Genomic DNA, 72,089 nt, shown 5'->3' on the forward strand with positions numbered 1-72,089 from the left:
TCTGCACTGTACAGCCATTAAATATCCCAGGGCCCTGGTCATGGGGAATGTGTTTCCTCCACCTTTTTGTAAACCCCCACTTCTCCCAGGTGATTGCTCCGAGCCCTGAAGTGGCTGTATATCAGTGGCACAGGGGATCTTTCAGGAAGAAAGGTGTTAGAAGATGTACAATGCAAGGCCAAATTCTTAGGCCATGGCCCATACTTTGCTCAGGTTCTGCTTAGGCAAAATTGCCCTTGGAGTAAGAGTTGCATAAAGACTCAGGAGCCAGGTGTGTGTTAGTGCACAGAGACTGTAATTTCCTCCTCTGCCATTTCAGGGCTCTGGTTGTTTACATAAGAAAATAAGAATTGCCATACTTGGTCAGACGACAGGTCCATATAGTCCAGTGTCCTGTCTTCTGACAGTCACCAGGGTGAGGTGCCCCAGAGGGAATGAACAGAACAGGTAATCATCAAATGATCCATTCCCTGTCTCTTGTTCCCAGCTTCTGGAAAACAGAGGCTGGGGCACCATCCCTCCACATCCTGGCTAATAGCCATTGATGGACCTATCTTCCATGTATTTATCTAATTCTTTTTGGAACCCTGTTATAGTCTTGGCCTTCACAATATCCTCTGGGAAGGAGTTCCACATGTTGACTGTGTATTGTTTGAAGAAATACTTCCTTTTATTTGTTTTAAACCTGCTGTCTATTAATTCCATTTGGTGACCCCTAGTTCTTGTGTTATGAGAAGGAGCAAACATAACATCCTTATCTACTTTCTCTACACCAGTCATGATTTTATAGACCTCAATCATACATCCCCTTACTTCTCTCTTTTCCAAGCTGAAAATCCCAGTTTTATTAATCTTTTGCTCATACAGAAGCCACTCCATACCCCTAATCATTTTTATTGCCCTTTTCTGAACCTTTTCCAAATTCCAATATATCTTGAAATGGGGTGACCACATCTGCACACAGTATTTGAGGGGTGGGCGTACCATGGATTTATATAGAGGGAAAATAATATTTCTGTCTTATTATCTATCCCTTTCTTAATTATTCCTAGCATTCTGTTCACTTTTTTGACTGCTGCTGCACATTGAGTGGATTTTTTCAGAGAACTATCCACAATGACTCCAAGATCTTTCCTGAGTGGTAACAGCTAACTTGGACCCCATCATTTTAAATGTGTAGTTGGGAATATGCTTTCCAATGTGCATTATGTTGCATTTATCAACATTAAATTTCATCTGCCATTTGGTTACCCAGTCACTCAATTTTGAGAGACTGGCTCTTAGCCCCTCTCACAAACCCCACTTCCCTCCCAGCACAACCCAGGTGTCCTCGTTCCCTGTCCGTCCACAGACCCTATCATAAATATAAAGCGAAGGGTAAACACCTTTAAAATCCCTCCTGGCCAGAGGAAAATCCCTTTCACCTGTAAAGGGTTAAAAAGCTAAGATAACCTCGCTGGCACCTGACCAAAATGACCAACGAGGAGACAAGATACTTTCAAAAGCTCAGGGGAGGAAGAAACAAAGCCTCTTTCTCTGTCTGTGTGATGCTTTGGCTGAGGACAGAACAGGAATGGAGTCTTAGAACTTAGTAAGTAATCGAGCTAGAGATGCGTTAGATTCTGTTTTGTTTAAATGGCTGAGAAAAATAAGCTGTGCTTAATGGAATGGATAGTCCTGCTTTTGCCTTTTTGTAACTTAAGGTTTTGCCTAGAGGGATTCTCTATGTTCTGAATCTAAGTACCCTGTAAGGTATTTACCATCCTAATTTTACAGAGGTGATTCTTTTTCCTTTTTTTCTTCTATTAAAATTTTTCTGTTAAGAAACTGAATGCTTTTTCATTGTTCTTAAGACCCAAGGGTTTGGGTCTGTGTTCATCTATCCAAATTGGTGAGGATTTTTATCAAACCTTCCCCAGAAAGGGGGGAGGTAATGTTTGGGAGGATTTTTGGGGGGGGAAATGTTTCCAAATGGACTCTTTCCTAATAATAATACTGGTTAGGCGTTTGGTGGTAGCAGTGAAAGTCCAAGAGCAAAAGATAAAATAGTTTGTACCTTGGGGAAGTTTTAACCTAAGCTGGTAAAAGTAACCTTAGGAGGTTTTCATGCAGGTCCCCACATCTGTACCTTAGTGTTCAGATTGGGAAAGGAACCTCGACAGACCCCATTTCCCTCCCAGCAAAACCCAAGCATCCTGGCATGCTCTCACAGTGGGTAAAATCCTTCCACTGCTCCAACTCAACAACCCTCTGTTTATGCATCTATGATAAATGAAGGGGGGGTAGCTACTTTTTATGAACACTGAGTCAGCCAATTAGCTATAAAGTCCCTCTTGATGGCTGTTCTCTGTTTTCTTTACCTGTAAAGGGTTAACAAAGTTCCCCTGGTAAAGAAAAAGGAGTGAGCACCTGACCAAAAGAGAGAATAGGAGGGCTAGAAATTTTTAAAAGGGGATGGGTGGTTAGAAGGCTTATTCCTTCACCCACTCACTTCCCTGGTCCTTCTCGCATGAACAGAGAGCAGCAATACCCAAAGTCCAAAGGTGCAAACAATTCAATGTTTATTGGGGTGAACTTCCAGCAAGCATGATTCCAGTTTCCTTCCTTAGTGTCCCCCTTCCCAGCTTTAATACCACAGAGCCTTACCTGTGTCCCTCCTCCCATTCCCCCCTTAGCAAAACATGATTCCAATTTCCCCAACCCCCTTCACTGTTCCCATTCCCCCCTTACTTTCTGATTGACTGCAGAGTATATAGTAAAACTTGAGTTCTGCTTAGCTATACCTTAACCAATCATTTTACTGAAATTTAACTAACCAATCCTAACATATTGTAACATGATCAGCTAACCAGTTTTATCCCACCACCTTAATTAGTTTACACCCAGCAAATTTAATTATACAGCAGACAGAAACAATCACAGAACCAGACAGACCATGCAAATAAAGAACAGCAATGTGGGAACTATAATGACAAAACAATACAGAAGTGAGGATTTCACAACTACATCTATAAAGACATAAGGGTTTCCCAACTTTGTCTACTGATAAGTAAGCTCTTAACGAACAGAAATCTATCAAACTAAACTTCCTTTTACATCCTCTAGGCTCTTCCTTTTCTCTGGAGATGATAGATCAGATCCCCTTTCTAACAGCCCCAGATTGCCTGATTTCAGTGTGACTAGTCTGCAATGTCATGTTTCAGAGTAGCAGCCGTGTTAGTCTGTATTCGCAAAAAGAAAAGGAGTACTTGTGGCACCTTAGAGACTAACAAATTTATTAGAGCATAAGCTTTCGTGAGCTACAGCTCACTTCATCGGATGCATCCGATGAAGTGAGCTGTAGCTCACGAAAGCTTATGCTCTAATAAATTTGTTAGTCTCTAAGGTGCCACAAGTACTCCTTTTCTTTTTGCGAATACAGACTAACACGGCTGCTACTCTGAAATCTCCTTACAGTGTGTATGATAAAACCCATCGTTTCATGTTCTCTGTGTGTGTATATAAATCTGTCCTCTGTTTTTTCCACCAAATGCATCCGATGAAGTGAGCTGTAGCTCACGAAAGCTTATGCTCTAATAAATTTGTTAGTCTCTAAGGTGCCACAAGTCCTCCTTTTCTTAGTCTGCAATGTGAGGATGTGACCGTACACTTTCTACTTTATGGCTGCCCCTGCTGCTTAGCCAGAGATCTTAGCCTGAGCGCAGGGCCTCCGACTGTCACAGTGAGACGAGGCCCTTACACAGGCAGACAGTCATTTTGATTCTTTCTTTTATACCTCTATGAGTAGCTAAGTGATAAGAATAGACCTCAATACTTAAAGTCTAGGCCTTTGCAGACAGGCCTTAATATCTATATCCTAACAGGGGGGAACTTCCCTTTGTTTGTGTGTTGTTTTTCTCCAGGAAAAAGGGGAACAGACACCAGCAGGAATGCTGTATAAGGCTTGAACCAGGTATAAAAATTTTTCTTCCATACCTAGAAGAAATTATTGGACAGGGCATGTTTAAATAGATGAGATTAGGTTTATTTATTTATTTTATTTTACCTTGTGGACCACCTCTGTGCTAACCCCAGACGCTTTTCTTTGCTTGAAACCTTTAAGCTGAACCCCCCAAGAAAGCTATTTTGGATGCTTAATTTTTGTAATAGTTTCTTTTAAAATCTAGCAAAACCCAAAGTTCCAGACATATTTTTTTCCTTTTTGGGATTGGATATTTGGTGTCCTGAGAGGTTTGTGCATGTCATCATTTGATTAAACAGCCCCATTCACTGACAATGGCCCATTGACATCTGCTTTGTGAGATCTGTCAGTTAGCCAGCTTTTAGTCCATTTAATGTGTGCTCCACTGGTATTGTGGAAAGAAAAGGAGTACTTGTGGCACCTTAGAGACTAACAAATTTATTTGAGCATAAGCCGATGAAGTGAGCTGTAGCTCACAAAAGCTTATGCTCAAATAAATTTGTTAGTCTCTAAGGTGCCACAAGTCCTCATTTTCTTTTTGTGAATATAGACTAACACGACTGCTATTCTGAAACCTTAGTGGAGTGGAGTGTTCATTACTTCCCCCTACAAAATCAAATCCCTCAGTGAAATCAAAATCTATGGCATCTGCATGGCTCCCTTGATCAGCCAAATGTGAATGCTCATTCAGGGATGAAATCAGATTTATTTGTCAAGACTGATTTTCCAAGTGTTTTCCAAGCACTATGTTGTTGAGTGGCATTAATTACATTCCAACCTTTTTTTGAACTTATCGAATTATCAGATTTTCCATTATTTCCTTCCTTATCAAAGCTTTTTTTGCAACATGACTTAATTTTTTATTATTTACATTTAACAGAGGACTTTCTTTCTTTCTTTGTTTCTTTCTTTCTTTTTGCTACCTTTGCTGACTGACTGTGGACTTCTGGTTCAGAATGAGATGTGTGATTGATTGGTCAGTTCATAGATCTGGTGTTTGACAGTTGATGATAATGGACTGGAAAGTATTTCATCTCCTATCGTGAGGTTCTTTCCAAATGCAGAACAAAACTATTTCTTGAACACATCTACAATTTCTCCAACATAAACAAGTTTCCTTTCTCCTGTAGGAATATTCCTAAACATTTTCTGGGATTTCTTTCATTCATAATATAGTTAATAACCTCCTTTTTCTGATTATTAGCTCCACCATTCATCGATATATCCATGATATTTTTAACATCCCTGATTAATTTACAGAACTTCCAATTAGTATTATTTCTTCTCTATTTTCCTTTTTCCCATTTGTTATATATTAATCCCCCCAGCCCAATTTCTGCCTTCTATGTAATAAACTCTTCTTAAAGAACTCCCAATTTTCATTCACATTTTCCTGTCTAAATTTGTCTTCCCAATCAATTCTGCTGATAATTGCCTCGGCTTCCTGGAATTAACCCTTTTGAAGCACAAAGTGTTGATAGATAGTACCAGAAGAGAACTTTCTCTTTTTGTCCATTTCAGTGTAATAATTTCAATTCTTTATTATCCTCTCCTCTACCATATCTCCCTTCTTTGGCTCTTCTTTAAAGTAAACAGTTCTCGACTTTTCAGTCTGTGCACAAAGGATCACTTTTACATCAGCTATATCCTTTATGGACACTGGGTGACAAAAACTGAGGGCGTGTCCAGAGGAGGTTATTCTCCATCCCATTCCTTATGTATCCCAAGATTGTCTTTGTTTTGGCCACTGTTGCAAATGAGGAGGTGTTTCCATGGAACGGCTCTAAATGACACTGTGGTCTTTTCCCTGAGGTCTATTCTAGTTGGGAAGTGTCCCAAGGGACATGCCTTAACAAAGGTTTGCTTTTTGTCTACACTCCGATTTTGAGCCACTGGGTGAATGTGGAACTCCCTACAGCATGCACTTTCTAGCCTGGCTTTCATTACATTAAGGAACAATAATGGATACCCAATAGCCATACTCATTTCCTTCCTGCTGGTGTCTATTAATGTTTCTCACATCACGACACATTATTGACTAATGGAGCAACATAAAATATGGAATTGGCATAAGTAGGGTCATTTTTTCATAATTCATATCTCTAAATAATGAAAATGTCATTTTTCAGTGTGGGAAGAGTGACCAATCTACTTCCCCCATGAGAACAGCCTTCAGTAGTGCATGTAGTGTCTCATATTAACAATGTCTCTCCATCCAGGCATTTGTACTGCGACCATCACCCTAGACCCTGGGCACATACAGGAATTCATTGAAACCTAGTACATGCAGGAGACACCGTTGTGCCTCAGTGTTCGACACTTCCTCTCTACTTCATGTCAGATTCCAACACAACCAACTTCAACCCCTCCACCTTCATCCTGATGGGCATCCCTGGACTGGAGGCAGCCCATGTCTGGATCTCCATTCCCTTCTGTGCGATGTATGTAATAACCATCCTGGGTAACTTCACCATCCTGTTCATTGTGAAGACGGAGCCGAGCCTCCATAAGCCCATGTACTATTTCCTCTGCATGCTAGCCATCAGTGACCTGGTCCTGTCCATGTCCATCCTGCCCAAAATGCTGAGCATCTTCTGGTTCAATTCCAGGGAGATCAGTTTCAGTGCCTGCCTCACTCAGCTGTACTTCCTTCACTGCTTCTCAGTGATGGAGTCTGGGATCTTCGTGGCCATGGCTCTGGATCGCTACGTGGCCATCTGCCATCCCCTGAGACATTCCACCATCCTGACAAACCCCGTGGTGGCCAAGATTGGCCTGACCATAGTGCTGCGCAGTAACATATTCATACTGCCCTATCCCTTCCTGTTGAGGCAGTGGCCGTATTGCAGAACCAACATCATCCCCCAGCCGTACTGCGCCCACATGGCCGTGGCGAAGCTGGCCTGTGCCAACACCTGCGTCAGTAGTTACTATGGCCTCTTTGTGCAATTCTGTGTGATGGGTCTGGATGTGATTTTCATTTTCATATCCTATACCCTGCTCCTCAGGGCCATCTTCAGCCTGCCTACAAAGGATGCCCGTCTCAAGACTTTTGCGACCTGCATCTCCCACCTCTGTGCCACCTTAGTCTTTTACATCCCAGGTCTCTTCTTCTCTCTCACTTACCGGTTTTACCAGAATGTGCCCCTGCATTTCAATGTCCTCATTGCCAACATGTACCTCTTGATGCCCCCCATGCTAAACCCCATCATCTATGGGGTGAGGAGCAAACAGATCCGGGACAGGCTGCTCCGGCTCTTTACTCATAACAGGACCTGTCAGGGTTCCCTCCCCACTCTGAACTCTAGGGTACAGATGTGGTGACATGCATGAAAGACCCCCTAAGCTTATTCTTACCAGCTTAGGTTAAAACCTTCCTCAAGGTACAAACTTTGCCTTGTCCTTGAACCCTATGCTGCCACCACCAAGCAATTTAAAGAAAGAACAGGGAAAGAGCCCACTTGGAGACATCTTCCCCCTCCAAGCCCTACCCCCCCTTTCCTGAGGAAGGCTTGATAAAAACCCTCACCAATTTGCATAGATGAACACAGACCCAAACCCTTGGATCTTAAGAACAATGAAAAAGCAATTGGGATCTTAAAAGAAAATTTTTTATTAAAGAAAAAGTAAAAGAATCACCTCTGTAAAACCAGGATGGTAAATACCTTACAGAATAGTCAGATTCAAAACATAGAGAATCCCCCTAGGTAAAACCTTAAGTTACAAAAAGACACAAAAACAGGAATATACACTCCATTCAGCACAGCTTATTTACCAGCCATTTAAACAAAAGGAAATCTAACGCATACAAAAAGAAAAGGAGTACTTGTGGTACCTTAGAGACTAACAAATGTATTTGAGCATAAGCTTTCGTGAGCTACAGCTCACTTCATCGGATGCAACTGATGATGATGTATTCCTTTTCTTTTTGCAAATATAGACTAACATGGCTGCTACTCTGAAACCTAACTTGTTACAGGAGTTCTGAGGAGCATTCCTAATCTGTTCCCTGCAAAAGCATCACACAGATGCATCCGATGAAGTGAGCTGTAGCTCACGAAAGCTTATGCTCTAATACATTTGTTAGTCTCTAAGGTGCCACAAGTACTCCTTTTCTTTTTGAGATTGTTCAGTTAGGGAAACTGCAAAGAATGGGGCTGACAGTCCCCGAAACGGACAGTTATTCTACTACTTGGATTTACCAAGCCAGTAACAAAACAGCTTTCACAAGATTTTACTGGTTACACAGAAGCCAAAACACAGGTCCCTCAAAGCCACCGAGCCTTTGGCTTTCACCCAAACAGCCAAGTCAAGTATGATGATGATCATATAAAATCCTATGGCACCTTAGAGACGAACAAATTTATTTGAGCATAAGCTTTTGTGAGCTCACGAAATCTTATGCTCAAATAAATTTGTTCTTCTCTAAGGTGCCACAAGTACTCCTTTTCTTTTTGCGAATACAGACTAACACGGCTGCTACTCTGAAACATATAAAATCCTGTTCATCATATAAAGTATCAAAAAAGTTCTGGCTGTCCCAAAAGATCAGACACATCACCTCCCTGGTAAATGAGTATTTCATATCTTACCCAAATACAAGCCTCAAACCAATTCTTATTAATTAAACTAAGATTGATTTAAAAATAAAAGTGACATGAAAAGATCATTATGCATACAGACATGAATAGAGTTCTTAAATCAGTTTCATAAAGATGGTGGGCTTCAGAGCTGGAGAGAGTTCTTCCAGAATTAGTCTATAGATTGTGTCTAAATATTCACTATCAGTTTGGGCCAGGGAGTAATGGAGGCTCCAGTCTTGTGACTCACGCTTTCCCTGAGGAAGCTTAAGGACATATGAGGTAAAAAGAATCAGGTCCCAAGAGCCCTTTATACAGTTCCGGGCAGCACAGGAGTCCTTGGCTGAAGAATAGGTTTTTCAAGTAACTTTCTCTTTCATAAACATCACCAGCAATTAACTATCTGGATTGACATAAGGTAATTATCCATTCTGCAGTTTATAGACAGTTTACCACAAACTTTAAAGAGATATATAGACTATGATATTATTACACCCAAGTTTCATCTAATAATATTTCCTTTTCATCTCTCAATTAAGAGAATACAGCCCACCATGAGAACTCTTTGGTTACATTGTTAATCTCTAAAAAGTTAGACGTTAACATAGACTAGTACAGTCATTCTCTTCTACAGTCTACAGTTCAAAGCTCTAACCTATCTCACATAGAATGGCACTAATTACCATGTACATTCTTTTCTAACATGTCTTTAAAGGGTGAATCTGTGTTAATTAGTCTGCAAGTTGCTTAACCCTTTCTAGTCATGTGTCACACAACCCCCTTTTCAAGGCCTGGCTGTGTTTGCTTTAATTGTCATGTGCCCGGAAAGGGAGAAACTGAAAACAGAGTATTCCCAAGGGAAGCTCTGTGAAGGGTCTGCTGAAGCAATTGGAGAGTCTGGGGGACCTGAGTCGAAACAAGTTCCAGAGCCTTGGTGATTGGGGCACAGGCCTGCACTCCCAGAAGGAGGCATTACAATGGAAGATGTAGCGCCAGAGTAGATCTAGAAACCCAGAACCAGAGGCAGGGCCTAAATGCTGCTCCAACTCAAAAGCACATGGGTCCAGTGTGTGGGACCCAAACACAGCTGTCTGATCTATGTCCAACCACGAGGGTTGAGTGGGGGGGTGACAGCAAATCTAGAGCTGCTACACAGATGCTATGGGACTGTGAGTGGAAGGGGAGTGGAGTTGGATGGGGAGATGTCCACAAGATGTTCTCTTCACCCAAATGTGGCTCCCCTGCCCTCAGTATGTTCCCAAGGGCTCTGGTTCCTGGACTGATCCAGCCTCATTCTTCAAAGGAAATGTTTCCTGGACCATCCAGTGTTGGTTTGGGGTCAGGGAGAGGATTTCTCTCTCCTTGGAAAGTGCTCCCCACAATATAGAGCCAGGAGTCCATTTTCTAGTGAGTTTTTCCCGTCTCTCTCTCTCCCTTCATTCCATGCATTTAGGTTCATTTCTGCCTTTCCTTTATAAATGAACTGCCCCACATATACACCTCCCACTGGGCAAGAAGCAGTGTGCATTAGTGTGGTTATGAATCCAGGTACAAGTAAGTCATTGGCCATTGCCATCAAGCAGCCTGAAGCTACAAATTGCAACCAGCTCGGTATGGACCTGTCTGGAGGGATTGCTGCTTGGCGGCTGCTTCAAAGATGTGAGCACTTGTATAGCAGAAGCTGCTGCCCTGTTGCCTTCCACAGTCTTTGTGAGCATGTATGTCATGGCAGCAGGAAACAAGGAACAATGAAAGGGAGAGGGTGTGGTGAGGTGGCTGCCCCACACAGTCAGAAGAAGGCTGAAAACAGCCTTAGGGAGTGTCAGGGTTCCTTCCCCACTCTGAACTCTAGGGTACAGATGTGGAGACCAGCATGAAGGACCCCCTAAGCTTATTTCTACCATCTTAGGTTAAAACTTCCCCAAGGCACAAAGTGTTTGCCTTTGGATTAGGTAAAACGCTGCCACCACCAAGTGATTTCGACAAAGAACAGGAAAAGGACCACCTGGAGTTCCTATTTCCCCAAAATATCCCCCCAAGCCCTGACACCCCCTTTCCTGAGGAGGCTTGAGAATAAACAAGATGAGCACAAACCAGCCTTGGATTTTTAAGACCCAAAAACCCCAATCAGATTCTTAAAAAACAGAACTTTATTAGAAGAACAAACAAAGATAAGAGAACAACTCTGTAAGATCAGAATGGAAGATAATCTTACAGGCAGTCAGATTCAAAACATGGAGAATCCCTCTAGGCAAAACCTAAAGTTACAAAAAGACACAAAAACAGGAATACACATTCCCTCCAACACAGTGAATTTCACAAGCCAAAACAAATAAAACCTAATGCATCTTCTCACTAGATTACTTACTAACTTTACAGGAGTTGGAGGGCTTGCATCCTTGATGTGTTCCCAGCAAAGGTATCCCACAGGTAGACAAAAGTCAGTTCCCCCCTCCAGATTTGAAAGTATCTTGATCCCTCATTGGTCATTTTTCGTCAGGAGCCAGCCAGGTTACCTGAGCTTCTTAACCCTTTACAGGTAAAAAGGACTTTGCCTCTGGCCAGGAGGGATTTTATAGCACTGTATAGAATCATAGAATCATAGAATCATAGAATATCAGGGTTGGAAGGGACCCCAGAAGGTCATCTAGTCCAACCCCCTGCTCAAAGCAGGACCAAGTCCCAGTTAAATCATCCCAGCTAGGGCTTTGTCAAGCCTGACCTTAAAAACCTCTAAGGAAGGAGATTCTACCACCTCCCTAGGTAACGCATTCCAGTGTTTCACCACCCTCTTAGTGAAAAAGTTTTTCCTAATATCCAATCTAAACCTCCCCCATTGCAACTTGAGACCATTACTCCTCGTTCTGTCATCTGCTACCATTGAGAACAGTCTAGAGCCATCCTCTTTGAAACCCCCTTTCAGGTAGTTGAAAGCAGCTATCAAATCCCCCCTCATTCTTCTCTTCTCCAGACTAAACAATCCCAGCTCCCTCAGCCTCTCCTCATAAGTCATGTGCTCTAGACCCCTAATCATTTTCGTTGCCCTTCGTTGTACTCTTTCCAATTTATCCACATCCTTCCTGTAGTGTGGGGCCCAAAACTGGACACAGTACTCCAGATGAGGCCTCACCAGTGTCGAATAGAGGGGAACGATCACGTCCCTCGATCTGCTCGCTATGCCCCTACTTATACAACCCAAAATGCCATTGGCCTTCTTGGCAACAAGGGCACACTGCTGACTCATATCCAGCTTCTCGTCCACTGTCACCCCTAGGTCCTTTTCCGCAGAACTGCTGCCGAGCCATTCGGTCCCTAGTCTGTAGCGGTGCATTGGATTCTTCCATCCTAAGTGCAGGACCCTGCATTTATCCTTATTGAACCTCATTAGATTTCTTTTGGCCCAATCCTCCAATTTGTCTAGGTCCTTCTGTATCCTATCCCTCCCCTCCAGCGTATCTACCACTCCTCCCAGTTTAGTATCATCCGCAAATTTGCTGAGAGTGCAATCCACACCATCCTCCAGATCATTTATGAAGATATTGAACAAAACGGGCCCCAGGACCGACCCCTGGGGCACTCCACTTGACACCGGCTGCCAACTAGACATGGAGCCATTGATCACTACCCGTTGAGCCCGACAATCTAGCCAGCTTTCTACCCACCTTATAGTGCATTCATCCAGCCCATACTTCCTTAACTTGCTGACAAGAATGCTGTGGGAGACCGTGTCAAAAGCTTTGCTAAAGTCAAGAAACAATACATCCACTGCTTTCCCTTCATCCACAGAACCAGTAATCTCATCATAAAAGGCGATTAGATTAGTCAGGCATGACCTTCCCTTGGTGAATCCATGCTGACTGTTCCTGATCACTTTCCTCTCCTCTAAGTGCTTCAGGATTGATTCTTTGAGGACCTGCTCCATGATTTTTCCAGGGACTGAGGTGAGGCTGACCGGCCTGTAGTTCCCAGGATCCTCCTTCTTCCCTTTTTTAAAGATGGGCACTACATTAGCCTTTTTCCAGTCATCCGGGACTTCCCCCGTTCGCCACGAGTTTTCAAAGATAATGGCTAAGGGCTCTGCAATCACAGCCGCCAATTCCTTCAGCACTCTCGGATGCAATTCGTCCGGCCCCATGGACTTGTGCACGTCCAGCTTTTCTAAATAGTCCCTAACCACCTCTATCTCTACAGAGGGCTGGCCATCTCTTCCCCATTTTGTGTTGCCCAGCACAGCAGTCTGGGAGCTGACCTTGTTAGTGAAAACAGAGGCAAAAAAAGCATTGAGTACATTAGCTTTTTCCACATCCTCTGTCACTAGCTTGCCTCCCTCATTCAGTAAGGGGCCCACACTTTCCTTGGCTTTCTTCTTGTTGCCAACATACCTGAAGAAACCCTTCTTGTTACTCTTGACATCTCTTGCTAGCTGCAGCTCCAGGTGCGATTTGGCCCTCCTGATATCTTTCCTACATGCCCGAGCAATATTTTTATACTCTTCCCTGGTCATATGTCCAACCTTCCACTTCTTGTAAGCTTCTTTTTTATGTTTAAGATCCGCTAGGATTTCACCATTAAGCCAAGCTGGTCGCCTGCCATATTTACTATTCTTTCGACTCATCGGGATGGTTTGTCCCTGTAACCTCAACAGGGATTCCTTGAAATACAGCCAGCTCTCCTGGACTCCCTTCCCTTTCATGTTAGTCCCCCAGGGGATCCTGGCCATCTGTTCCCTGAGGGAGTCAAAGTCTGCTTTCCTGAAGTCCAGGGTCCGTATCCTGCTGCTTACCTTTCTTCCCTGCGTCAGGATCCTGAACTCAACCAACTCATGGTCACTGCCTCCCAGATTCCCATCCACTTTTGCTTCCCCCACTAATTCTACCCGGTTTGTGAGCAGCAGGTCAAGAAAAGCGCTCCCCCTAGTTGGCTCCCCTAGCACTTGCACCAGGAAATTGTCCCCTACGCTTTCCAAAAACTTCCTGGATTGTCTATGCACCGCTGTATTGCTCTCCCAGCAGATATCAGGAAAATTAAAGTCACCCATGAGAATCAGGGCATGCGATCTAGTAGCTTCCGTGAGTTGCCGGAAGAAAGCCTCATCCACCTCATCCCCCTGGTCCGGTGGTCTATAGCAGACTCCCACCATGACATCACTCTTGTTGCACACACTTCTAAACTTAATCCAGAGACACTCAGGTTTTTCCACAGTTTCGTACCGGAGCTCTGAGCAGTCATACTGCTCCCTTACATACAGTGCTACTCCCCCACCTTTTCTGCCCTGCCTGTCCTTCCTGAACAGTTTATAACCATCCATGACTGTACTCCAGTCATGTGAGTTATCCCACCAAGTCTCTGTTATTCCAATCACGTCATAATTCCTTGACATCACCAGGACCTCCAGTTCTCCCTGCTTGTTTCCAAGGCTTTGTGCATTTGTATATAAGCACTTGAGATAACCTGTTGATCGCCCCTCATTCCCAGTATGAGGCAGGAGCCCTCCCCTCACAGACCTTCCTGCCTGTGCTTCCTCCCGGTATCCCGCTTTCCCACTTACCTCAGGGCTTTGGTCTCCTTCCCCCGGTGAACCTAGTTTAAAGCCCTCCTCACTAGGTTAGCCAGCCTGCTGGCAAAGATGTTCTTCCCTCTCTTCGTAAGATGGAGCCCGTCTCTGCCCAGCACTCCTCCTTCATGGAACACCATCCCATGGTCAAAGAATCCAAAGCCTTCTCTCCGACACCACCTGCGTAGCCATTCGTTGACCTCCACGATTCGACGGTCCCTACCCAGGCCTTTTCCTTCCACGGGGAGGATGGACGAGAACACCACTTGCGCCTCCAACTCCTTTATCCTTCTTCCCAGAGCCACATAGTCCGCAGTGATCCGCTCAAGGTCATTCTTGGCAGTATCATTGGTGCCCACGTGGAGAAGCAGGAAGGGGTAGCGATCCGAGGGCTTGATGAGTCTCGGCAGTCTCTCCGTCACATCACGAATCTTAGCCCCTGGCAAGCAGCAGACTTCTCGGTTTTCCCGGTCAGGGCGGCAGATAGATGACTCAGTCCCCCGGAGGAGAGAGTCCCCGACCACCACCACCCGCCTTCTCCTCTTGGGAGTGGTGGTCGTGGAACCTCCAACCTCAGGACATCGCATCTCATGCCTCCCAACCAGCGGAGTCTCCTTCCGCTTTCTCCCCCCAGACATATCATCTGGTCCACTCTCCGCATTGGTACCTGTGGAGAGAACATGAAAGCGGTTAGTTACCTGTGTCTGTGTTACTGGAACCCGGACATTCCGCTTACCTCTTCTGGAGGTCACATGTTGCCAAGCTTCTTCACTGGCCTCTTGGCTCCTCTGTGCAACCTGCTCTACATCTTTAGAGCTTTGTGCCCCTAGAAGGCTATCCTGAGTTTGGTCCAGAAAATCCTCAGTCTCTCGTATACAACGCAGGGTCGTTACCTGTTGCTCCAGACCTTCAATCTTCTCTTCCAATATGGAGACCAGCTTGCACTTTGTACAGACAAAGTCGCTTCTGTCCTGTGGAAGAAAGACAAACATGGCACATCCAGTGCAGGTCACAACAGCTGAATTCCCCCCTTCCATATCACCTACCTACTATGAGCTTCCTCAGAGACGTTGGCAAGATGTAAGCCTCACTGGGCTCACTCCAGGCGAACTCCCAGGCAAACTCCTGCTGTGAGCTGCTCTGCTGTCCCCGCTGCTCCGCTGGTTCGCTGCCGCTCAGCTGGTTCGCGAGGCTCCGGCTATTTTTAAACAGCCAGGCTTCCCTGACGCAAACACACAGACACCCTAATGCCCGCCCCCTGCAGGCTAGCAGCCAATCAGACACTCACTCAGGCTCCCTCCCAGCAAACACACGCTCGGATACTTCCTCAGCAAGCAAACACACACACTCGGATACTTACCAGTCCCAGGCAAACTCCTGCTGTGAGCTGCTCTGCTGTCCCCGCTGCTCCGCTGGTTCGCTGCCGCTCCATATAAAGAATAGGTGGTTACCCTTCTCTTTATATTTATGACAGGGAGGCTGTACAGAACCCAGACAATCAGAAGAGGGCTTTTTCAGTCAACCAATGGGAGTTGTATGGTGAGATTTTGGCAAACCAGTAAAATGCCTGAAACCACTATTGCTTATTGCTAAAAGCAGCCAAGTGAGCAGGCCATAAAACTTAACAAAGGCAGGAGGGGAAGGGGCATAGGGTGCCACAGAAAGGGCAGCTTGACCCCATGTTCTTCCTGATAAGAATTGTGTTGAAGTTGGTGATACATGCATTTTAGAAGAACAGGATGTGCCCTCAAGAATGTGTCTGTCCAAGGCTGCAAACTCTGGGGAAAAACACACATGGTTAATCAATAATCAGAAGGAAACCTCTTGTTTGACTGTTGAAACTGCTTGCTTAACAAGTTTTCTTTAAGTCATTGTATGACTAATCTATAAATAAGGAGGGGAAAGTTTGAGGTAGTGGGACACTCCCTCTGGATGCATCTTGTGTTCCCCACCGGGAGATGGAAGTTTGGCCTCCGGAAGCCTGTCACTGTGACACTCGAGAGCCACACTCAGCTTCAGCAATTATCAAGGATTGGGGGTATTTTACTAACCTGTTGCAAATTTGTGTAAGTTTTTGAGACTAAATAAAGTTTAGCTTTAAGTGAAAGCACTCTTGTGTTGTCCTGTTTGTGCCAGCCATCTATCGGTCGGACGGCCGTGTCTCCCCTGATTTACTTCCTGACACCACCTCACAAAGAATAAAAGTTACCAAGAGCTTTGGGTTGAAAGAACCTCAGGTAACAGGGGAAGGTTGTTAGGGCAGCCAATCAGGGCTAGGGAGGGCCATATATGAAGGGCTGCTCTACAGAGCAGAGGCAGTCGCTCCCTGGAGCGCAAGGGAGAAGGACTGGGTGCCGGGAAGAGCACCTCAGATAGACCCATGCTGGGCAGGGTCAGGAGAGCAAGAAGGAGCTCCATCCTGACTGGCTGACAGACTGAAGCCTTGACACAGGGGTAAAAAAGGTGTTAGGGCTACAGAAAAGTGGCCCAGGGAAATGGGCAGTGGGGGTTGAAGGAGACATGTTGCTGCCGCCTCAAGGGTTCCTGGGTCAGGACCAGGAGCAGTGGGATGGACCGGGTCTCCCCCCTTGCCTCTACTTGCCACTGAGGGGAGTGGCCACTAGGGACTGCAGCTGGCCACTGCAGAAGGTGGCTAAACCTAAGACTGTAGTTTCCCACTGAGAGATAGTGCAGGGACTGAAGACTGGTGGGTCACCCCTGGAAGGGGGGAAACAGCGGAGCAGAGCACAGCTGGAGGGCCATGCCCAGAAACATATGCCATGATCCACAGAGTGACACACATCCAAGAGTGATGGAGAGAGAGGAAGTGTTGGCGGGGAAGATAGCACCTGAGGAAGGTGCACTGTTGGAAGGAGCTAATTCCCAGAATGGCCAGCAGGAGGTGTCATGGTGGTGAGCCCACAACCCATTACAGAGGGACATTTTCAGGGGTCACATATTGCATGTTTGATGGGTAATGGGGAAAACGCTATTTCATTTTCCTTTGCTCTGTACCTTGGCTTGCTTTTCCGCTGTGGTACAGATCAGAACTGAGTCTTTTCAGGACATGGATATTTGTCTTATATACAAATACAACATGAGGTACAAGGGAGATAGAATCATAGACTTTAAGGTCAGAAGGAAGCATTATGATCATCTTATCTGACCTCCTGCACAACACAGGCCACAGAATCCCACCCACCCACTCCTGTAACAAACCCCTAACCTATGTCTGAGCTATTGAAGTCTTCAAATCATGGTATAAAGGTGCAGAGAATCCTCCAGCAAGTAACCCATGCCCCACACTGCAGAGGAAGGTGAAAAAAACCCCAGGGCCTCTGCCAATCTGCCCTGGAGGAAAATTCTTTCTTTACCCAAATATGGTGATCAGCTAAACCCTGAGCATATGGGCAAGAATCACCAGCCAGACACCCAGGAAAGAATTCTCTGTAGTAACTCAGATCCCACCCCATCTAACATCCCATCACAGGCCATTGGGCATATGTACCGCATATTTACCGCTAACAGTCAAAGATCAATTAATTGCCAAAATTAGGCTATTTGTTCTTGTGTCCACATTGGTTCTGAACATAAATAATTCCTCTCCCTCCCTGCTATTTATACCTCTGATATATTTATAAAGAGCAATCATATCTCCTCTCGGCCTTCTTTTGGTTAGGCTAAACAAGCCAAGCTCTTTGAGTCTCCTTTCATAAGACAGATTTTCCATTCCTCGGATCATCCTTGTAGCCCTTCTCTGTACCCGTTCCAGTTTGAATTCATCCTTCTTAAACATCATGGGAGAACAGAACTACACACAGTATTCCAGAAGAGGTCTCAACAGTGCCTTGTATAACGGTACTAACACCTCCTTATCTCTACTGGAAATACCTCGCCTGATGCACCCCAAGACCCCATTAGCTTTTTTTCATGGCCATATCACATTGGTGGCTCATAGTCATCCTGTGATCAACCAATACGCCAAGGTCCTTCTCCTCATCTGTTACTTCCAAGTGATTCGTCCCCAGCTTATAACAAAAATTCTTGTTATTAATCCCTAAATGCATGACCTTGCACTTTTCACTATTAAATTTCATCCTATTACTATTACTCCAGTTTACAAAGTCATCCAGATATTCCTGTATGATATCCCGGTCCTTCTCTGTTATGGCAATACATCCCAGCTTTGTGCCATCCGCAAATTTGATTAGCACATTCCCACTTTTGTGCCAAGGTCACTAATAAAAAGATTAAATAAGATTGGTCCCAAAACCGATCCCTGAGGAACTTCACTTGTAACCTCCTTCCAGCCTGTCAGCTCACCTTTCAGTGTGACCTGTTGTAGTCTCCCCTTTAACCAGTTCCTTATCCACCTTTAAATTTTCATATTGATCCCCATCGTTTCCAATTTAACTAATAATTCCCCATGTGGAACTGTATCAAGTGTCTTACTGAAATCAAGGTAAAATTAGGGTAGTTATCCAGATCACATTTTTCACCCCTTTCTTAAAAATAGGAAGTATGTTAGCATTTCTCCAGTCGTATGGTACAACCCCTGAGTTTACAGATTCATTAAAAATTCTTGATAATGGGCTGCAATTTTTTTGTGCCAGTTCCTTTAATTCGCTTGGATGAAGATTATCTGGGCCCCCAAATTTAGTCCCATTATGCTGTTCGAGTTTGGCTTCTAGCTTGGATGTGATAATATCTACCTCCATATCCTCATTCCCATTTGCCATCCTACCATTATCCCTAAGCTCCTCATTAGCCTCATTAAAGACTGAGGCAAAGTATTTGTTTAAATATTGGGCCATGCCTAGATTATCTTTAACCTCCACTCCATCCTCAGTGTTTAGTGGTCCCACTTCTTTCCTTGTTTTCTTCCCTTTGCAAGTCCAACTCTACATGGCTTTTAGCCTTTCTCACTTTATCCCTAGATGTTCTGACTTCAAAAAAGTAGCTTTCCTTGCTGATCCCTCCCATATTCCACTCCTTCTAGGCTTTCTGCTTTTTCTTAATCACCTCTCTAAGATGCTTGCTCATCCAGCTTGGTCTACAACTCCTGCCTATGAATTTTTTCCCCTTTCTTGGGATGCAGGCTTCCGATAGCTTCTGCAACTTTGACTTGAAGTATTTCCAGGCCTCCTCCACCTTTAGATCCACAAGTTCTTCAGTCCAATCCACTTTACGAACTAATTTCCTTAATTTTTTAATGTTAGCCCCTTTGAAATCAAAAACCCTAGTCACAGATCTATGTTTGTTTATCGTTCCATTTGGTTTGAACTGAATTAGCTCATGATCACTCGAACCAAGGTTGTATCCTACAACCATTTCTTCTATGAGGTCCTCACTACTCACCAAAACCAAATCTAAAATGGCATCCCCTCTTGTTGGTTCAGCAACTACTTGTATCCAGGAAAATCTGAGCCCTATTATTATTATTAGCACTTGTCCTCCAGTCTATATCTGGGAAGTTAAAGTCTCCCATGATCACACAGTTCCCATTAATATTTACTTCATTAAAACAGTTAAAGATGTCTCTATCCATATCCAGATCGTATCCCAGCAGTCTATAGCACACCCCAAGCACTCTCGCAGGGGAGGCTCTAGTCGCTTTCTTCCCCAATGTAATTTTTGCCCAGACGGACTCTGTCTTATCCATTCCATCGCTTCTTATTTCTTTACAGTCTACCTCATCGTTGATATACAATGCTACCCCAAAAAGAAAAGGAGTACTGGTGGCACCTTAGAGACTAACAAATTTATTAGAGCATAAGCTTTCGTGAGCTACAGCTCACTTCATCGGATGCATTTCATGCTGTAGCTCACGAAAGCTTATGCTCTGATAAATTTGTTAGTCTCTAAGGTGCCACCAGTACTCCTTTTCTTTTTGCGAATACAGACTAACACGGCTGCTACTCTGAAACCTGTGATTATGCAATGCTACCCCACTATCTTTACCTTTATTTCTGTCTTTTCTAAACAGCACATACCCTTCAATACCTGTACTCCAGTCATGACTATTATTCCACCATGTTTCTGTTATCCCTAGAATATCTGGTTTCACTTCCTGCATCAGTAACTCTGGTTCCTCCATTTTGTTACCAAGGCTCCTCGCACTAGTGTACAAACATCTTAATTTTTGCTGTTTGGATTCGCTCACATTCTTTACCCAATTAGGCACAGACATTCTACCACCAGTATCACCTATTAGACTGGTATCTACACTACCCTTCCTCCTTATGTCCATTCTCCTACCCATGGCCATATCCTTTCTTACTTCTTTTTCTTCCTTCTCAATATTAAAATCTGACGTGGGGATTACCTTGACATTTCCCAAACATCTCTTCCAAATTCCTAGTTTAAAGCTCTCTTGATCAGTTGTGCCAGCCGCCATCTTAGAAGTCTATTTCCCTCCCTAGTCAGGTGAAGTCCATCCCGAGAGAACAGTCCTCTGTCCATGAGTGCCTCCCAGTGGCCATACATCCCAAAGCCCTCCTTATAGCAACACTGCCTGAGCCATCTGTTGAGCATCATAATCTTGTCACAGCTTTGTTGCCCTTCTCTAGGAACAGGCAGAATCCTAATGAAGATCACCTGAGCCTCAATTTCCTAAAGCATCTTCCCCTGCCTGGCATAGTCTCCCTTGGTACGTTCCAGTGAGAATCTAGCGTTATCATTTGTTCCCAGGAAGGATGATCAGTGGATTCTTTCCTACTCCCATTAGGATCCTCTTCAGCTTCAGGTCCACATCCCATATCTTAGCACCCGACAGACAGCACACCCTTCTGTTCTCTGGATCAGCTCTGGTTACAGGCCTGTCTATTCTTCTCAGTAATGAGTCCCCAATCATGTATACCTGCCTTTTCCTGGTGATGGCGCAATTCTCCAGTCTATCCCCCATTCCCTCTCAATTCCTATTTTCCCTTATAATCCTCTTCAACCCATCCTGTATCCTCCTGGGCTCATATTTGGTGTTGTTATCTCCAATGACTCTTCCACTCTTCCTATAGGACTAGCTGCTCTTCTCTTCTTCCTTGCCATCTCACCTTCAGTGACCACTTGCTGTTCCCCTTCTTCATTTTCCAACTCCGCAAACCTGTTCCTGAGCTCTGTTTCTCCTTCATTACCCTGTCTTTTCCTCTGCCTGGTTCTCTTAGTCACATGTGTCCACTGTCCACTTTCCTCACCCAGCAGTCTCCCTTCAGAGTTCTTTGGTCCTGCTTCCATCTGCAAGTCTGAGCTTTTCCCTTCAGCCTCCTCATGTCTTTGCTCCACCATCTGTTCGAACCCCCTTCTAAACTCGACCCGAGTTTCCACCTGCATCTCCAATCCTCTGATCTTTTCTTCCATCAGTTCTATCAGGTGGCACTTCATGCAGACGAAACACATTTCAGGTCCATTTCACATTTCACCCTCCAGGATCATGTACATGCCGCAGCTTCCACATCCAGTCATCCTCATTGTGTCTTCCACTGCTTGGGTCACTCCCACTGCTGCCTCTGTGTCTGTAGTCGCCTTCCCACCTAAATCCTGTTAGCCCGGGAAACACAAACCACACAAAACACCATCACCCACAGCAACACAACCCCCCAGCGAGCACTGCCAGACCACCCCACACTCCCTTCACTAGCCTGTCTGTTCCTCTGGCTGGCTCTCCTAGTCTTCCCCTCACAGACTCCCCTTGCCAACTCCCACTCAAACGCCCCTGTTTCCAGCTCTGTGTGTCGGCTCCTGTGCCACTGCAGCTGTCTCGTTGTGTACATTGATTGAAGTGACAATCTGTAGCCCAAAGCAACCCCCTGGCTCCCTCAGAGTCACCACTGTTATATAACTGCAGCAAATCTTCTACTAAGTATGCCGTGTGAGCTGTTAGTGGAAAACTTAGAGGTTTCAGTGAAAAAATTAAGGTGGATGAACACAATGGAATATGGAATAAGTTTATTCCCACCTAATGATTTTCCTGGGGTCATACTAATCACTTAAAATCCATCTTTCTCTAATTAATAAATCTCTTATATTTTTTACCTAAAACAGTGTGTTGTTTGAAGTGTAAAGGGAAATCTCCTAAGGAATAGGGATGATACATTCTCCTATACGCACTGAGGGAATGGAAGACTGGGTTATATACTTACCCTGGTCATCCTTCTGTCCAGAGCAACACAGTGCATCTCTGGGGTCTGAGGCTGGCAAGCTGGGGAGAATTTCCTGGAGCCTCTCTATGGATTCTTTATGGATTCATGAGTGGTTAGAGAAAACACTCAGGTAGCTCAGTTGAGTTTGTCCCTGGCTATGAATGTCTGTGTCAGTGCAGGACCTGGAGGGGTCTTCAGCGTGTCACATTATCACAGTGTGAGGCGGGTGCCAGAGAGCTCAGCAGTACCCGACTACCAGCTTGAAGCCCAGGAATACTGTCACAGTGGCACTACATGCAGGGTGAAATGCAGAGCTTCTTGCCCTGAGTGAGATTTCCACTTCATACACTGGTGTAGAGATTTTAAAAGTGAGACTTAATACGTGCTGCCTCGAGATCAGTCAAAGAGGTTACCAGTTTGCCATTTTCTCTTTGCTTATTTCGGGAAAGGGATGTGGGGTGGGGGTGGGGGACAGGAAAGCAGCAAGATAGTGAAAACAGTAAAACAACTGTAAAATTGGAACTGTTCAGATTGCAGGCAGTAGAAAAAGAAAATGAAAAATAGGAAAAGTTTGGAGCTAAAGCAGGCAGAGGCTGCCAGAGAGCACACTGAACACAGAAGTGGAACAACAATAAATTAAGGAGAAAAAGGGAGAGAGGAAACACCAACTGGAAAAGCTGGAAATGCAGAATCAGAAACTTCCCACTCCACTGATCCCCACCTCTCCAAAAATACACAAATAAGAGCAGTTCTGTTCTGCATACAATGAGGCAGATGATATTGCTGAATACTTCACTGCCTTTGAGAGGCTGTGTCATATTCAAAGATTCCTGATGACCAGAAGATGCCCCCCTTGCAAACTTAACTGGTAAACCTCTGGATATATTCAATAAAATGCTAATTGAGGGTGTTTTAGATTATGGTACATTCAAAGAAATAGTTTTGAAACAATTTCAGATGACCCCTGATATATTTAGAGTGAAACATAGTGTCCTCCCGCTGAGCCAGAGGGGGAGGGACACATCTGTGAACTATGGCTGATGGAGCCAGACTATGTTCGCCCCTCCCACCCGAAGTCAGAGGGCAGAACAGGAAGTATAAATGATGGGTTTTGAAGCTCAGTTGGGTGGCAGTTGCCGAAGGAAACAGACACTGCCTGCCAGCTCCCTATCTGGGAGATTGCAGGTTACAGTCACTGAGCTAAGGACTGGTCTGACCTGCGGGAACCACCCACTGACAGAGGCACCGAGAATTTGCTGAGACTGCCTCTGGCCTTCTACCCAGATGAACCAGAGGACCCCCTACAGATCCAGGAACCCACTGACAGTAGGGGAAGAAGTGGCCCACGGCAGCCAACCCTAGACTGGCTGTGTTGCAGCCAGAGACCCTGTCAGCACATTTTGCCTGGATTCCCTGCTGACCCGGGGTGGAGTTCTGCTCCACTGTTAGGTCCCTGGGCTGGGATGCAGTGGAGTCTGGAGGGCCCACCCCTGCCTTCCCCCCCACTCTAGCCCGAGGAGGCTAAGATTGTCAGCCATCTGCCAGCACTAGGATGCCTGACCCTCTTGTTTTTTTGGCCCTGAATACAGGCCTGACCCATAGAATTTTTGCTGTCCATTCCTGACTAAGGACTTGGGGCTACTAACTGTTTGTTTGCTGCTCAACCTTGAGTACAGGCCCAAGCCATACACCCTATACTGCCTGTCCAGACTGAAGGCTTGGGGCTTATAACTGACAGCTACTGAGCCCTGACAAAGGGCTTGGACTCATAACTGTTTGCCCCGATTGGAGGCTAGAGACCCTAACTGATTTCTGCTCTGCCTGGACTTCTGCCCAGAGCCAAAGGCTGTGGGTTGTCTGGCTATTTCCCAAACTGTGGGTGATGCCCAGCAATGTAATGAGCTGGAGTGGCTCCCCACTTACTCAGAGGGGGAGGGACGAACTTTAATCCACTTTACTTGGTGAATAATGTGGACAGCAACCCAAACCTGGCAGTAAGGGGTCCTGTGAATGCCACACTTAAGATATCCCTGGTGCCCTGGTATTCACATGGAGGCCCACGGGCTACATGCGACTCATCAGACTAAGCCACTGGTGGGCCATGGGAGTCTGTTGACATTAAGCATCAGCAAGCACAGGCTCCTGCAACTCCCACTGGCCGTGGTTCGCCATTCCTGACCAATGGAAGGTGTGAGAAGCAGCGACTGGGCTGTGGGGAGTGGTGTGGGCTGCATAGGTGTGCTGGTTACTACTCCCTGTAGCTCCCATTGGCTGGGAACAGTGAACCACGGCCAGTGGGAGCTGCAGTTCGCAGTGCCTGCTGACACTCAATGTCAGCAGACTCCCACGGCCTGCCAGCAGCTTACCCGGATGAGTCGCAAGTGGCTCGTGGGCCGCCGTGTGAATACCAGGGCCCTAGTGGGAGAGATGGAGCTGGACAATCTCATTAAATATGTGGCCGAGAGCCAGCAACATCAGCAGGTGTCTGAACTTCAGCAACAACAACTAGTGCAGAAGCTGAGGCCCCCACAACGGCAACTGCTCCAGGACATGGGGGCGCAACACCAGGAGCAGCAGCAATAATGTCTCCAATAGCTTGTGACCCTTCTGCCTGGACTGAGCGGGCCAACCCCCAGAGGTGCAGTGAATACCCTCACATCCCCGTTGCCGATACACTTTTCCGGGTTGGGATCTCTTGATGACTTCAAACCATTTCTTATAACCTTTGAGTGGGTGACTGTGGTTGCTGGGTGTCCCCCATAGCAGTTGGAGACCCTCTTGGCCTTATGGGGGTAGCCCAGACTATTTATTGGGGGCTCCCAATCTCTAAGAGACATGCTATAAAAGTTTCCGCCACAAGAATTACACCAGTGGGGCCAGTTGATCCCACCTCTATTTCTTGCTATCAGGAAAGTGCCCCAATCATCCACCAAATTCTCCCCCTTTGAGCTCCTGTATGGCAGGTAGCCCCATGGCCTGTTGGATCTAATGAAAGAACCTTGGTAACACACTCCATCAACCATGCAGAGACTCCAGCAGTATGTCATGCAGTTGCAGGGGACACATGGCTCAGGGAGTCAAGAAGTACCCCTTGCGGTTTATGTACTCACTGGCTTGGTGCTCCGGTGCCAAGATAGGGATATGGGTTCCATCTATGGCCCTACCACAGTTAGGGAATCCCATTGCAGCAAAGCCATCTACTATGACCTGCACATTTCCCAGGGTCACTACCCTTGGTAGCAGCAGATCTTTGATTGTGTTGGCTACTTGCATCACAGCAGCCCCCACAGTAGATTTGCCCACTCCAAATTGATTCCCGACTGACCAGTAGCTGTCTGGCGTTGCAAGCTTCCACAGGGCTATTGCCACTCACTTCTCAACTGTGAGGGCTGCTCTCATCTTGGTATTCTTGCGTCTCAGAGCAGGGGAAAGCAAGTCACAAAGTTCCCTGAAAGTGCCCTTACGCATGCAAAAGTTTCGCAGCCACTGGGAATCATCCCAGACCTGCAACACTATGCGGTCCCACCAGTCTGTGCTTGTTTCCCGAGCCCAGAATCGGCATTCCACCGCATGAACCTGCCCCACTAGCACCATGATGCCCACATGGGCAGGGCCCGTGGTTTGAGAGAAGTCTGTGTCCATGTTCTCATCATTCTCATCATCATGCTGACGTCGCCTACTCGCCCAGTTTCGCTTTGCCAGGTTCTGGAGCTGCATATACTGCTGGATAATGTGTGTGGTGTTTAATGTGCTCCTAATTGCCAAATTGATCTGAGTGGGCTCCATGCTTGCCGTGGTGTGGCATCTGCACAGAAAAAAGGCGCGGAACGATTGTCTGCTGTTGTCCTGACGGAGGGAGGGGTGACTGACGACATGGCTTACAGGGTTGGCTTACAGGGAATTAAAATCAACAAAGGGGGTGGCTTTGCGAGAAACTGAATGGCCGCCTCAAGGATAGAACTCAAAACCTCAAGGATAGAACTCAAAACTGGGTTTAGCAGGCCATTGATTTCACAGAGGGAGGGAGGGAGAGAGGAGAAAATGAATACAAAACAAATCTGGTCTATTTCTTGTTTTGAGTCACTTCATCTATCTTTATACATCATGCTGGCAGCAGACTGTACAGTACGACCGCTAGCCATCGTCACCTCCTGGGTGCTCGGCAGAAGACGGTGCAGTATGACTGCTGGCCATCATCTTCTGCTAGCTGCAGATTAAAAGATAGTGCACTGTCGGTAGGACTCAATCGCCATGAGACAAAACAAGGGAAATGACCTGGCTGAGTCAATCCCATGTTTGCCCAGGCACCCGGTTAAAAGAGCACCCAGGACTACGTCGACGACAGCTACCGGTCATACTGCACTGTCTGCTGCCAAAAAGGCAATAAGCTGCTGCTGTGTAGCAATGCAGTACCACGTCCGCCAGTACCCAGGAGACATACGGTGATGGTTAGCTGAGCGGGCTCCATGCTTGCCGTGGAATGGCATCTGCACAGGTAACTCACGAAAAAAGGTGTAAAAGGTGTCTGCCCTTGCTTTTACGGAGGGAGGGAGAGAACGGGGGCCTGATGATATGTACCCAGAACCACCCGTGACAATGTTTTAGCCCCATCAGGCACTGGGATTTCTACCCAGAATTCAAATGGGCTGTGGAGACTGCGGGAACTGTGGGATAGCTACCCACAGTGCAAAGCTCCGGAAGTTGACGGTTGCCTCGGTACTGTGGACACAATCCACCGACTACTTGCACTTAGAGCATTTGTGTGGGGACACACACACTCGGCTGTATAAAAACGCTTTCTACAAAACCGACTTCTATAAATTCGACCTAATTTCCTAGTGTAGACATACCTAAGAACTTGGGGGCAATTAATTGTTTGCTGCTTGGCCCTGAACTCAGGTCCTAGCCACAGACTCATTGCTGCCCTGCCCTTACAAAGGGCTTGGACTCATACCTGTTTGCTCCTTTGCCATGATTATAGGCTAAAGACACTGACTACCACTTTGTCCAGAATGCCAGCTAGAGTCACAGGCTGTGGCTTGCCTAATTATCTCCCTAACTGTGGGCAATGCCCAAACATGTATTGAAGCCAAAGTGGTCTCCCACTGACTTAGAGAGGGAGATACCACTGCTAATCCACTACAAGAAATCTTAAGAGGGGTAATGTGGAATTTGCAAACAAAATGAAAGATTTCATAGGCAAGTTGGTAAGAAGCAAAGGTGTTTGAAGAAATGTTTGACCTTGTTTCTCAGGAGCATTTCTTAAACAGATGTAACAATGAGGTAAAACCATGTCTATGGGGGAAAAAGTGAAAACTGTGGATGAGATGGCCTCTTTCTAGCTCATGATTTTGAGCAAACACAAGCATCTATTGTGTATAAAGCACAGACAGAGGGGTTTACACCTGGTGGGAAGCAGGGTTCCATTTTATCCTTTTCCTCTAACCCTCAATCCAAATTTGAAATTTTACTGATCACCTGAGGAATAAATGCCCTGCGCTGGGAGGAAGCAGGCAGCAGGTAGCCCATGTGATTTCTGCGACCCTGAGCACAGAAACCCTGCAGGCATCTGTCACTTATCATACAGGGTTTGTAAAATTAGCCTCTGCACAACCAGGCATGAAGCACATCAAGGCTGCCAGCATTAATGTCAGGGAAAAGATTGGCTGGGAAGATACAGGGGCCTACATTTTTGTAGTTACAAAGCGTATAGTGCAAGAAGGTGACGCACCGCCAGGACGGATGGCAGAGTTTTTATTACTAGGAGGTCACAAAATCCTTGTGCCTTTGGTTAAAGTGCACATAGAAACCGAGGGTTTGGGAGCTGTAATATCAGTGGGGGTACTAGACAATAACCCTCTTGATATGCTAATTGGGAATGATTTCTTCCATGTAGCTCCATGTTAAAGGTCCACCTGCTGCAAGAAGGAGCATTCTGCTGGGACCTTAGAGGAAAAGGGTAACATCCTAGGAAGTGCTGAAGGAATGAGAGTCTCCTTGATTCCCCTGCAGCAGGGAGAAGCTGAATGCTTCCAGGGGTGGGAGTGGTTGAGAGCAGTTCCGACCCCACAACCAAAGGAAACTCCTATACAAAGGCTCAAAGCTTGTCACAGCAGACAAACAATAATTAAGATGGTCTGCTGTGTGCACGGGGAAGCTGAGGCACACCTCCTCATGGCATTCATGAATATCTGTATTGAGTTTTCACTACCTGGAAAAACATATACAAAAAGGTTTTCTATTGACCCAGAAAAGGTACATTTGCTGACTTTTGAGATCACTAGGCTCATGTACAAAGTGTTAAACTATATACAGAACTCTGCAAGAACACATATGGATAACACTACAATTGCAATACTTGAGAGTTGTCTGATCAAAATGTAAAGATGGCTTTTTACACACTGTCTCTGCCTTAGTCAGTGATTAAGACTCCTGCAGTAAATTAGGAGGGGAGGTGTTATACTCTGCCCCAAAGCAAGACCCTGGCAACTTCATAAATATAAAGGGAAGGGTAACCACCTTTCTGTATACAGTGCTATAAAATCCCTCCAGGCCACAGGCAAAATCCTTTCCCCTGCAAAGGGTTAAGAAGCTAAGGTAACTTTGCCGGCACCTGACCCAAAATAGCCAATGAGGGGACAAGATTCTTTCAAATCTGGAGGGGGGGGCTAAGGGTTTTGTCCGTCTGTGTGATACCTTTACCAGAAACAGAACAAGGATGCAAGCTCTCCAACTCCTGAAGAGTTAGTAAGGAATCTAGTGAGAAAATATTTTAAGTTTTCTTTGTTTTTTTTTTGCTTGTGAAATTCTCTGTGCTGGAGGGAATGTGTATTCCTGGTTTTGTGTCTTTTTGTAACTTGAGGTTTTGCCTAGAGGGATTCTCTATGTTTTGAATCTGATTACCCTGTAGAGTATTTACCATCCTGATTTTACAGAGGTGATTCTTTTACCTTTTCTTTAAATAAAATACTTCTTTTAAGAACCTGATTAATTTTTCATTGTTCTAAAGATCCAAGGGTTTGGGTCTGTGTTCACCTGTACCAGTTGGTGCGGATTTTATTATCAAGCCTTCCCCAGAAAAGGGGGTGTAGGGCTAGGGGGAATATTTGGGGGGAAGACGTCTCCAAGTGGGCTCTTTCCCTATTCTTTGTTTCAATCGCTTGGTGGTGGCAGCGTACCAGGTTTTTAACCTAAGCTGGTTCCCAAGGCAAGAAAGAAATCTGTATCTTGGTGAAGTTTTTAACCTAAGCTGGTAAGAATAAGCTTAGGGGGTCTTTCATGCAGGTCCCCACATCTGTTCCCTAGAGTTCAGAGTGGGGAAGGAACCTTGAATGTCATTACCCTGTATGTATGCATGTACCATTTTTGTACCTAAAGTTATGAATATTGACCATATACCTGTATTTCAAATGTGTTTGCTCCTGGATAACACCGAGAATGTAGTTTACATCCAGTCTAGCCAGCACATTGTTGATGAAACATTCAAGGTCCATTAAGTACATGAGAGGTCTTAGAAGAAGTTTATCCCCACCTGATGGAAAGTCCTGTGACCATTCTAGCCAGGATATGGTCCCTGCTGTGAATCATTGAAGCAGGCAAGATCATGTGACCAGCTCATGTGACACTGGACTCCATCTTGTGCCTGTACTTTCCCACTAACTGTGCTGGGGCCTTTTGCTTGGAAAAATGACATTCCTTCCCCATGACAGAACTAGTTAGAGGGGGAAATGACATCATCACTGGCCTTACTCCACCCACAACTCAACACCTGGAAACACCTAAGGAACCAGGACTGGGCTGGGGCTTTGTTCCCTGGCTGAAGGGGTTTCTAGCCTGTCTATGGAAGACTGGTGACCTGTTTGTACTATGAGAGTGAGACACTGCTTGACTCAAATCCTGTCTACTTCATGGAATTTAGATTGCAGTTCTGTTTATTTGTAGGTAACCAACTTTGATCTGTTTGCTATTACTTATAGGCATTTGAAATTTATCCTTCTATATTTAATAAATCAGTTTTATATTATTTTTCCTAAAACTAATTTATAAAGGTTTTCTGCTCAGGAACAGGGGCTGGTGGATTGTCCTCTCCACATTGAGGGATGTAGGGGGGACTTGGTAATAAAGATGCATTGCTCAGGTTTCTGAACATGGCAAGAGGGTTCAGCTCTGGGGTATTAGGCTAGGAATCTGTGAGGGAACTAGCTGGAACTTCTCAATTTTTGGTTCATGATTGGCTATTGAAAGCATTCATGTAACTGCACTGAGTGTGTCCCTGTCTGTGTATGGCTGTGTAAGTGCATGACCTTGAGAGGATTGCAGCTTGTCACAGCCTCAAAGTGTGAGCAGGGCCCAGAGGGCTTAGAAGTAACCTAGTTGCAGGTTGAACACCAGGGAAGTTTGTGAAAGCCACCGAACGAACATGCCCTGCTAGAGAGTCCATTTCCCTCTTATCATGCACTCAGTTGCTGACAGAGAGACCTTGGTTATGGCAGGGATGTCAGGACTCCTGGATGCTGTCTGTTATTCTCTGTGTGACATTGGCCAAGTCACTTCTCCCTGTGCCACAGTTTATCTATCTGTATGATAATAGTTATTGATGAGGATTACTGATCTCTGGTGACTGCCCCATGTGCCTGCAGAAACTGCTGGTGTCTCCTCTCAGTCATCTGTCTCCTGACCTGTCTGTCTACAACCTACTCATCCATCCTTAGCATTTAAAGGGTATCAGAATGTATGGAGAACTAGGCATCATCCATAATCCTCTTACTAATCAGTGCAGCATCTTGCACTCACTGTCGGCTCCTTGTCAGGCTGCACGGGCACCCATTCCAGTCCTGGAGCAGAGGGAGCAAATCTTTGGGAGGGGAGGGAGGTGGAGATTGTGACACCCTGGCACCCCCATATTTACCACTGTCTTATAATGATGGTATGTTATGTACAAAGGATGCCTTGAGAGGTTTCATTCTAAAAGTCTGAATCTGTTTAACATTAATACCCTGTTAAGTTGTATGTGCTGTCATTGTATATGAAGTTATGGCGTTTAGCTATGTATGTGCTACTAAAATATGTTGTGAGACTGAGAACACCCACAAGCAGCCTTCAGGTACATCAATAAATAGGCCAAATTATGTTAATAGATTATTGAGGAAATGCACACAAGCACAAGGATTACCCCAGGAATTGTGTACAACAGAAACCTCTCAGAAAAAGCACTACATCGGAGTAGTGAAACTGGGGGTTGGAACCCCTGAGGGGGGGTTACAAAGTTATTACATGGGGGGTTGTGGGATGTTAGCCTCCACCCAAAACCCCACTTTGCCCCCAGCATTTATAATGGTAAATATATTAAAAATGTTTTTTTAATTTATAAGGGGGTCACACTCAGAGGCTTGCTGTCTGAAAGGGGTCACCGGTACAAAGTTTTATTATTTCTAGTATGCTGCTACCAAATGACCCTAATTCGGGCTGCAAAGTCACATGCTGCACTGCACAATGGGAACTGTTTGACGCAGGTCACAGAAAAAGGGCTTTACAGGAATTTGTAAGAAGACATAAAAGGGAGACATGACATGATGATGGAATTGTCATTTTCCCTATAACAACACACCTGAAAGTACCGGAGGAAAAAGACAGAATTGGAGGGCAAATGTTGGTCCCATGCAGGAAAGAAGGAAGCCTGCCTGAAAAAAAGATAACCTGCTTGTATGACCTAACTGGGTAAGACACTGATTGATTCAAACATTAACTAGCACATTAGGCTTATATTGTGGTTTTGTTTTATTTCTCATGGTAAGGTAATCTAATTAAATCTGTTTCCTTTCATGTATAATCACTTAAAAAGCTCTCTTTCTGTAGCAAAAAAACCTCTCTTTGACTGTCCAGTCAGTGATTCAGGGAAGACAGTCCAGCACCATGTCACCAGCCTGGTCTGCATGGAGCTTGGTCTCAGGTCTAGAACACCACTAGAAAACTTTAGTCCCTTTATGAGTAAAGAGCCAGAGTAGCCTGTCCCGGATCTCTTTGGTCCTCACCGCATAGATGATGGGGTTTAGCATGGGGGGCACCAGGAGGTATACGTTGGAAATGAAAATATGGAAATGAAGGGGCAAATTGTGTCCAAATCGGGATGTGAGGGAAGAGAGTTGGGATGTAAAAGGCTAAGATGACACAGAGGTGGGAGCTGCAGGTCCCAAAAGTCTTGAGCCGGGCATCCTTTATACGGAGGCTGAAGATGGCCCTGAGGATCTGGGTATAGGAGACGACAATAAAAAACACATCCAGACCGATCCTACACAATAGCACAAATAGACCATAGTAACTACTGACACGGATGTCAGCACAGGCCAGCTTCACCACTGCTATGTGCTCACAGTGCATATGGGACATGATGTTGGTTCTGCAACATGGCCACCACCTCACCAGGAAGGGATGGGTAGTGCGAGTGTACTGCCAGGCAGCATCACAGCCAGGCCAATCTTGACCGCCACGCAGTTTGTCAGGATGGTGGAGTGTCTCAGGGGATGGCAGATGGCCACGTACCAGTCCACAGCCATGGCCACGAAGATTCCAGACTCCATCACTGAGAAGGAGTGAATGAAGTACAGCTGGGTGAGGCAGGCACTGAAATCAATCTCCCTGGAATTGAATCAGAAAATTGCCAGAGTTTTGGGCACAGTGGATGTGGACAGCACCAGGTCACTGATGGCCAGCATGCAGAGGAAATAGTACATGGGCTTGTGGAGGCTCAGCTCCCTCTTCACGATGAAGAGGATGGTGAAGTTCCCCAAGATGACTATGACGTACATGGCACAGAAGGGATTGGAGATCCAGACGTGGGCCACCTCAAGGCCAGGAATGCCCAGCAGGATGAAGATGGAGCGATTGGTGAATTGGTTGTGTTGGAATCTGACATGGAGCAGGGGAGAAGATATCTAACTCTGAGGCAGAATTGTGTCTCCTACTTGTACCGTATCTTCCCCTGACTTTCTGTATATGCCTAGGGTCTAGGGTGATGGTCACAGTACAAATACCTGGATGGAGAGACAATGTTAATATGAGACACTACATACACTACTGGGGGCTGTTATGAAGGGCGAAGCAGATTGGTCGCACTTCACACATTGAAAAAATGACATTTTCATTATTCAGATAAATGAATTATAAACAGCTAACCCTAGTAATGCCAATGGGGCTCCCTGCGTGAATAATCTGTATATATTGTGTTGTGGGAAACCTGAACAGGCACTAGCAGGAAATACACCTCAGGGAAAAGACCTTGTCGTCATTGATAGCCACTCTATGGAAACACCAGCTCATTTGCAGCAGTGGCCAAAACAAAGACAATGTTTGGATGCATAAGGAAAGGGTTGGAGAATAATCTGCTGTTGACACACACTCCATTTTGGTCACCCTGTTTCTGTAAAGGATAGAGCAGATAAAAAGGGGAATTCTGAGATAGGCTTTGAGAATAGGTGAGGCTGCCATATGCAGAATGACTGAAAATTCTGTGACTGTTTAGAGAAGAGACAAACAAGGGGGCATATGATCGAGGAAAGGAAAATCAAGAATGGAACTGATTACATTGCATTCAAATTGAGGAACAGAGAAGAGTCCCCAACCAGTGATATCTATAGATACGTAGTGCGTCAAAAGGGCTAATTCTCAAAGCTGAGGCAAATTATCCGAAAAACTGATTGGGAGGAAAAGTTGGAGAGAAAAATGGGAATGGAAATTGGGAGTTCTTGAACAAGAGTTTTGATAGCTTAAAAAGTAAGGATTCCATAATCAAGAAAGTGAACAACTTTGCCTAAAAACCCACTTCAGTGGCAAAGTGAAGGCAGCAATCAGGAAGGGGAAAGCAACATATAACACATGGGAGAAAAGCAAAATAGATACCAAGCAATACAAATTAGAAGTTTTGAAAACTAATCAGGCAAGTTAAATATATCAAGGAGAAATCCATGCTTGACAGGGTTAAGGATCACAAAAAGGAGATTATTAAGTATATTAAACAAATAAGAAATCCTAGAAAATAATTAAGTGAGTTCATAGAAGGGGAAATGTTGCAGAAAAGGCAGACGTGTTCAAGAAATAGTTTTGTTCTGCATTTGGAAAGAAGCAGTATAATGAACTTGTATCACCTCGGGTGATGAAACACTTTCCAGGCTGTTAGTGGTCAAGGAGGGAGTTAAGCGGCATCTACAATAGAATCTCAGAGTTACAAACACCAGCGTTACGGAGCAACTGATAAACCACAAATCTCATTCAGAACCAGTATGCAACAGGCAAAAGAAGAGTCCAGTCCCACCTCAAAAAGGAGGCAAATGCAGGGCAGGTTCCTGTTAAACATAAACTATTAAAAAACTAAGGGAAATTTCAAAATAAAAAGATTTCACAAGGTTAGAAAACAATGGAAAAGATGGTATGGGATTATTGTAAAAAAAATGTCTAGGAATATAAATAATGCCAGTCAACAACATAGTTTATGGAAAACAGGTTTTTGCAAATAATCCCAATTTCTTTATTTAGTGAGAGTACATGTTTGGTTGATCAAGGGAATTGCGCAGATGCACTGAACCTTAATTTCTCTGAGACATTAGATTTAGTAGGGGAAAATATTCAGATAAACAAATAAACACTCTACAATATCAGTAGAGCATCTTAGCAGGGGGTCAGACTAGCTGACCCTTGTGGTACCTCATGCTGTGCCTCTATGATTCTACAGTGTAAAATCCTGGTGTAAACCAGACCTTGGTGATACACAAGGGGCTCAATACAGGGGTAACTGGGTGAAATTTAATGGTTTCTCAGGTCTTTTCTCAGTTCTTATCCAGGGTAGTTTTGACATAGAGGGTCCTGAGCAAACTATGGGCCTTGGCCTCAGATTTTGGCCTTGTATTCTACTTCTTTCACCTTGAATGATCCTCTGTGCCACTGAAATACAGCCACCTCCGCGCTGATGGACATCAGCCGGGACGGGCACGGATGCAAAGAAAAGAAGGAGATTTTGGCCAGTGATACGAACAAACTCATTCCTTGTGGCAAGGGCCCTGGGATGTTTAATGGCTGTGCAGAGCAGAAAGGATCACAAACTGACATGGTATCCCATGATACCCACGTTGCACTGAGTTTGTAGAGCAGGTGAGGGCCTCAGCAAGAGATGGTACCTGTGAATCCTGAGATGGAAGTGTCTTCCCTGGGAACCCCCCTCACGTAGCCATATCCCACACCTCTCACACCCCAGCATCTCCAGCAACATCTCACCCTGAGATCTCTCACACTGGTGTGCACCATTTATAATATAGCTCTGTGCAATCCCAGTGGGGTTCACTCAGCCTCTAGTGGAGAAGCAGCACCTTAATGGCTAGAGAAAAGCCAGTCTGCACTTCTGTGTTATTTATCGAGCTTTCGGAGTAAACAGTAATTAAGGGACTTTCCCTGAGGGTGATGAGAATGCTTGGACTCTGTGCTGAGTCACAGAGGAATGGGCTGCTCTATGTATTTCTGTATTTTTTTAAAAAATTAACTGATGAGGAAGAAAATTAGGGATAACACCTAAGTCCCCATAGAGTATGATACACTGTAGATTGCCAGGAGGGATGGGTAGATAGTAGATAAACATATCTGGAGACAGATGACTGAGTGGAAACACAAATATTTTCTGTTAACACACAGGACTGTTGCTAAAAGTTCACAGATCAGTAATTCTCATCAGCAACTATGATCATACTGTGCGGTACCTTTCTTTGAAGGATCTATAAAACATCTAACAAAGCAAAGTCTCTATGAACTGTGACAAAGCTCTGTCCTTGCCTCTGTGGGTCCCGCATTTCCTGGCGGATTCCGCTAGCCTCAGAGGTTCACCGTGACTCTGCAGACAAGGGTCACAGTCTACTGAGCCATTTTCATCATAAGCCAACGAGGGAGGTGAGGAGAAGTTATCCTTCCTTGCACAGTCTCTCTTGTCTTCCAGTCTCAGTGGTTAATCAGGGGGCAAAGGGGGGGTGGGGAGCCAGGGACCACCCTCTTCTCCGGGCTCCAGCCCGGGGACCCTAATAGTATCTGCTACGGTAGCTCACCTTTTAGAAACATGACATGTACAATTCCCTGGGCTACTTCCCCCACAGCAGCCCTCACTTCCTCAAGCTCCACTTCACCCTTACCTCAGGGCCTCCTTCCTTGTGCCTGATATGGTGTGTACTACTCAGCCTCTCCAACTGCGCAACTTCCTCCCACAGCTCCTGACATGCACCCACCTGACTGACTGGGAGGCTTTTAACTAGTTTCAGCCAGCCCCTGATTGGCTTCAGGTGTCCCAATCAACCTAGCCTTCTCCCTGCCTTCTGGAAAGTTATTCATTGGCTCCACGTGTCTTAATTGACCTGGAGGAGCTGCCATTTCACTTATTCTGGTACCAGGGATTTGTTTAGCCTGGAGCGAATCTCTCTCTCTCTCCCACTGCTCTCCCATAGCCTTCTACTCCCCTTAGAGCCGCTAGAGGACCTGGGCGTCCGCCTGGTCCTGACCTCTGTCCCTCCCTTTCTCCCCAATGCTGCCCTGTTACCCGCCCTCTCTACCCTGGGGAAGCCCATCTCTGTCATCAGCCCTCTCCCGTTGGGCTGCAAAGACCCCGCCCTCCATCACGTCCTCTCGTTCCGCCGGCAAGTGCAGCTTCAACTGCCACCGGCAGCGCGTGACGGAGAGGCGCTGGAGGGGTCCTTCCTAGTCCCCTACCAGGGGGCCCATTCCCGGGTGCATTATTCCACAGGGGAGGCCCGGTGCTACCTCTGCCGGGCGATGGGGCACGTCCGGAGGGACTGCCCCCTGGCCCGGCAAGGAAGGGCATCCAGGACTCCCAAGCCCCGGCAGGGCACCGGCCCCGTCATCGCCGGCACCCCTGGCTGCCCGGCACCCGAAACCACCCCTCCTCCTTCCTAATCCACCATTACTCCTGCTTGGGCCCAAGGGGCACCTCCCCAACTATGCCCAGACGAGCGGGAGAGCCCCGCCCCCGCTGCTTGCAATCTGGCGGGGCCTGTGGAGGAGGATGTGGCAGGGACACTGCCGGGCATGGGAGAGGGCCTGCCCCAAGGGGAATCTTCCCTCCCTTGTGCTGCCCCACCGTTACCCCCTCGAGCCCCTGAGCCATCGCTTCTGCCCCCTGACACAACCCCTGCTAGCCAGCCCCCAGATGATGCCATGGAGGGCTGGGCCCTAGTCCAGGGGAAGCGAGGCAAGCGGAAGGCTCGAGCTCCGCTCCTCTCATGTGACACGGAGGCCCCCCAGAAGACCAGGAAGGGGGGCACCGATGCCGAGCCTTCCGCTCTACCCACGGGTGTGCTCCATCCACCAGAGCCGGCTGGGGAAGACGTGGCAGCACTGGAAGGCGGTATCTCCCCTCCATGGGAGTCCCTCCCCTCCAAGACCCCCGAGGCACCATCTGAAACCCCAGTGTACCCCGAGGCAACAGTCACATCAGGTGGCAGCGGGGAGAATCCCGGGGTGGTGGAAACTGATCTCCCATCAATATACGAGGAGATCGAGGCCCTGGGTCTGACCCCGGTCACCCAGGGGGAGGACGACTCTATGCCAGCGGGCCTCGATATAGGCGACTTTACTCCAGCCCCCCTTTCCCCATGCTCCCCCCCCCTAATCGTTGCTTCCGCTTCCACCTCCAAGGGGCCCCTGGACTCCTCCATCAACCCGGCTGTAGATGGTACGCCACTGAGGGCCGCCAAACCTGTTGAGGCGACGGCCAGTGCCACGCGGCTGGGACCTGAGCCACCAGGGGCACCCCTCGCTGGTGAGGAGCATTCGACCTCCTTCCCGGGAGAGGGCCCTACAGGAGAGGGTCCACCTCCTGATGCCGTGGCTGCCAAATCCACCATAGAGCCTGCGCCCAGCATCACTGAGAGCCCTCTCCCCACCCAAAATCTCACCTCTAACCTTGCCCCTGCCCCTGTCCCTATCCCGTCCACCTCCCAAGGTGTTATTGCTGCCCCTGGGGCTGTCTCCTTCCCCTTGCCAACAGATGACCCCCAGGGAGTGGCCTTTGTGTTTCCCCGTCCCGACCCACCAGGGGCTGCCATCCTCCCTCCGCCGCCCCCTATCGCCCCAGCATTTAAGCCAACTTATCAGGAGCCCTGTCGGGGGTCCGCACCCTGTCTGCCCGTCTAGGTGGGCCACGGTGCTGTACCAAGGGCCCCGTCGGGGAGTAATCAGGAGACTGTAACCCCAGCCCCCCATGCGCTGCGAGAGGAGTTGCGGGAGTTTCTAGAAGACGTCCGTGGCTCCCGCAACAAAGTCCAGCTTGCCCTCCAGCGATGGGGGGACTTTAATCAAATCCTCCGGGCCGCAAGAGCCCTCATGGGGGAGGGTAAAAGGACCGGGAGGCAGGGCGCCGCGGCCTACCAGCGGGTCCGCCTCTTCCGTGACTCCTTACTCACCTACGGGGTGGGTCACGGTCTGCTGCGCGGCCCGCCGTGAGCCACGAGCATCCCTGCCGGCGACGATCCCCCCAGCCCTCCTCATGGCACCCTTTACCATCGCAACATTGAACACCCGCGGCTGTAGGATGGGTCTCCGCAGGTCCCAGGTGCTCTCCTTCCTTCGGGAGGGGAGGTACTCTGTGGTTTTCCTGCAGGAGACCCATACGGATCCGACCGACGAAGACAGCTGGCGGCTGGATTGGGGGGACAGGGTCTACTTTAGCCACCTCACAGTTCGTACGGCTGGAGGGGCGACCCTGTTCTCCCCCGACCTATGGCCCAAGGTGCTGGGGGTCACCGAGGCTGTGCCGGGCTGCCTGTTGCACCTCCGGGTCCACATGGAGGGGCTCGTAGTCAACCTCGTCAACATCTATGCCCCAGCAGCGAGCCTGGAGCGGCTGCAATTCTATCAGCAGGCGTCCGCCTTCCTCGGCACCTTGGATCCTCAGGAGTGCCTGGTCCTGGGAGGGGACTTTAACATCACCCTTGAGGAACGGGACCGCTCGGGGACCAAGCAGAGCCCGGCCGCCGTCGCCGTCCTCCAGGAGATAGTCGAACACCACTCCCTGGTGGACGTCCGGCGCGACCACCACCCGGATGACACTTCCACGTTCACCTTTGTCCGGGTGGAGGCCCATCGGTCGCGCCACTCCCGGTTAGACCGCATTTATTTATCACGCTTTCATCTTTCACAAACCCACTCCTCCAGCATCCGGCTGGCCCCATTTTCTGACCATCACATAGCCACCGTGACAGCCTCCCTCTGCCGGAGAGGCCGGGGCCAGCCTATTGGCATTTTAACAACAGCTTGCTGGAGGATGCGGGCTTCATGGCATCCTTCCGGGAGTTCTGGCTGGCCTGGCGAGGGCAGCGGCGAGCCTTTTCCTCTGCACGGCGGTGGTGGGACCTAGGGAAGGTGCGCGCCCGGCTCTTCTGCCGTGACTACACCCGGGGCGCCAGCCGACGGAGGGATGCAGCAATAGAGCAGTTGGAACAGGAGGTCTTAGAGCTGGAGAGGTGTCTGGCTGCCAGCCCCGAGGATCCACCCCTCTGTGGGGCATGCCGGGAGAAGCGGGAGGAGCTCCGGACCCTCGAGGACCATCGGGCCCAGGGTGCCTTTGTTCGATACCGCATCCTTCTCCTTCGGGAGATGGTTCGCGGCTCCCACTTCTTCTATGCCCTGGAGAAAAAGAGGGGGGCTAAAAAACATGTCATCTGCCTACTGGCAGAAGATGGCACCCCCCTCATGGATCCGGTGGAGATGTGCGGGAGGGCGAGAGCCTTCTACGCAAGCCTTTTCTCCCCGGATCCGACCGATCCTAACGCTTGCAGAGTGCTGTGGGAGGAGCTCCCGACGGTCAGCGTGGGCGACCGAGACCGGCTAGAGCTGCCTCTCACTCTGGCCGAGTTCTCGGAAGCCCTCCGTCGCATGCCCACCAATAAATCTCCGGGCATGGACGGGCTGACCGTGGAGTTCTACCGCGTGTTCTGGGACGTCCTGGGCCCAGACCTAGTCACCGTCTGGGCCGAGTCTTTGCAGAGCGGGATCCTCCCTCTTTTGTGCAGGCAAGCCGTGCTGGCCTTATTGCCGAAGAAGGGGGTCCTCCACGATTTACAAAATTGGCGTCCCGTCTTGCTCCTCAGCACGGACTACAAAGTCATGGCAAAAGCCATCTCGCTGCGGCTAGGGTCCGTGCTGGCGGACGTGGTCCACCCAGACCAGACCTACACCATCCCGGGCCACAGCATCTTCGACAACCTATATCTGGTCCGGGACCTATTGGAACTTGGGTGTAGGGATGGTCTGTCGTTTTCCCTCCTGTCCTTAGATCAGGAGAAGGCCTTTGACAGAGTGGATCACGGGTATCTCCTGAGCACTCTGCAGGCGTTTGGCTTCGGACCCAGGTTTGTAAATTTTCTCCGGGTGCTGTACGCCTCCGCAGAGTGTTTGGTTAGGCTCAACTGGACCCTGACCGAACCGGTCAGCTTCGGGCGAGGAGTACGGCAGGGGTGCCCCCTCTCGGGCCAGCTGTACGCTCTGGCGATCGAGCCCTTCCTCTGTCTCCTCCAAAGGAGGTTGACAGGGTTGGTGCTGGGGAGCCTGAGCTGCAGCTGGTCCTGTTGGCGTACGCTGATGACATGCTCCTCGTGGTCCAGGAGCCGGGCGACTTGGCGCGGGTGGAGGCTTGCCAGGCCATCTATTCAGCAGGCTCCTCCGCGCGGGTCAACTGGGTCAAGAGATCTGGCTTGGTGGTAGGGGACTGGCGGCAGGCGAGCTCCCTCCCACCCGCGCTTCAGGTCATCCGGTGGAGCACGGGTCTGCTGCTCTATCTGGGCGTTTACCTTTCTGCCACGCATCCCTCTCCGCCGGAGAACTGGCAGAATTTAGAGGGCGGGGTGATAGAGCGGCTCCGGAAATGGACAGGACTACTCCAGTGCCTCTCCCTTCGAGGGAGAGCGCCAGTGCTTAATCAACTAGTCCTGTCCATGCTCTGGTACCGGCTCAACACCCTGGTCCCGGCCCCGGGTTTGCTGGCCAACCTCCGGACATCGATTCTGGAGTTCTTTTGGTCAGGACTGCACTGGGTCCCTGCAGGGGTTCTTCATCTATCTCTGGAGGAGGGAGGGCAGGGCCTAAAATGTCTGCTCACTCAGGTCCATGTCTTCCGCCTCCAGACCCTGCAGAGGCTCCTTTATGGTGCAGGTAGTCCGGCGTGGAGCATACTGGCTCACGCCTTCCTGCGCCGCTTCCGAGGGCTCCGATAAGACCGGCAGCTCCTTTATCTCCATCCGAGAGGTCTTCCGCGAGACCTCTCCGGGCTGCCGGTCTTCTACCAGGACCTCCTCCGGACCTGGAAACTCTTTACAACGACCAGGTCCGTGGCGGCCACCGAGGGGGCAGATCTCCTCGCAGAGCCCCTGCTACACAATCCCCAGCTCCGTGTGCAGGTGGCGGAGTCCCGCTCGGTGCGCCAGAGGTTGATCCTGGCAGAGGTCACAAGGGTCGGAGACCTCCTGGACTATGACCGGGGAGACTGGCTGGATCCCCTGATGCTCGCTCAGCGCATGGGGCTTTCCAGATCTTGTACTCCCTGGCACATACTTCAGGAGGTGAAGGCCGCTTTGCCGCCCACTGCTCGGGTTCATCTCGACCGGGTCCTGCACGAGGGCATGCCCTGCCCACCCATTACCCCAGGCCCGCCGGACTTTTTAATTGGACCCCTGCCCCGTGGACCCAACCGACCCCTTCACTAGAAGCCGGCTGCACGAGATGCAGCCAGTCTGCTTTCAAACCGCGCCAAGAAAACATCTCTACACGCTCGTGCTCCACACCCTTCACGCCCCATCATAGAACGTATCTCCATTATTCAGATAGGTAAACTGAGGCACAGTGAGACAAGGTCACACAGAGATTGATGGCTGGATGACACACAGAACCCAGGAGTCTTGACTCCCCTTCCATAATCACAGTCTCTGAGCCTTTGCCATCTCCTCAAGGTGAATCTGAGGTTTTCAGAACTAGCTGGAGGTTGTGAGATCCCTCTCATGTGAGCTGTAAACTGCGAGACTCCACTACATCTCCCACTCAGAAACTTGCCAACCCATCACAGTCACTGGGGTTGCTTTGGAGGACAGGGGTGAAAGTAAATTAAAAATCTTCTCGGTATGGAGGCATGTCTTGGGGCCCCTGGAAAAGGCGGGGCCTAGGTGAAAAGGGGCGGGGCTGTGGGGTCAGACTTCCTCATACAGCCCTTCAGCACTGCCCGGCCCATATCACCCAGGGTTCTGGCACTGATTTTAATGACCTGGGGTTCTGACTGCTGCCACGGTAGTGATGGTTGGGAGGCCTGAGCCCTTTTAAATCCCCAGGCCCCAGGGCAGCTACCCCATTTGCCTCCCCATGTTGGCATCCCTGCTGGTCTTTCATTTACAGAGATTACCCTCCCTAGGTAAGATTCACCACCTTCCCAAAATCACAGAATCCTAGAACATGAGAGTTGGAAGAGACCTCAGGAGGTCATCTAGTCCAACCCCCTGCTCAGAGCAGGACCAACCCCAACTAAATCATCCCAGCCAGGGCTTTGTCAAGCTGGGCCTTAAAAACTTCTAAGGATGGAGATTCCACCACCTCCCTAGGGAACCCATTCCAGTGCTTCACCACCCTCCTAGTGAAATAGTGTTTCATAATATCGAACCTAGACCTCCCATGCTGCAACTTGAGACACCTGCTCCTTGTTCTGTCATCTGCCACCACTGAGAACAGCCAAGCTCCATCGCAGGGGTTTCTGCGGAAAAGGACCTAGGGGTGACAGTGGACGAGAAGCTGGATATGAGTCAGCAGTGTGCCCTTGTTGCCAAGAAGGCCAATGGCATTTTGGGATGTATAAGTAGGGGCATAGCGAGCAGATCGAGGGACGTGATCGTTCCCCTCTATTCGACACTGGTGAGGCCTCATCTGGAGTACTGTGTCCAGTTTTGGGCCCCACACTACAGGAAGGATGTGGATAAATTGGAAAGAGTACAACGAAGGGCAACGAAAATGATTAGAGGTCTAGAGCACATGACTTATGAGGAGAGGCTGAGGGAGCTGGGATTGTTTAGTCTGCAGAAGAGAAGAATGAGAGGGGATTTGATAGCTGCTTTCAACTACCTGAAAGGGGGTTTCAAAGAGGATGGCTCTAGACTGTTCTCAATGGTAGCAGAAGACAGAACGAGGAGTAATGGTCTCAAGTTGCAATGGGGGAGGTTTAGATTGGATATTAGGAAAAACTTTTTCACTAAGAGGGTGGTGAAACACTGGAATGCGTTACCTAGGGAGGTGGTAGAATCTCCTTCCTTAGAGGTTTTTAAGGTCAGGCTTGACAAAGCCCTGGCTGGGATGATTTAACTGGGACTTGGTCCTGCTTTTGAGCAGGGGGTTGGACTAGATGACCTTCTGGGGTCCCTTCCAACCCTGATATTCTATGATTCTATGATCCTCTTTGGTAACCCCCTTTAGGTAGTCATCAAATCCCCCCTCTCTCTTCTCTTCTGCTGACTAAGTAACCCCAGTTCTCTCAGCCTCTCCTCATAAGTCATGTGCCAAAACTCCCTGAACATTTTCATTGCCCTCCACTGGACTCTACAGTTTGTCCACATCCTTTCTCCAGGGAGCAGGAGGCAGAGGGAAAAGTGGATGCAATACTCTGGATGTGGCCTCACCAGTGCTGAATTAGAGGGGAATAATCACTTCCCTCTATCTGCTGGCAATCCTCCTACCTATGCAGCCCAATCAGACATTAGCCTTCTCGGCTACAAGGGCACACTGTTAACTCATGTCTAGCTTTTTGTCTACTGTAATCCCCAGATCCTTTTCTGCATAATTGCCACTTAGCCAGTTTGTCACCAGCCTGTAGCAGGGCTTATTGCATCCTAAGTGCAGGACTCTGCACTTGCTCATGTTGAACTTCATCAGATTTCTTTTGGCCCAATCCTCCAATTTGTCTAGGTCACTCTGGATCTATCCCTACCGTCCAGCGTATCTGCCTCTCCCCCCAGCTTAGTGTCATGTGTGAAGTTGCTGAGGGTTCAATCCATGCCATCATCCAGATCATTAATGAAGATGTTGAACAAAACCAACCCCAGGACTGATCCCTGGGGCACTCCGCTTGATACCAGTTGTCAATTAGACATCCAGCCATTGATCACTACCCATTGAGCCAAACAATCTAGCCAGCTTTCTATCCATCTTTAGTTTATTCCTGCAACCCATATTTTTTAACTTGCTGGAAAGAATACTTTGGGAGACCATATCAAAAGCTTTGCTAAAATCAAGGTATATCACATCCACTGCTTTCCCCATATCCAGAGACCCATGTTGTGACGTTGCGCCCCATAATTCTTTATAGAAATATGTCTGTGAATGTATATATAACATAACTGGAATATGTTGTGTGCTACATATGCCATCTAACATATCTCTGCAATGGTTATGATCTACTGTACATACTCATCCTATTTGTATGCATGTGTCATTTTTGTATTCAAAGTTATGAATATTGGCTGTGTACTTGTTTGATTTTAAGTAGCCTCAGTGAAGCATTTGGTCAACTTCTTGAGAAAGGAATGTACAAATTAAGTGCCCAATCAAGAAACACTTAAATGGCAATGGATCTTGGAAGACTCCAATCCACATAAGAAGTCTTCCTGCAGACATTCAAGACAGCATGTGGACAATGGCTGCTCCCTGTAAACCTGAGTCATGCGTGGACATGTGACTTGCTTATGTGACCCCAAAACTCCATTTTGGAGCTGGATTTTATATAGGAGGTGGTGAAAAAAACTGGAACAAAGGACAGTAACCATGGGGGTGTGATTGATTGCTGGACCCAGACTAGAAGGAGACTAGTCTGTAAAAGAAGCTTACTGGAACATCTCTGAGGGTGAGATTTCATCTGTAGTCACTTTCTTAGGCCTGGGCTACACTGGGGGGGGGATTAAAACTAAGATATGCAAATTCAGCTATGCTATTTGTGTAGCTGATGTCAAAGTATCTTAGTTTGATTGACCTGGCCGTCCTCACGGCGGCGAGTCGACTGCGGCGGCTCCCCCGTTGACACCACTTACTCTTCCTGCTGAGGTGGAGTACAGGCTTCGATTCAGGGATCAATCACAACCCTACGATCTGGCAGGTAATGAAGATGTATCCTTAGTGTATTAGGTTTACGCTTGCGTGTTTTATTTTATTTTGTTTGGTAATTTACTTTGTTCTGTCTGTTATTACTTGGAACCACTTAAATCCTACTTTTTGTAGTTAAGAAAATCACTTTTAACTTCTTAATTAACTCAGAGAATGCATTAATACCTGGGGGGCAAACAGCTGTGCATATCTCTCTATCAGTGTTATAGAGGGTGAACAATTTATGAGTTTACCCTGTATAAAGCTTATACAGGGTAAAACAGATTTATTTGTGGTTTGGACCCCATTGGGAACTGAGCATTTGGGTGTTGGAGACAGGAACACTTCTTAAACTGTTTTCAGTTAAACCTGCAGCTTTTGTGAGACGTTGTTCAGACCTGGGTCTGGGTTTGCAGCAGGCAAGCGTGTCTCGCTCAACCCAGGCAGGGTTCTGGAGTCCCAAGCTGGCAGAGAAAATGGGTTAGAAGTAATCTCAGGACATCAGTTGGCAGTTCCCAAGAGGTTTTCTGTGATCCAACCTGTCACACAGGTATCTCATCATAGAACGCAATCAGGCTGGTCAGGCATGACTTGCCCTTGTTGAATCCATGTTGACTGTTCCAGATCACCTTCCTGTCCTCCAAGTGCTTCAGAATGGATTCCTTGAAGACTTGCTTGAGGATTTTGCCAGGGACTGAAGTGACTATTCTTTTTTTAGAGGAGATTTTCCCAGCATATCTTTTTTCATGCCAAAAAACAATGAGGACTCCTGTGGCATCTTACAAACTAACACATTTATTTGGGCATAAGCTTTTGTGGACTGGAGCCCACTTCCTCAGATTTTTTTTTTTTACAGATTCCACATTATTCAGACCAACACCCCTATTAAGATTCCTTATGGTGGATTAGCAGTGGTCCCTCCCCATGCATCAGTGGGAGGCCACTCCACTTCACTGCACTGCTGGGTTTCACCCACAGTTCGGAGTTAGCTGTGTATCCCACAGCCTGTGGCTCGGGCCAGCAGTCCAGGCAAAATGATCATGATTTAAGGTCTTTAGCCTGCATCAAGGCAGGGCAGCAAAGAGTCTATGGCTCAGCCTGTATTCAGGGCTCAGCAGCAAACAGTCTTTCATTAGAGCCAAGCCTTTACTGAGTGTGGGTCAGTGTAATGGGGCGGCTGCCCCACCCTGGAGAAGAGAGGGTTAAAATTGACCAGAGAGGCTGTGCAGACTTGCAGCCAATTAGAAAGGGCCTGTGGGCAGCCAAACAGGGCTGAGCTATGCCTTATAAAAGGGCTGCTGACCAGAGGAGAGATCAGTATCTCCCTGACCAGCAAAGGAGGGGGACCGGTACCTAGCAGAGGGACTGACTTCCTAACAGTACCCTGGACAGAGTAGTGCTGGGCAGGGTAGCAGGACTGCTGGCTGACCACAGCCAGACTGCTGACCCTGACACAAGGGCTGAGTGGGTGCAAGGGCTACGGGGAATTGGACCAGGGAAGGCAGGCAGTAGAGTGGAGTGGAAGAAGTCAGCAACTGGCTTCTATTCAAGAGTCACTTATCCAGAGCCAGAGAAGTGGGTGGGCCTGGGTTCCCCCTCTTTTCCCCACTGGATGCTGGAGGGAGTGGCCAGATAAAGGACTGCAGCTTGTCACTGCAGCATGGGGCTTCAGTGAGGGGAGAAGCGAGATGGGAAACAGCCGGAGGGCTGTGTCCAGAAGAGGATGCTGCAAGCTGGGGAGCAACAAGGGTCCCAGAAAGCAGAGCAGAGCAGACAACGGACGGGACACCACCTGCAAAGGGCGCTCCAGGACTGGACTGAGCTAATTCCCAGGAGCAACCAGCAGGAGGCACCGTGGCAGTAAGTCCCAACCTGCTACTGGGCCAACAGTCTCCTTACATCCCCCCTTGCTAAAGTTTTGAAACAGCCACAATGTTCACACCAACACATCAGGGCCCCATATTAACAGGATTTACTAGCATCATGTTATATAAATCGATACTCAATTAATAAAAGAACATTTCATATTGTAATATCCCATGTACACTTCTGTATATTATACACAACAATATTAATTAAAGCACTGCATAGAACCAATCACAGAATAATCTCTAAATGTAACAGGCACTACTCCCCTGATATTTCCCTAGAGCATTCTTAATCTAGTGGCACTTTATCCATATTTTACCCTGTCCCTAGTTAACACCAGGTCAATTTGAGGGACCGGTCCATTTTCATCAGAGTTTGGGTTTCCTGCATTGATCTCAGTCTCCTCAGGACAGGCTGCTCTATGTCTCCTATGAGCCCTGGTCAGAATAAAAGTCCATTTTAGCTGGTTCCTATGTGTTACTCTCTCAGGACTGCCTTGTTCTGGCTGTATAGTGTAAAGTGACAGTTCGGGATTGTTGTGAGCAACCACAATGTGGAGACTTGACTCCCACTTGTCCTGTAGTTTATATAGTGTCTTTGAAAAGATTCAGTGCAGCCTGCAGAAATTTCACTTTTAACACTGTACCTTTTTAATTTCTATTTAACTAACTTCCTCATTGTCCTGTAGTTCCCGTTTGTAAAATTAAAAGCTCCCTTCTTGGCCTGCTGTGGTGTTTTCCCCACCACAGGGATCTTAATTTGAATTAAATTATGGTCACTATTAACATTTGGTTCAGCTATATTCTTCTTTTGGACCAGATCCCGTGCTCCACTTAGAACTACATTAAGAATTGCCTCTCTTCTTGTGAGTTCCAGGAATAGCTGCTCCAAGAAGCTGTCATTTAAGGTGTCAAGAAACTTTATCGCTGCATCCCGTCCTGAGGTGACATGAAACTCGTCAATATGGGGATAATTGAAACCCAGCATTATTACTGAGTTTTTAAAATGTTTATAGCCTCTCTAATATTCCTGAGCATTTCACAGTCACTATCACCACCCTGGTCAGGTGGCTGGTAATTTATCTTTACTGCTATGTTAAGCAAGGGGATTCTTTTCCCCAAGAATCAGGCAGCACAGACAATACTGAAAAGGGTTATTCAGGGCACCGGAAAGAATGATAAACAGCTTCAAATGTATAGTGTTAAAGTGACCAATTATATACATTTTCTTATCAATCCATTTTTGTTTATCTTGTACTTACAGAGACAAACACTGTTTCAGAGAGAGAGAGAACACTTAACATGATAATGACAGGAGCAGAACATACTCCTAGAAACCATCCTGATTACATCAATTATCTATGACTGCCCTTAAGGCGAAGGGGTGGGGTGGGGGTAGTGGTGAATGTTCACAGACATCCGGAGGGCTGTGGAGGATTTGTACTGTTCTTCCTTACTGAGAGGCCAAGTTACTGGGCGGACATCAGACCATTTAAGTTATCAAGTGTTTACAGCTGCCATTGTCCTTGGACCTCTGGTATGCCTGCTTGTTAGTTATGTGGGTTCCTGCCTCAGCTGCTAACTGAATTTTTAACTCGAGCCTAACAGCTATGTTCTTCTTATTTGAGCATGAAAATATTAACAATAAGGATTCTATGGTACAGTTTTGTTCATTTAAGATTTTATTTCATTTGATTCTCTGCTTTCTATCAGATATAGTGCCACTCCCCCACCAGCACAACCTGTTCTGTCCTTCCAATGTATTTTGTATTCTGGTATTACTGAGTCCCATTGATTATCCTCATTCCACCAAGTTTCTCTGGTGCCTTTTATATCAGCACCCTCATTTCATACAAGGCACTTTAATTCACCTATTTTATTATTTAGAATTCTAGCATCGGTATATAAGCACTTTAAAAATTGTCCCTTTTTAACTATCTGCCATTACGTGATGTGATTGAATGGGACTCTTTTTCATTTGACTGTTTCTCAACTGATCCTACCCATATTTTATCAGTTTCCATCCTCTTCAACTTACTAAGACAGAATAGATCCACCGATAAGGGATATCTCAGTCTGAATCACGTGCTCCTCCACACTTCTCGGCCTTCCCCCAGCTCTTAGTCTAAAACCACCCTATAGCCTTGTAAATTTTAAGAGCCATCAATCTGGTTCCATTCTGGTTTAGGTGGAGCCCATCCTTCCTCTATAGGCTCCTCCTTTCCCAAAAGGTTTCCCAGTTCCTAATAAATCTAAACCCCTCCTCCCTTGTCTCATCCACGTATTGAGACCCTGCAGTTCTGTCTGTCTAACTGGCATTGTGAGTGGAAGTGGAAGCATTTCAGAGAATGGTACCATGGAGGTCCTGGACTTAAATCTCTTACCTAGCAGCTTCAATTTGACCTCTCTTCTATCCTTCCCTATGTCATCAGTACCTACATGTACCACAACCACCAGCTCCTCCCCAGCACTAAACAGACATCTGTCTAGATGTCTCAAGAGATCTGCAATCTTTGTGCCAGGCATGTAAGTCACCATGCGGTTCTCCTGGTCATCCAAACCCCGCTATTAGAGGGCTTTCCCTTCACCCTCTCCCCTGATTCTTGTTACGCAGAAAGCAAAAGACCACAAGTCCAAAATGCAGACAATATGATGTTTATTGGGATTAGCTTCCAGCAGACTTGTGTCCCAAACTGTGATGCCACAGAGCCATGTTTTTCCAATGTTCCCACTCCCCCTTCCTCAGCAATTATAACAGGAATGCACACCCACGGTCCGACCCCTGACAACTTATGGTCAAGTTCCATTCTGGGGGGTCTTCAGTCTGGGGTCTTCATTCCCACCCCTTTTGTACCCCATGAGAGGGGTAAGGAGTGAAGTTGTACTACAAGGAGAGGCAGGCATTTCTCTGGTCTTTTAGTGTTTTTCCTTTTCCCCCCAATCCCACTTTACCCCTTCTGACTGGTTGCTCGACCTTGCTTCGAGATAAGGAGTTGAGGCAGTCTTCAAATGTGCGCTCATATGTTACATTCCCACCATGCTCAGTAGCACTGTAACTTTGCTTATCTCTTTCCATTTTACTAATAAGCTAATCTGGTTTAGACAAAAGCAACATTTACAATGTCTGTGTTAGGATATAGTTATTCAGGCCTGTCTGAAAAGGCCCATACTTTAAGAATGTAGGTGTATTCTTATCACTTAGCTAGTTATAGAGGTATAAAACAAGAATCAAAATCACTGTGTGCCTGTTTATAGGATTTTTCTTACTATGACAGTCAAACGCCTTGTTCTTAGACCAAGGCCTTTGGCTAAACAGCAGGAACAGACATAAGCTGGGAAGCCTACAGTCACATCCTCTCCAGTCACATTGAAATAAGGCAATTTTGGGTCATTAAAAAGGTGATCCAACCTATCACCTCCAGAGAAAGGGAAGAACCTAGAAGATTTAAATAAAACTTAGTCTGATAGCTTAATGTTTGGTAACAACATCACCTATCAATAGATATGGTTCTGAAACCGTCATTTCTTTTTTGTTTTGTCATTATTGTCCACACTTCCCTATTGTTTGTCTGTCTGATCTCTGTCTGGTTCTGTGATTGTTTCTGTCTGTTGTATAATTAATTTTGCTGGGTGTAAACCAATTAAAGTGGTAGGCTATAATTGGTTAGCTGATCATGTTAGGGTTGGTTAGGTAAATTTCAGTAAAATGATTGGTTAAGGTATAGCTGAGAATATTATGAGAGCCCAAATGGTGGGCTGGAGAGGGGTGGCTACTTCCAAGTGAGATTGTCAGCTGTGAGCCCTCTCCTGGATCCAGGTATCTAGGACAGGTCAGCACTTTCCTGTGATAGACCCGAGAGAGACGAGGGAGACCCAGATCCAAAAATCTCTGCTCTACCTAAGTAGGAGTAGGGATTTAAATACAGCTCTCCCACGTCCCACACAAATGTCCAGAGCACCAGGCAAATGGTGATTCTGGGTGGGGTTTTCAGTCTCTCTAGCTGGAGCTCTTGCACAAATAAACCTTCATGGAGCAGGGATTTGAATCTGGGTCTCCCACATTCCAGGTGAGGGCCCTAAACTGCTTTACACACCCACCCACCCACACACACTACAAACCCTCCCAACCTGCAAGGCCCTATCCAGGAGGCGTAGTCTGAGAACCCCTAACAAATCAGGCCTGCTGGGGAGATGGGCAGGGAAACACCTCATTGGATAATCCCTCCAGAATTCAGGCCTGAGTGAAGACTCTAAGCCTCTCATTAGCTGTGGAGCAGTGTCAGCCTTCAGGTTACTTGTGCATGCTCCTGGAAGAACCCGAGGCTCTTGCAGGGTCAGACAGCAGATGAGGCGGGGTTTGAGAAAGGCAGTGGTGTCTAATTGTGTTTGTGGATCTAGCCCTGGATGACTTTCTGGAAGATGCTTTAGTCAAACACAAGCTAAGGTTGTTCAAAGACAAGGGGGCTGGCTGGAAATCCTTGGAGGAAATAGCCAAGTTCACGGACACCCATCTCTCACTTTTAAATAACTCTTTCCTCCTTTCTCTATACAAGGAGCAGGCTCCCTGGAGCAAAACAGGCTTTTATCTGCTCTTCCCATCATCCAGGAGCTCTAGTGTCCCAGCTGCTTGTGCTGCTACAACATGGGCATTGTCCCTTCTTTAGGTGGCTAGCAGCTGTATAGCACCATCTTGGGATGAGAACATGGTGTGGTGCTGTATGACTCAATATAACCATTGTTATCATTGTTGCTACCACTGTTCTCACGTGCAACAAGTATTCTACAAAGTAAGTCCTGGCAGGTGCCAATTGGAAAGCTCTTATTTGCTAAGTAAGATTATCTTGTTTATAGACATGGATCATCTTTGTGTCTGAAGTTATGGTTATTAGCGATGTACTGGTATGAGAGAAAGAGTCCGAGTTCATGGCCAGAGCAATGGTGCTGGGGGGTCAGGACTCCGGTTCTTATTCTCAGCTCTGCCACTGACTCATTGTGTGGCCTTAGGAAATCAATTTACCTCTGCTTAACTGAGCCCATCCATGACATGGGGATAATGCTGCCAACAGTTTAGCTAAAGAGCTTTTAGATGTAGTGATCTAAATCATCCTGCAGAGCGTATGTTAGACTCAGCTTCACTGTTCAGCTTCAGGCCCTGGGCAATGGGGGACCTTTAGTTCCAGATAAGGTGCCGTGTAAGTGTGTGAATAGCCAGCTAACTGAAGGTTTGCCACTTATCTCCCTCCCTGTGAGCTACCACAGCCACCTCAGCCTCTGCCCAGCATTCTGCCTTCCCAGCTAATGCAGGGATTTATCCTTCTGCCTCTCTCAGCTGTTGTCCTCCTAGTTTCAAAGCTGATCCCTGTCCTGCCTCCAGGGCCAGTCTCAGGGCAAAGAGCTATAGGTTCCCATGAGGGAAGAACAAAAAGGATCTGAAAATTAAGGAAATAAGCCACACAATAGTCTCGTCCTTCAGGATTTTGTAGCTGAGTTTTAGGGTACACAAGATGTATGATGAATAGCCTCACTCATCAACTCAGAGCCCTGCTCCCAAACCTTAGCTGCTTTTATACGGCTTCCTGGCTTCCCTCACCACTCTGGGTTGTCTTGTCGGCCCCAGTGCTGCATCTTGGCTGCTCTCACAGTCGGCTCCTTGTCAGGCTGCAGTGGTGCCCATTCCAGTCCTGGAGCAGAGGGAGCAAAGCTTTGGGGGGGGAGGGAGGTGGAGATTGTGACACCCTGGCACCCCCATATTCACCACTGTCTTATAATGATGGTATGTTGTGTACAAAGGATGCCTTGAGAGGTTTCATTCTAAAAGTCTGAATCTGTTTAACATTAATACCCTGTTAAGTTGTATGTGCTGTCATTGTATATGAAGATATGACGTTTAGCTATGTATGTGCTACTAACGTATGTTGTGAGATTGAGGACACCCACAAGCAGCCTTCAGGTATAAATAGCACTACACGAGGGGTACTCAAACTGGGGGATGGGACCCCTGAGGGGGTCAGATGGTTATTACTTGGGGGGTTGTGGACTGTCAGCCTCCACCCAAAACCGCACTTTCCCCCCAGCATTTCCAATGGTAAATATATTAAAAAGTGTTTTAATTTATAAGGGGGCCACATTGAGAGGCTTGCTGTGTGAAAGGGGTCACCAGTACAAAAGTTTATTATTTCTAGTATGCTGCTACCAAAAGACCCTAATTCGGGCCGCAGAGTCACATGCTGGACTGCACAATGGGAACTGTTTGACTCAGGTCACAACAAAATGAATTTCCAGCAATTTGTAAGAAGACACAAAAGGGAGAAATAACATGATGATGGAGTTGTTATTCTCCCTGTGACAACACAACTGAAAGTACCAGAGGAAAAAGATAGAACTGGGGGACAAATTCTGGTCCAAGGTAGGAACGATGTAAGCCTAACCTATTTTCTATTTTACCTAACACACCATGTTGTTTGAAGTCCAAAGGGGAAAAATCTGAGCTCATGCACAAGAGTTGGTGGACGTCTACTTTCCTTTGTAGAAGTGGCAGACAGGGTAATAAATTCATACTGGACAGGTTTTGACCAGGGCAGGACAGTAGAGGTCTGGGGTCTTAGGCCGGGGAGCTGGGAGTATTGTGGCTGTAGCTTCTCCTTCGTGGTTTCGTGAGCGGTTGGCCAGAGCAGTCATGATCACATCTGAGGGGGGTGCCTGCCCATGGCTGTTGGTGGGAGGCAATCTTGGAGGGCTTTGTAGCTTGTCACAATGTTACAGTGCAAGAGGGAACCCAGATTGGTGAGATAGAGGGCTGAGCTCTACCTCAGTTCCAGGTGGCACCCCAGGGGGGACCCATCACATAGATGATCCAGAGAGTGACGGGGGAGTGGAGGGGAGTGAGAAACAGGGGCAGAGCCTTTGTGGGGAAAGGTCCAGAAGTGGGTGGAGCCTTGATGGAAGATGTGGAGCAGCGGGGGGGATTGGGGGGAAAGGTGGGGCAAGGGGCAGGTGCCCAGGTGTAACAGGAGTCCAATTACAATTAGATATACGATTAGAAAGGTGGGAACCCTATGTGTTAGTGAGTTGTACATACATTAAATTCCATAGTATGTCATGCTGAGAAAGCACAGTAAGGCAGGAAAGGGTTTAATGTCTTTTTGACTGTCCAGTAAGTGATTCAGGGAAGAGGGCCCAGCACCATGTCACTAGCCTTGTCTGCCTGGATCTTGGTCTCAGGTCTCGAGCACCAGGAGAAAACTTTAGTCCCTTTATAAGTAAAGAGCCGGAGAAGCCTGTCCCGGATCTGTTTGGTCCTCACCCCGTAGATGATGGGGTTTAGCATGGGGGGCACAAGGAGGTACACGTTGGCAATAAAAACTAGGAAATAAAGGGGTAAATCATGCCCAAATCGGGATGTGAGGGAAGAGAAGAGAGTTGGGATGTAAAAGGCTAAGATGACACAGAGGTGGGAGCCACAGGTCCCAAAAGTCTTGAGCCGGGCATCCTTGGTGGGGAGACTGAAGATGGCCCTGAGGATCTGTGTGTAGGACACAGCAATAAAAGACACATCCAGTCCAATCACAGAGAATACCACAAAGAGGCCATAGTAAATACTGATGCGGATGTCAGCACAGGCCAGCTTCACCACATACATGTGCTCACAGTGTGTATGGGGGATGATGTTGGTTCTGCAATATGGCCACCACTTTGCCAGGAAGGGATAGGGCAGTGCGACCATGATGCCACGCAGCACCATGGCCAGGACAATCTTGGCCACCACGCGGTTTGTCAGGATGGTGGAATGTCTCAGGGGATGGCAGATGGCCACGTAGCGATCCAAAGCCATGGCCACGAAGATTCCAGACTCAATCGCTGAGAAGCAGTGAATAAAGTACAGCTGGTGAGGCAGGCACTGAATACTATCTCCCCAGAATTGAACCAGAAGATTGCCAGAATTTTCGGCATGGTGGACGTGGCGAGGACCAGGTCAGTAATGGCCAGCATGCAGAGGAAATAGTACATGGGCTCGTGGAGGCTCGGCTCTCTCTTCACGATGAAGAGGATGGTGAAGTTCCCCAAGATGACTATGACGTACATAGCACAGAAGGCGATGGAGATCCAGACGTGGGCCACCTCAAGGCCAGGAATGCCCAGCAGGATGAAGATGGAGGGGTTGGTGAATTTGGTTGTGTTGGAGTCTGACATGGAGCAGGGGAGAAATTGTCCAACTCTGAGGTAGAATAGTGTCTCTTATTTGTACCGTATCTTCCCCTGACTTTCTGTATATGCCCAGGGTCTATGGTAGGAGTGCAACTGCCTGGATGGAGAGACAATGTGAATATCAGACCGTTTACGCGCTACTGGAGACTGTTCTCATGGATGAAGCAGATTGGTGGCTCTTCACACACTGAAAATGTCATTTTCATTATTCAGAGAAATGAATTATAAACAACTGACTGTACTAATGCCAATGGGGCTCCCTGTGTCAATAATTTGTAAACATCATGGTGTGGGAATCCTTAATAGGCTCTAGCAGGAAATACACCTCAGGGAAAAGACCTTCTCATCACTAATAGCAATTCAATGGAAACACCAGCTCGTTTGCAGAAGTAGTCAAAACAAAGACAATGTTTGGATGCATAAGGAAAGGGTTGGAGAATAATCTGCTGTTGACACACACTCCATTTTGGTCACCCTGTTTCTGTAAAGGATAGAGCAGATAAAAAGGGGAATTCTGAGATAGGCTTTGAGAATAGGTGAGGCTGCCATATGCAGAGTGACTGAAAAGTCTGGGACTGTTTAGAGAAGACACAAACAAGGGGGCATATGATTGAGGAAAGGAAAATCAAGAATGGAACTGATTACATTACATTCAAATTGAGGAACAGAGAGGAGTCCCCAACCAGTGATATCTATAGACACTTAGTGTGTCAAAAGGGCTAATTCCCAAAGCTGAGGCAAATTATCAGAAAAACTGATTGGGAGAAAAAGTTGGAGAGAAAAATGGGAATGGAAATTGGGAGTTCTTGAACAAGGATTTTTGATAGCTTAAAGAGTCACGATTCCATAGTCAAGGAAAGCGAACAACTTTGCCTAATACCCACTTCAGTGGCAAAGTGAAGGCAGCAATTTGGCAGGGGAAAGCAACATATAACATATGGGAGAAAAGCAAAATAGATATCAAGCAATACAAATTGGAAGTTTTGAAAATGATCAGGGAAGTTAAAGGTTATTAAATATATTAAGCAAATAAGAAATCCTCGAAAATATTTTAAGTGAGTTCCTAGAAGGGGAGAGAAAACTTTTAATGTTGCCGAAACGGCAGATGTGTTCAAGAAATAGTTTTGTTCTGCATTTGGAAAGAAGCAGTGTGATGTACTCATATCACCTCAAGTGATGAAACACTTTCTGGACCATTAGTAGTCAAGTACGGGGTTAAACAGTATCTACAGTCGAACCTTATAGTTACAAACGCCAGAGTTACAGAGCGACTGATAAACCACAAATCTCATTCGGAACTAGTACACAGTAGGCAAAAGCAGAGCCCCGTCCTGCCTCAAAAAGGAGGCAAATACAGGGGCTTTCAAAATAAAAAGATTTCACAAGGTTAGAAAACAATGAAAAAGATGGTATGAGATTATTGCAAAAAAAAATGTCTAGGAATATAATTAATGCCAGTCAACAACACAGTTTAGGGAAAACAGGTTTTGCAAATAATGCCAATTTCTTATTTAATGAGAGTACATGTTTGGTTGATCAAGGGAATGTGCAGATGCACTGAACCTTAATTTCTCTGAGACATTAGATTTAGTAGGGGAAAATATTCATATAAACAAATAAACACTCTACAATATCAGCAGAGCACATGTAAAATGGACTAAACACTAGCTAAATGTCACATCTCAGAAGCCAGTTGCGAATTGAACATTGTCAGGGAATGGGGGAGTATCTAGTAGGCTTCTGTAGGAATCAGTTCTAGGCTGGATGCTATTCAATATTTCCATCAATAATCTGGAAGCAAATAGAAAATCACTGCAGATAAATTTTGTACACCACTCAAACATTGGCAGAGGGTTACAATAAGGAGGCCAGGGCAGGCATATTGATTGATCGCATTTGGTGAGCTGGGCCCACGCAAAATAAAATGTTTTAATACACTCAAATGCAAAGTTATCATCTTGGATGGGGGAATACCAGCTTGATCCTTAGACTAGGGCTCTGTATTATGGAATGCAGGGACCCTGAAATGGATTGAGGTGTCACTGTGGACACCCAACTCATCGTGAGCTCCCACTGTGATGCTGTGGCCAAAAGGGCTGATGCAATCCTTGGATGCATAAACAGGGGAGCGGTGAGTTGAAGAAGGAGAAGGATTTCACCTCTGCAAATGACAGGTTTCAGAGTAGCAGCCGTGTTAGTCTATATTCACAAAAAGAAAAGGAGTACTTGTGGCACCTTAGAGACTAACAAATTTATTTGAGCATAAGCTTTCATGAGCTACAGCTCACTTCATCAGATGCATTTGGTGGGAAAAAAAATGGTACTGGTGTAACCAACTGTGTCCAGTTCTGGGGTCCTCATTTCAAAAGGGATGTTGAAAAATTGGAGATGGTACAGAAAAGACCACAAAAATGATTTGAGTTGGGAGAAAATGCCAGACAGAGAGAAAGGCAGAGGAAGGTCCAATGGCTGGAAGCTGAAGTGAGACAAATTCCAGTTGGAAATAAGGGCCAACTGTTTAGCACTGAGGGAGATTAACCACTGGTTAACCCTGCAAAGAGAAATGGTGGATTCTTCAACTCCAACTTCGCATGTCTGCAACTCAGAGTGGATGGTTTTCTGGAAGATCTGCTTGAGGGCTCATCTACGCTTAAAATGCTACAAAAGCAGGTGGTAGCTAGTTCAGTGGAAGAATTTCTCCCTCTACCTCATGCTGTCTATACCAGGGTTAGGTTGATCTAGCTTAATGTCTTAGGGGTGTGGAGTTGTGTTTTGCTGTTTCAATAAAGAGCAATGTTAAGTTGTATTAGCAGAGGCTTAGAATGCACGTAACAGTAGGTGATAGCACTGCTCTTCTTGATGCTGGTTAGACCTCAGTTGGAGCATTGTGTCCAATTTTGATCATGACTGTATAGAAGGATGTAGGGAAACAGGAAAGGATCCAGAGGGAAGGCACAAAGATGTTCCAAGGGCTGGAATGAAAGCTGTATAAATAAGCTGAAGAACCGGGTGTGTTTAGTACGGAAAAGAGGAGATTGAAGGGGGGCATGACAGCCATCTTCATATATTTAAATATTCAGGGTAAATAAGCCTAATCCCCTGTGATGGGATATTAGACGGGTGGGATCTGAGTTACCCAGAAAAGAATTTTCTGTAGTAGCTGGCTGGTGAATCTTGCCCATATGCTCAGGGTTTAGCTGATCGCCATAGTTGGGGTCGGGAAGGAATTTTCCTCCAGGGCAGATTGGAGAGGCCCTGGAGGTTTTTCGCCTTCCTCTGTAGCATGGGGCACGGGTCACTTGAGGGAGGCTTCTCTGCTCCTTGAAGTCTTTAAACCATGATTTAAGGACTTCAATAGCTCAGACATAGGTGAGGTTTTTCGCAGGAATGGGTGGGTGAGATTCTGTGGCCTGCGCTGTGCAGGAGGTCGGACTAGATGATCAGAATGGTCCCTTCTGACCTTAGTATCTATGAATCTATGAATATTTGAAAGGCTACTATAAAAAAGGTGGAGGAAAGTTGTTCTTTCTTGCTGCAGAGCACAGGACAAGAGGCAATGGGTTCAAACTACAGCATAGCAGATTTAGATTAAAATTCAGGAAAAGCCTCCTTACTGTAAAAACAGGTGGACAATGGAACAGACGAGTCAGCAGGTTATGGAAGCTCCTTTGCTGGATATATTCAAAAGGTGGAGGGACAGCCATTGCCTGGGATGGATTAGACTGAATACCTCCTGCATCTTGGCAAGGGGTCAGACTAGCTGACCCTTGTGGTACCGCCGATCGCTGTGTTTCTATGATTCTAAAATGTAAAATCCTGGTGTGAACCAGGCCTTGGTGACACACAAGTTAAGGGGCTCAATACAGGGGTAACTGGGTGAAATTTAATGGCCTGGCTTCTCAGGTCTTTTACTCAGTTCTTATCCAGGGGAGTTTTGCCATAGTGGCGCCTGAGTGAACTATGGGCCTTGGCCTCAGAATTTGGCCTTGTATTCTACTTCTATCATCTTTCACCTTGAATGATCCCCTCTACAACTGAAATACAGCCACCTCCTCACTGAAGGGCGTCAGTCGGGATGGGCAGGGATGCAAAGAAAAGAAGTACATTTTGGCCAGTGATATTGGAGCAAACTTATCCCTGTGGCTAGGGCCCTGGGATGTTTAATGGCTGTGCAGAGTGAAAAGGAACCCAGACTTACACTGTATCCCATGACGCCGACACTGCACTGCGTTGTGGAGCAGGTGAATGCTTCAGAAGAGATGGTACCTGTGAATTCTGAGACAGAAGTGTTTTCCCTGGGAATCCCTCTCAAGTAGGTGTGTCCCACACCTCTCTCACCCCAGCATCTCCAGCAACATCCCACGTTGAGATCCGACACACGGGTGTGCACTGTTTCTAATATAGCTCTGTGCAATCCCAATGGGGTTCACTCAGCCTCTCCAGAGAAGCGGCAGCTTAATATAAGCAGACTGGAGAAAAGCCAGTCTGCACTTCTGTGTCATTTTTCCAGCTTTCGGAGTAAACAGTAATTACGGGATCTTTCCAAAGGGAGATGAGAACTCTTGGGCTCTCCACTGAGTCACAGAGGAATTGGCTGCTCTGTGTAGTTGTGTATATTTAAAAAGTATAATTGGTTAGAAAGAAAATTAGGGATAACACCTACATCCCCATAGGGTATGATACCCTGTAGATTGCCAGGAGGGATGGGTAGATAGTAGACAAACAGATCTGGAGACACATGAGTGAGAGGAGACACAAACACTTTCTGCCAACACACAGGACTTTTGCTAAGAGATAAGACATCAGTAATTCACATCAGTAACGATCATCATACTGTGCAGCACCTTTCTTTGAAGGATTAATAAAAACACCTAACAAAGGAAAGTCTCTATGAATGTATCCCCATTATTCAGATAGATAAACAGAGGCACAGTGAGACAGAAATTGGTGAAGGCCACACAGAGATTGATGGCAGGATGACACACAGAACTCAGGAGTCCCGACTCCCCTCCATAATCATGGACTCTCTGTCACATCAAGAGGGAAATGGACTCCAGCTCTGGCAGGAACTGTTCATTGGGTGGGGTGCATAAGGAAGGCAGAAAGAGGGAGACTGAGCCTGCTCCATCTTCTCAAGATGAATCTGAGGTTTCCAGAACTAGCTGGAGGTTGTGAGACCCCTCACATGTGAGCCGTGAACTCCTAAACTCCAAAGAATCATAGAATATCAGGGTTGGAAGGGACCTCAGGACGTCATCTAGTCCAACCCCCTGCTCAAAGCAGGACCAATCCCCAACTAAATCATCCTAGCCAGGGCTTTGTCAAACCTGACTTTAAACACATCTAAGGAAGGAGATTCCACCACCTCCCTAGGGAACCCATTCCAGTGCTTCACCACCCTCCTAGTGAAAATTTTTTTCCTAATATCCAACCTAAACCTCCCCCACTGCAACTTGAGACCATTGCTCCTTGTTCTGTCATCTGCTGCCACTGAGAACAGCCAAGCTCCATCCTCTTTGGAACCCCTCTTCAGGTAGTTGAAGGCTGCTATCAAGCCCCCTTTCACACTTCTCTTCTGCAGACTAAATAAGACCAGTTTCCTCAGCATCTCCTTGTAAGTCATGTGCCAAAACTCCCTAATCATTTCCATTGCCCACTGCTGGACTCTCTAAAATTTGTCCACATCCTTTCTCCAGGTGGGAGGAGGCGGGGGAAAACTGGATGCAACTCCAGATGTGGCCTCACCAGTGCCAAATAGAGGGGAATAATCATTTCCCTCAATCAGCTGGCAATGCTTCTATGTATGCAGTCCAATCAGACATTAGCCTTCTTGGCAACAAGGGTACACTGTTGACTCATATCCAGATTATTGTCCACTGTAAGCCCCAGGTCCTTTTCTGCAGAACTGCCACTTAGCCAGTTGGTCCCCAGCTTGTAGCAGTGAGTGGGATTATTCCATTTAAGTGCAGGACTCTGCACTTCTCCTTGTTGAACCTCATCAGATTTCTTTTGGCCCAACTCTCCAAATTGTCTAGGTCACTCTGGACCCTATCCCTACCTTCCAGCGTATCTACCTCTCCCCCCAGCTTAGTGTCATCTGCGAACTTGCTGACGGTGCAATCCATCGCATCATCCAGGTCATTAATGGAGATGTTGAACAAAACTGACCCCAGGACTGATCCCTGGAGCGCTCTGCTTGATAGCAGCTGCCAACTAGACATCCAGCCATTGATCACTACCTGTTGAGCTCAACAATCTAGCCAGCTTTCTATTCACCATTAGTCCATTCATGCAATCCATATTTTTTAACTTGCTGGCAAGAATACAGTGGGAGACCATATCAAAAGCTTTGCTAAAATCAAGGTATATCATGTCCAATGCCTTCCCTATGCCCCCAGAGCCAGGTATCTCATCATAGAAGGGAATCAGGTTGGACAGGCATGACTTGCCCTTGGTGAATCCATGTTGACTGTTCCAGGTCCCCTTCCTCTCCTCCAGGTGCTTCAAAATGGATTCCTTGAGGACTTGCTCCATGATTTTGCTGGGGACTGAAGTGACTCCTCTGATTTTACAGGAGATTTTCCCATCATTTCTTTCTCTTTTTTTAACAAAAACAACAAGGAGTCCTGTGGGACCTTAAAGACTAACAAATGTATTAGGGCATAAGCCTTTGTGGGCTGGAGCCCACTTCCTCAGATAATTTTTTTTACAGATACCACATTACACAGACCAGCACCCCTATTAAGATTCCTTATGGTGGATTAGCAGTGGTCTCCCCCCCCAGATCAGTGGGAGGCCACTCCACTTCAATGTGTTGCTGGTTGTCACCCACAGTTAGGAGTTAGCTGGGTATCCCACAGCCTGTGGCTCTGGCCAGCAGTCCAGGCAAAATGATAGTGAGTTAAGGTGCATCAAAGCAGGGCAGAAAGAGTCTATTAGGGCAGAAAAGAGTCATTAGCCCCAAGCCGTTACTCAGTGTGGGTCAGTGTAGTGGTGCAGTGCCCCACCCTGGAGAAGAGAGGGTTAAAACGGGCCAGAGAGGCTGTGCAGACTGGCAGCCAATTAGAAAGGGTCTGTGGGCAGCCAATCAGGGCTGGGCTGTGCCTGATAAAGAGGCTGCAGACCAGAGGAGAGATCAGTCTCTCCCTGACCAGCAAGGGAGGCTCCTAGCACAGGGACTGACTGCCTAACAGCACCCTGGGCAGGGCAGAGCTGGGCAGGGCTGGGCAGGGCAGGGCAGGACTGCTGGCTGACCACTGCCAGACTGGCCACTGCCACACTACTGACCCTGACACAAGGGCTGAGTGGGTTCAAGGGCTATGGGGACATGGCCCAAGGAAGGTAGGCAGTAGAGCGGAGTAGAAGAAGGCAGCAAATGGCTGCCCCTCAAGGGTCCCTTAGCTGGGGCCCAGAGAAGTGGGTGGGCCTGGGTTCCCCCCCATTTTTCTCCACTGGATGCTGGAGTGAGTGGCCAGATAAAGGACTGAAGCTTGTCACTGCAGCATGGGTCTGAATTAAGGATGGCCGATACTCTAGGAACAGAGGGAGAATGGAGTTGGGGGAACAGCTGGAGGGCTGTGTCCTAAAGAGGATGCCGTGGCCCAGAGAGTGATGTGGGTCCAGAGAAGGTGGAGACAACAGAGCGATGGCACATGAGACGTCACCTGCATAGGGCAGTACACAGCGCGACTGAGTTAATTCCCAGAGTCACCAGCAGGAGGCACCATGGTGATGAGTCAGCACTCCTGTTTACATGATGGAAGAAGTCTATGGCTTAGGCCTGTACTCAGGGCTGAGCAGCAAACCAACAATTAGTATTCCCAAGCCCTTAGTCAGGGCAGGACAGCAAAAAGTCTATGGCTCAGGACTATATTCAGGGCCAAGAAGCAAGATGGTGAGGCACCCTAGCTCCAGTGTATGGTCAAGAATTGCGGGTTTCTTGGCCTAGAGAGGTGGGAGTGCCACCCATGGGGGCATGGTTAGGGGAACATGGGCCCTCCTGTTTCCACCGTGTTCCAGCTCAGGGCCCTAAGAGTGGCAGAGAATTCCTCCACTGGGTCAACGTGGAATCCAGCCAAAACACATTATCGTGGTCTCTGTCTGCCACTGTCAAGGTTCCCTCCCCACTCTGAACTCTAGGGTACAGATGTGGGGACCCGCATGAAAGACCCCCTAAGCTTATTCTTACCAGCTTAGATTAAAACATCCCCAAGGCACAGATTTCTTTCTTGCGTTGGGAACCAGCTTAGGTTAAAAACCTGGTATGCTGCCACCACCAAGTGATGTAAACAAAGAACAGGGAAAGAGACCACTTGGTGACATCTTCCCCCAAAATATCGCCCCAAGCCCTACACACCCCCTTTCCTGGGGAGGCTTGAGAATAAACAAGATGAGCACAAACCCCTTGGATTTTTAGGATCCAGAAACCCAATCCAATTCTTAAAAATCAGAACTTTATTAGAAGAACAAAAGAAGATAAAAGAACAATTCTGTAAGATCAAAATGGAAGATAATCTTACAGGCAGTCAGATTCAAAACACAGAGAATCCCTCTAGGCAAAACCTTAAGTTACAAAGACAAAAACAGAGGAATACACACTCCCTCCAGCACAGCGCATTTTCTATCTAGATTACTTACTAACTCTACAGGAGTTGGAGAGCTTGCATCCTTGATCTGTTCCCGGCAAAGGTATGACACAGACAGACAAAAACTCCCCCCCCTCCAGATTTGAAAGTATCTTGTCCCCTCATTGGTCATTTTGGGTCAGGTGCCAGTTAGGTTACCTTAGCTTCTTAACCCTTTACAGGTGAAAGGATTTTGCCTCTGGCCAGGAGGGATTTTATAGCACTGTACACAGAAAGGTGGTTACCCTTCCCTTTATATTTATGACAGCCATGCAGCCAGACTAGGGTCAGCTGCTCCTGGGCTACTTTCTCCTCTACCCTTGGGAGGTACCTGGATCCACAGGAGGTCCTCCAGTTTGTCTGGGCTGATGGCCAGAGGAAATTCCAGAGGCTCCTTGGTGCCTTGAGCAGCTGGTGGCTCCAGGAGCTCTGGCCAGATTAACAGGACTTAGGTGGGAAGGCGATGACAGATACGGAGGCAGCTGCGGGAGTGACTCCTGTAGTGGAAGACACAATGAGGATGACAGGATGTGGAAGCTGTGGTATGTACATGATCCTGGAGGGGGGACCTGGTAAGAGTTTTTTCTGCATGAAATGCCGTCTGATAGAGCTGATGGAGGAAAAGATCCGAGGTTTGGAGATGCAGGTGGAAAGTCTGGTTGAGTTTAGGAAGGGGTTTGAGCAGATGATGGAGCAAAGATATGAGGTATCTGAAGGGAAAAGCTCAGACTTACAGATGGAAGCAGGGCTGGGGAATTTTGAGGGGAGACTGGGTGAGGAAAGGGGTCAGTGGAAACATGTGACTCAAAAAACCAGGCAGAGGAAAAGACGGGCTAGTGAAGGAGAAATAGAGCTTAGGAACAGGTTTGTAGAGTTGGAAAATGAAAAGTCTCAGCAGGTAGTTGCTGAAGATGGAAGGGCAAGGAAGAAGAGAAGAGAGGCTAGTCCTATAGGAAAAGGGGAAGAGTCAAGGGAGACTACACCAAATATGAGCCCCAGGAGGATACAGGATGGGTTGAAGAGGATTATAAGGGAAAATAGGAATGGAAAGAACTTGCAGCCAGAGGGAACGGGGGAGAGACTGGAGAATAGCACCATCACCAGGAAAAGGCAGGTCTATGTGATCGGGGACTCTTTATAGAGAAGAATAGACAGGCCTGTAACTAGAGCTGATCCAGAGAATAGAAGGGTGTGCTGTCTTCCGGGTGCTAAGATACGGGATGTAGACCTGAGGTTGAAAAGGATCCTAAAGGGAGCGGGAAAGAATCCCCTAATTATCCTTCATGTGGGAACAAATGATACGACTAGATTCTTGCTAGAAAGTATTAAGGGAGACTATGCTAGGCTGGGGAAGATCCTTAAGGAAATTGAGGCTCAGGTGATCTTTAGTGGGATCTTGCCTGTTCCTAGAGAAGGGCAACAAAGGTGTGATAAGATTATGAATGTCAACAGATGGCTTAGGAAGTGGTGCTATAAGGAGGGCTTTGGGATGTATGGCCACTGGGAGGCATTCACGGACAGAGGACTGTTCTCTCGGGATGGACTTCATCTGAGTAGGGAAGGAAATAGACTTCTAGGATGGAGGCTGGCACAACTGATAAAGAGAGCTTTAAACTAGGAATTTGGGGGAGATGGTTGGGAGATGTCCAGGTAATCTGCACGCCAGATTTTAGCATTGAGAGGGAAGAAGAGGAAATAAGAAAGGATACAGCCGTGGGTAGGAGAATGTATATAAGGAGCGAGGGCGGTGTGGATACTAGTCTAATAGGTTATACTGGCTGTAGAATGACTGTGCCTAATAGGTTACAAAATGTGAGCGAGGCCAAACAGCAAAAATTAAGATGTTTGTACACCAATGCGAGGAGCCTAGGTAACAAAATGGAGGAACTATAGCTACTGGTGCAGGAAGTGAAACCAGATATTATAGGGATAACAGAAACATGGTGGAATAGTAGTCATGACTGGACTTACAGGTATTGAAGGGTATGTGCTGTTTAGGAAAGACAGAAATAAAGGTAAAGGTGGTGGAGTAGCATTGTATATCAATGATGAGGTAGAATGCAAAGAAATAAGAAGCGATGCAATGGATATGACAGAGTCCGTCTGGGCAAAAATTACATTGGGGAAGGTAACTAGTAGAGCCTCTCCTGCGATAGTGCTTGGGGTGTGCTATAGACCTCCAGGATCTAATTTGGATATGGATAGAGCCCTTTTTAATGTTTTTAATAAAGTAAATACTAATGGAAACTGTGTGATCATGTAATGCATCCTATGAAGTGAGCTGTAGCTCACGAAAGCTTATGCTCTAATAAATTTGTTAGTCTCTAAGGTGCCACAAGTACTGCTTTTCTTTTTGCGAATACAGACTAACACGGCTGCTACTCTGAAACCTGTGTGATCATGGGAGACTTTAACTTCCCAGATATAGACTGGAGGACCAGTGCTAGTAATAATAATAGGGCTCAGATTTTCCTAGATGCGATAGCTGATGGATTCCTTCATCAAGTAGTTGCTGAACCGACTAGAGGGGATGCCATTTTAGATTTAATTTTGGTGAGTAGTGAGGACCTCATAGAAGAAATGGTTGTAGGGGATAATCTTGGCTCAAGTGATCATGAGCTAATTCAGTTCAAACTGAATGGAAGGATTAACAAAAATAAATCTGCAACTAGAGTTTTTGATTTCAAAAGGGCTGACTTTCAAAAATTAAGGAAATTAGTTAGGGAAGTGGATTGGACTGAAGAATTTATGGATCTAAAGGTAGAGGAGGCCTGGGATTACTTTAAATCAAAGCTGCAGAAGCTATCGGAAGCCTGTATCCAAAGAAAGGGGAAAAAATTCATAGGCAGCAGTTGTAGACCAAGCTGGATGAGCAAGCATCTTAGAGAGGTGATTAAGAAGAAGCAGAAAGCATATAGGGAGTGGAAGATGGGAGGGATCAGCAAGGAAAGCTACCTTATTGAGGTCAGAACATGTAGGGATAAAGTGAGACAGGCTAAAAGTTGAGTAGAGATGGACCTTGCAAAGGGAATTAAAACCAATAGTAAAAGGTTCTATAGCCATATAAATAAGAAGAAAACAAAGAAAGAAGAAGTGGGGCCATTAAACACTGAGGATGGAGTGGAGGTTAAAGATAATCTAGGCATGGCCCAATATCTAAACAAATAATTTGCCTCAGTCTTTAATAAGGCTAAAGAGGATCTTAGGGATAATGGTAGCAAGACAAATGGGAATGAGGATATGGAGATAGATATTATCATATCTGAGGTAGAAGCGAAACTCAAACAGCTTAATGGGACTAAATCAGGGGGCCCAGATAACCTTCATCCAAGAATATTAAAGGAATTGGCACCTGAAATTGCAAGCCCATTAGCAAGAATTTTTAATGAATCTGTAAACTCAGGAGTTGTACTGAATGATTGGAGAATTGCTAATATAGTTCCTATTTTTAAGAAAGGAAAAAAAAAAGCTCCGGGTAACTACAGGCCAGTTAGTTTGACATCTGTAGTATGCAAGGTCCTGGAAAAATTTTTGAAGGAGAAATTAGTTAAGGACATTGAAGTCAATGGTAAATGGGACAAAATACAACATGGTTTTACAAAAGGTAGATCGTGCCAAACCAACCTAATCTCCTTCTTTGAGAATGTAACAGATCTTTTAGATAAAGGAAATGCAGTGGATCTAATTTACCTAGATTTCAGTAAGACGTTTGATACTGTGCCACTTAGTGAATTATTGGTTAAATTGGAAAAGATGGGGATCAATGTGAACATCAAAAGGTGGATAAGGAATTGGTTAAAGGGGAGACTGCAACGGGTCCTACTGAAAGGCGAACTGTCAGGTTGAAGGGAGGTTACCAGTGGAATTCCTCAGGGATCAGTTTTGGGACCAATCTTATTTAAACTTTTTATTACTGACCTCGGCACAAAAGTGGGAGTGTGCTAATAAAGTTTGCAGATGATACAAAGCTGGGAGGTATTGCCAATTCAGAGAAGGATCGGGATATTATCCAGGAGGATCTGGACGACCTTGTAAACTGGAGTAATAGTAATAGGATGAAATTTAATAGTGAGAAGTGTAAGGTTATGCATTTAGGGATTAATAACAAGAATTTTAGTTATAAGTTGGGGACGCATCAATTAGAAGTAACGGAAGAGGAGAAGGACCTTGGAGTTTTGGTTGATCATAGGATGACTATGAGCTGCCAATGTGATATAGCTGTGAAAAAAAGCGAATGCGGTTTTGGGATGCATCAGGAGAGGCATTTCCAGTAGGGATAAGGAGGTTTTAGTACCGTTATACAAGGCACTGGTGAGACCTCACCTAGAATACTGTGTGCAGTTCTGGTCTCCCATGTTTAAAGAGGATGAATTCAAACTGGAGCAGGTACAGAGAAGGGCTATTAGGATGATTCGAGGAATGGAAAACTTGTCTTATGAAAGGAGACTTAAGGAGCTTGGCTTGTTTAGCCTAACTAAAAGAAGGTTGAGGGGAGATATGATTCCCCCTCTATAAATATATCAGAGGGATAAATACAGGAGAGGGAGAGGAATTATTTAAGCTCAGCACCAATGTGGACACAAGAACAAATGGGTATAAACTGGCCACAAGGAAGTTTAGACTTGAAATTAGACGAAGGTTTCTAACCATCAGAGGAGTGAAGTTTTGGAATAGCCTTCCAAGGGAAGCAGTGGGGGCAAAAGATCTATCTGCCTTTAAGATTCTACTCGATAAGTTTATGGAGGAGATGGTATGATGGGATAATGGGATTTTGGTAATTAATTGATCTCTAAATATTCAGGGTAAATAGGCCTAATCCCCTGAGATGGGATATTAGATGGATGGGATCTGAGTTACCCAGGAAAGAATTTTCTGTAGTATCTGGCTGGTGAATCTTGCCCATATGCTCAGGGTTTAGCTGATCACCGTATTTGGGGTCGGGAAGGAATTTTCCTCCAGGGCAGATTGGAGAGACCCTGGAGGTTTTTCGCCTTCCTCTGTAGCATGGGGCATGGTTGACTGAGGGAGGCTTCTCTGCGCCTTGAAGTCTTTAAACCACGATTTGAGGACTTCAATAGCTCAGACATAGGTGAGGTTTTTCGTAGGAGTGGGTGGGTGAGATTCTGTGGCCTGCGTTGTGCAGGAGGTCTGACTAGATGATCAGAATGGTCCCTTCTGACCTTAGTATCTATGAATCTATGAATCTAAGAGCTACAGTTTCCCAGGGGGAAGAACAAAATGAAGCTGAAAGTTAAGGAAATAAGCCACACAATAGTCTCATCCTTCAGGACTTTATAGCTGAGTTTTAGGGTACACAAGATGTATGATGCATAGCCTCACTCATCCACCTCAGAGCCCTGCTCCCAAACCTTAGCTGCTTTTATACGGCTTCCTGGCTTCCCTCACCACTCTGGGTTGGCTTGTCTGCCCCAGTGCTGCACCTTGGCTGCTCTCACTGTAGGCTCCTTGTCAGGCTGCAGTGGTGCTCATTCCAGTCCTGGAGCAGAGGGAGCAAAGTTTTGGGAGGGGAGGGAGGTGGAGATTGTGACACCCTGGCACCCCCATATTCACCACTGTCTTATAATGATGGTATGTTGTGTACAAAGGATGCCTTGAGAAGTTTCATTCTAAAAGTCTGAATCTGTTTAACATTCATACCCTGTTAAGTTGTATGTGCTGTCATTGTATATGAAATTATGATGTTTAGTTATGTATGTGCTACTGACATATGTTGTGAGATTGAGAACACCCACAAGCAGCCTTCAGGTACAACAGTAAATGGGCCAAATGATGATAATAGCTTATTGAGGAAATGCACACAAGCACAAGGATTACCCCAGGAATTGTGTACAATAGAAACCTCTCAGAAATAGCAAAACAGTAGGGGTACTCATACTGGGGGTTGAGCCCCCTGAGGGGGAGTAACAAGGTTATTACATGGGGAGGTTGTGGGCTTTCAGCCTCCACCCCAAATCCCACTTTGCTTCCTGTAATTATAATGGTAAATATATTTAAAAAGTGTTTTTAATTTATAAGGGGGTTGCACTCAGAGGCTTGCTGTGTGAAAGGGGTCACCGGTACAAAAGTGTATTATTTCTAGTATGCTGCTACCAAAAGATCCTAATTCAGGCCACAGAGTCACATGCTGCACTGCACAAGAGGAACTGTTTGACTCGCATCACGGCAAAAGGGCTTTACAGGAATTTGGAAGAAGACATAAAAGAGAGAAATAACATGATAATGGAGTTGTCGTTCTCCCTATAGAAACATACCTGAAAGTAGCAGAGAAAAAAGACAGAACTGGGGGGCAAATGCTGGTCCCATGCAGGATGAAAGAAGCCTGCCTGAAAAAAAAATAACCTACTTGTATAACCTAACTAGGTCAGACACTGCTTGATTCAATCTCTAATTAGTACATTAGGCTAAGATTGTTGGTTTTTTTTATTATGGTAATCTACCTAGATCTGTTTCCTTTCACCTATAATCACTTAAAAGCTCCCTTTCTGTAGCTAAAAAATTTTTTCTATTTTACTTTACACATTCTGTTGTTTGAAGTGCAAAGGGGAAAAATCTCAGCTCATGCACGAGAGATGATGGACGTCCACTTTCCTTTGTAGAAGTGGTGGACTGGATAAATAAATTCATACTGGTCAGGTTTTGACCAGGGCAGGACAGTAGAGGTCTGGGATCTTAGGCTGGGGAGCTGAGAGTATTGCGGCTGTAGCATCTCCTTTGTGGTTTCATGAGCGGTTGGCCAGAGAAGTCATGATCACATCTGAGGGGGGTGCCTGCCCATGGCTGTTGGTGGGAGGCAATCTTGGAGGGCTTTGTAGCTTGTCACAATGTTACAGTGCAAGAGGGAACCCAGATTGGTGAGATAGAGGGCTCAGCTCTACCTCAGTTCCAGGTGGCACCCCAGGGGGGACCCATCACATAGATGATCCAGAGAGTGACGGGGGAGTGGAGGGGAGTGAGAAACAGGGGCAGAGCCTTTGTGGGGAAAGGCCCAGAAGTGGGTGGAGCCTTGATGGAAGATGTGGAGCAGCGGTGGGGATTGGGGTGAAAGGTGGGGCAAGGGGCAGGTGCCCAGGTGTAACAGGAGTCCAATTACAATTAGATATATGATTAGAAAGGTGGGAACCCTATGTGTTAGTGAGTTGTACATATACCAATTCCATAGTATATCTTGCTGAGAAACCACAGTAAGTCGAGGAAAGGGTTTAATGTCTCTTTGACAGTCCAGTAAGTGATTCAGGGAAGACGGCTCATATCACCAGCCTGGTCTGCCTGGATCTTGGTCTCAGGTCTCAAACACCAGGAGAAAACTTTAGTCCCTTTATGAGTAAAGAGCCGGAGAAGCCTGTCCTGGATCTGTTTGGTCCTCACCCGTAGATGATGGGGTTTAGCATGAGGGGCACCAGAAGGTATACGTTGGAAATGAAAACATGGAAATGGAGGGGCAAAGTGTGACCAAATATGGATGTGAGGGAAGAGAAGAGTGTTGGGATGTAAAAGGCTAAGATGACACAGAGGTGGGAGCTGCAAGTCCCAAAAGTCTTGAGCTGGGCATCCTTTGTTGGGAGGCTGAAGATGGCCCTGAGGATCTGGGAATAAGACATGACAATAAAAACACATCCAGACCAATCCTACAGAATACCACAAGTAGGCCATAGTAACTACTGATGCAGCTGTCAGCACAGGCCAGCTTCACCACATACATGTGCTCACAGTGCGTATGGGGCATGATGTTGGTTCTGCAATATGGCCACAACCTTGCAAGGAAGGGATAGGGCAGTGCGAGCATGCTGCCACACAGCATCACGGCCAGGCCAATCTTGGCCACCACGGGGTTTGTCAGGATGGTGGAATGTCTCAGGGGGTGGCAGATGGCCACGTACCAGTCCACAGCCATGGCCACGAAGATTCCAGATGTGATCACTGAGAAGCAGTGAATGAAGTACAGCTGGGTGAGGCAGGCACTGAAATCGATGGCAACAAGAAGAAAGCCAAGGAAAGT

The 72,089-nt window shown here is 46.8% G+C and overlaps 2 protein-coding genes and 1 pseudogene across 2 annotated transcripts; 1 reads left to right on the top strand and 2 right to left on the bottom strand.

The window, feature by feature from the left end:
- Window positions 1–6,295: 6,295 nt before the first annotated feature.
- LOC119842118 (olfactory receptor 52R1-like) lies at window positions 6,296–24,813 on the top strand. The gene is made up of 3 exons (XM_038370042.2): window positions 6,296–7,223; window positions 14,674–14,693; window positions 24,571–24,813. The coding sequence occupies exons 1-3, from the start codon at window positions 6,296–6,298 to the stop codon at window positions 24,811–24,813; spliced, it is 1,191 nt and encodes a 396-aa protein (XP_038225970.1).
- Window positions 24,814–49,122: 24,309 nt separating this feature from the next.
- Window positions 49,123–55,433, bottom strand: LOC119842348 (olfactory receptor 52R1-like). The gene is given in 3 exon segments (XM_038370349.2): window positions 49,123–49,238; window positions 54,506–55,130; window positions 55,133–55,433. Coding segments are annotated over 3 exon segments (987 nt in total). The 3' UTR covers window positions 49,123–49,177.
- A 15,890-nt stretch (window positions 55,434–71,323) lies between these two features.
- The window catches only part of LOC119842383, a 3,242-nt pseudogene continuing 2,476 nt past the window's right edge, over window positions 71,324–72,089 (bottom strand).

The sequence above is a fragment of the Dermochelys coriacea genome, chromosome 1 (assembly GCF_009764565.3).
Source record: "Dermochelys coriacea isolate rDerCor1 chromosome 1, rDerCor1.pri.v4, whole genome shotgun sequence".
Taxonomy (NCBI): Eukaryota; Metazoa; Chordata; order Testudines; family Dermochelyidae; genus Dermochelys; species Dermochelys coriacea.

Excerpts from the sequence above, each read along its gene's own strand:
- LOC119842118 (XM_038370042.2), top strand. The coding sequence starts at position 6,296 with ATGTCAGATTCCAACACAACCAACTTCAACCCCTCCACCTTCATCCTG. Across the intron at positions 7,224-14,673 it reads CAGGCTGCTCCGGCTCTTTA|ACATCGCATCTCATGCCTCC; the intron begins CTCATAACAGGA and ends TCCAACCTCAGG. Across the intron at positions 14,694-24,570 it reads ACATCGCATCTCATGCCTCC|ACTCCCACGGCCTGCCAGCA; the intron begins CAACCAGCGGAG and ends CAATGTCAGCAG.